The sequence below is a fragment of the Merops nubicus genome, unplaced genomic scaffold (assembly GCF_000691845.1).
Source record: "Merops nubicus isolate BGI_N331 unplaced genomic scaffold, ASM69184v1 scaffold3406, whole genome shotgun sequence".
Taxonomy (NCBI): domain Eukaryota; kingdom Metazoa; phylum Chordata; class Aves; order Coraciiformes; family Meropidae; genus Merops; species Merops nubicus.
Genome location: NW_008616765.1, coordinates 149 through 62,247, shown reverse-complemented (window position 1 = coordinate 62,247; position 62,099 = coordinate 149). Strand labels below are relative to the sequence as shown.

Genomic DNA, 62,099 nt, shown 5'->3' with positions numbered 1-62,099 from the left:
ATTTTATTTTATTTTATTTTATTGTTTGTTTTTACTTCACTTCACCCGTGCGCTGGCATCCACTGGAGAACATCTGCTAAAAGCTGCCAACAACTTGAGCTCTGGGCAGCCGGGACAGCCGTCAGAGTCCGCTGGCACCCGCTGGCAGCGCCAGGGAGAGCAGGAGCCGCTTTTCTGCATTGGGTGTATTCCTGGAATACACGATGTTCCTCTCTGTCCTGCAGAGCTTTCGGGGGCAGGGCTCAGGGGGAACTCGCCATCTCTAGTCCCGCAGCGCTCCCGGGAAGCACACGAGCGTTTGCGAGTCACACGTTTGAGTGATGAGAGGCCGGCTGCCATGGGATCGCTGGCACAAAGACCTCTCTCCTCAAGATGATGACTGGGCTACAGAACAGCTTTAGAAAGCGGGAGGTTCTACAGTGTTCTCACCATGGTCACCTGAGGAGTCGAGTTCCTTCGGTAGCGCTGGGCTAGAAGCTTCCGAAGGACAACCCTTGTGTTGAGAAGAGGGTGACCTCTTTCTTAACCACATACATATCCAAATGGCTGGAGGTGGCTGCTGCAGAAACGCTGTCTGCACTTAGAGTGTGTTGGCATGGGAAGAAGCAAGTAAAGATAATTTTCTTTTACTGGGAAGCTCAGAGAGACAAGTCTGTCTCCCAGGCTGGAGCTAGCGTTGAGGATAAGGGAGAGGACTTAATTTGGGCACTTGGGCTTCAAGATCCTCAAGTGTTCCTCAAGTGAAGAGTGTTGATTTTGAAACCTGATGGAAGTGCACTGTCTGAAATCTCAGATCCTTTAGAGGCAGAGATAAAACGGCATGTTCCCATAAGGCAGGGAAACACACTCAGTCCTTCTGGCACTGCTTCTTTGTCTGTTGCTTTCCTTTCTGAACGAGTTATGGGGAGCAGGAATTTCCTCCTGGGACAGGCGGTTTCTGCTGGTGCTTATTAGCAATAACATTGGAGTTGGAATGCTGTCATCTTTCTTGCCATCCTTCACTCCCAAATGAAAAACCGTTACAGCCATTGTGTGAGTTTATAAAGTCTCTGTTGTTGCCCTCTAGGAACATAAAGAAGTACGCTTGGAAAGCTCAGAGAGCATGATGGATTTCAAAGAAATACACAAAACTCTCTCCCCATTTTGCACTTATAGGTTTCCCCACATCACGGTTGTACAACAGGAGACTGACAAGTCTCTGCCCCATCTATAAATATTCCCTGGCAGCTGGATAACATGGAACAAGTTTAAATGGAAAGATGTCATATTTGTCCAGCTGCTCCAGCAATTCCTGTACACTTCTAGTGTGAAAAAGAGTTGAAAAGGATTGTGGCTGTGCAAGCTGACAGAATAAGGAACACTTTCTAGTGCGTTTCATACATTCACACAAAATAATTTTTTTCTCTGGAAATGCATTAAGTCCAGCTGTTCCCTGTTCTGAGCTATGTGTGGATTTCTTGCTCTGGCAAATCCTGGATGAACTGGAAAAACAGTGTGAGAAAAAATGTTTCTGCCAAGCTGTAGTACCTGGTTTCACTGCTGAAAGTGAAAGCTTGAGGAAGCAGAAAACCATCCTTCTTCAGTTACCATTTTGTGGCAAAAGAAAAAACTCAAAGAGTGAAATGAAAAGACTGTGGTGAAATCCCAGCAGAACTCTCTGTACCAAAAAGAAGACGCTGAGGCCCAAGACCAGAAGTATACGATGTGTAGAAGATGATTAAGGCCTGGCAGAAATTGTTAAACTGCAAAACTTGATGGATCTGTTTTCCGATAACTTAAGCCACAGTTTGATGGTCTGTTTGGAGATGGGGATGGCAACCAGGAGATTCAGCACAGTTTTGTTTTATTTAACTTTCCTTTTAGTGTAGTTTAGTAACAAACAGGAAATTTGCAGCCTCTTATAGCCTGCAGAAGTGCATATTGCTACTCTTCAATCCTTGGTATAAGTGGAAATGGTGATGGATCCTAGATCCAGAAGAAATAAAGCAGTTAGTGGCAGTCTAACAGATGGGAAAAGTGCATTTCCAGGTAGGAATTCCAACTCTTGGTGGTCAGCAGCATTGCTATTCCTGGGAATCTTGGTGTTTATGACCTTCTTGCATTGCCCCTAAAAAGTGGATGCCCCAGTTAATATTCAATGAAAAATACACAGAGGCATAAGGACTTCATCTCTAAGAATTAAAGACCTTTGGAAAACTATGGCACAAATCATGTTAATTTATTTGTAAGTAATCTTAGCAGTTAACCATGCCATTCTATATGCTTGACTGCAGCCACTGTGCTGCTAGCACGAGGTGACACGATTGAATCCAGGGTTTGAGGCCGGAGTGGCCCACGCTGGGCTGTTAATGTTTTCCAAGTAATTGCAGTCATTCTAAGTTAATGCATGATAATTACCTGGTATGCCTCCCGTCATCCTACAATGACAGCTGCGTGTGGTTTGAGCACATAGTCTCACACAACATTGCCCAGAAGTCTGCCTCATTGGCAGGAGTAAAACAGGAAATCTGCCCCAGCTTCGGCTGAAACTTACTCACCTACGACAATGGTGTTTCTGCAGAGCTCTTTATCTGGCAGAGTAAAGACATGTATTGGATTTTTTTAAAAAAAAGAAAAAAAGGAAAAAACCCAATGGTAAAAATCCAGCAGCAGCAAACACAAACGTGCCATTTGGAGTGGAATCACATGTTGCAAAGTGGTACACGCTGGGTAGGTTAGTGCTTGTGCCCCAGCCAAGAGGATGAGGCGTTTCACTGCTTTTGGCTTGCCGAAGGTCACAACCAAATAGGATCATCAGTTGCTGTAAGAGGTTTATATAAGGAGCACGTTCCAGGAAGTAGTTACAGGGAACTTCTCTCTGATGGGAAACCTTCAAGAAGTATGTGACTGTGTGTTGAAATTAGTGTAGTTAGATGACAAGCAGTGTGGCATTGCTTGAATCAGTGTTGATGAACCTAGAGAGGAGTCCTCAGTGTTTGAGATAACATTGTTGAAGTGGTTACTGATAAGTTAAGCAAATATAAAGATTATATTTTATTCTGAAATACCTTAATCTCAATTTTTTAAAATGTGGAAAGAGAAGATTTGTCAATAACTGTTGATGAAGGGGTTTTAATACTGGCTTTTCTATGACTTAGCAAGGCAGGGATGTGTGGGAGAATAGGGTTTGTAAATGACTGAAAAAAGGTTCTTTTTCACTTTGGTGAGGGGAAGAAAACACCTTACAAGAGTTTGTTAGGGCCAGCTGTGGTCTTAATTAATAGAAGTATCATGGTGGTTGAGGTCTTAATTAGGCTCAGGCATATTTTGGTGGATACTTGACAGATGTATGGAAGGTAGCCTTTGCTGAAAGAAGCTTATGATCTTAATTGTTTCCAAGCTCAGTACCTGAATGGGATTATCTGTAATCACCTAAATAGTCCCTCAGAAGCCAATATGATTTCTACTGGGTTTACAGTGAAGTACGTGTTTAAGAGTTTGCAGGATTGGGTCCCCAGTGGAAGGCTGGATACAGTGAATTCCCATGTGATAGACACTACAAAAATTGGTTCTGGAAGAGTCCCAGCAATACCTTTGAAAGTGAGGGTTTGTTACTATGTAAATGTAGAACAAAACCTTTTTTAAAAGTAATGGAGGTAGGAAAGAAAGAAATGTCAAGAAACTTCTATAGAGGTCACAGTTCTTTGAAATAATCTGTTGAATTCTGCAGTATTTTGTAAGTTTGGGGTTTTTTTTAAAGTTAAGGTTCATAGAATAAAGTTATTTTGGATAATTTGCATTTGATGTATTTACTAAATGAAGTTAAAAGGCCACATTATGAACACCCTTGCTATGTTCAAATCCTTTAGTTTTAATTCTGTGATTGTACTGTAGCATTTGATTTCAGATGGGACCAACATACCCCAAAAAGCCATCAAAGTGGGAACTTCTGCAGACTTGCATTGTTACTTGTAATACGTTCTCTGCAAGCACGAACGTGGGTGTGCTGCTTTTGCTGAAAGATTGGCAGTGTAAACACACCTGCCCTCTAACTACGAATATAATAATGTCTGTTATTGTTAAGCTGTCATGCAAAACATATTTGTGTTTGACAGCTCTAGATGCCTAATCCTGCAAACTGCATACGTTAGACTAGTAATCAAAGAATACGTGTCTTTTGGGGATTTTCTGCAGCATTTTTCCAGTAGTGAGCTTGTAGGAGTCTCTGAACTGTCCAGTCATGCAGACAGGTGTCACAGTTCCACAGGACCATTCTGGCCGGCTGCCTTCTCCAGTAGATCTGCACACTGTCCCTAGGCTTGCTGTCCTGGGATCATGAGAGCTCTTTACAGGCCTGGTGGTTCTTTCCAAATAGGAATGAAAAGTGAAATTTTTGCAATTTCGTGGAGAAAGCACATGGGTTTTTTTCTCTTCTTCACACCTCTGAGTATTTGTTCTTTTCCAGACTACAATAACTAAAATAAAAGTGAAAACCTGTCTGAAATGTATTTATTTATCTTTTCATCTTATTTTTTTTCTCTCTCTGAAAAAAGCCTGAGAACTTACTTTTAGCTAGCAAATCCAAGGGAGCAGCAGTAAAACTGGCAGACTTTGGATTGGCTATAGAAGTCCAAGGAGAACAACAGGCTTGGTTTGGTAAGTGAATATTTATGTTTTTCACACTATTTGTTGAGCGTAGCCCTTAAGCCACCTACACCACCCAACTCTCACCATAGTATAAAAAAATGCAGCTGTGTGACTACTTGGTATGCAGCTTCAAGGGGTATTTTGTTCATAGCTCAGTCTCTACAGGTGACTACACTTTAAACCCTTTTCTTCAGGAAGAATGTTACCTGTAATTCTCACTGTGTTAAACAGTTTGGCAGGAGACCTTACTTGTTTTAAAAAAAGAAAACTAAAAAAAACCCAAGAAAACAAAACAAAAAAATCCAACATTTCAGAAGTGGCCTGTGGCTACCTTTCCAAATCTCAGAGCTCACTGAGAGAAGAAGTGCCTCTGCCTTTTCCCTAGCAAAGGTAAATCACCTTACCAGACAACAGAAAATAAATGGACAAAAGCCTCTTCTCTTGGCACAACAGGGTTCATACTGGGGATTTTGCCAGCACAGCAGTACTGGTATGGGGTAGGGTGGAGGGAGAGGGTTTTTTAATTTGTGCTCTAGTAAATACAGCTTTACGAATGTCCCATTCGCATGTAGTCGAAGTGCCACTGACATTTCTTGACCCTGAAACTTAGATTTCCTGATGCCTGGCTTGTCGTGGGTTTTGCCAGCCTACAAGTTTGACTTAGCTGCCCACAAGCTTCTTCTCCCCAGCTTTCCCCTGTGTAAGCAGAGGAAGGAAGTACGGGTGTAGAGCCTGGAAAGGAGATGGAACCTTGCAGAGTAGTCTGGAAAGGGTTGTGTATCCACAGCTTACAAGCTTATGTGTCCTGTACAGCGCTCCACTTCAGGTTATGAGAAGAGTTTGGGGATAATGTGTTAAATATTATGCACTTCTCCCCATTTCCACTGGACTGTCCCTCTTTTGTTGTTGTTAATTTACAAAAACAGTGCTAATTGCAGATTGTTCATTACAGTTAACAGATGCCCAAAGGAAAAATGTGGGAAACATTTAATATTGGTAATTTTAAATGGTAGGGCATGTACAAACATGATGCATCTATCACACATACCACCCACTTAGAACAGATGTGAAGCACAGGATAAAATGTACTGTACATCTCGGGAGGAAAAAAATACAGAATAAAATATTTATAGCAGCTATCTATTCTCAGCCTGCAGCAGCTAGAAAGCACAGTTAAAAATGAACAAAGTGATGGTGAAGTTAGACTAAAAGCACAAAGGATTTTGAGCAGGCAGTGGGTTGAGAGTTTGAGATCTAGGCTATAACTACATGTGGATGCACGGGCAGTACCATTGGACATATGTTGGTAGCTTTATAAGCTAGCCTGTTGTCTTAAATCCTAGCCTTTGTATAAATGGATTTCAGTAATCCAGAAAAGACAGAGGAGATTGCTCTTACACATGAACAAATGGACCAGTACAAAAGGAGTGGAATAGAAATAAGATGAACCAAAAGTGATTTCTTATAATGACAAAAGCATGAAGTAAACAGGAAGCATCTCAAGAAAAAATCTGCAGAATGAACTTGACTTCATGGATATTTTCTCTAGATGATATGTCTGTATGGACTCAGATGATGCAAAGGAAGTTGCACTTCTCTGTAAAATCTTGCAGTTTATTTTTTGGTTGAAGTTTATTTTTTGGTTCTTGTGAAGGGCTTGCTTTAGACTCATAGCATCACAAGGTCTGCCATGCTGAGCTTGGTAGGAGGAAGGTTGAACAGAATGTCTTCAAAATGTATACGTAGGGAAGATGTAAGCTGGCAACAAGGTAACAGAAAATAATCTAGTGTGGGTCGTCTGCTCTAATTTGTGGTGTTCAATGAGACTAGTGGGTTCTGTACCTTTTCTGGAATTGCCACTGTAAAACCTTTCAGGAATGGCCTGAGTGCCTTCCATCATCTTCGTAGGCCTGAACAAGGTAAAATAGGAACTCCAGTGTGCTCAATGTTTTGAACTTTTTTCTTGCTTCCTTCCAGAATTTTTTTCTGCTTTCGACTGGATTCTGCAGCATTAAGTGACTCATTGTGTGCTCTCATTCTAATTATAGTTCTGCATCAGTATGTTTTTCTTCTTTCTTTTTTTTTTTCTTTGGGTGTAGTCCTCTGGTGGGCTGGTCACTTTGCTCTTTAAACCGCGGCTGTGCCTCAGGAGGAAACTGGCTGGAGCTCTGTGTGTTTGGATACAACGGAACACTTTCCTGCTTTGCCTGTGTGTTAAACCAAACCTGTTCGTAGAAAGCGCTACAGGGTTGAGCCGAGACTCCACTCCCTGCTAGCAGGGGTGAGTGTGCTGGGACAGGGTCAGGAGGGCTCTGCTGGCTTACCAGGCAGGTGACTCATTGCCCTGCACTCAAGGCAGTGGCAGGACAGCAGTTAACTAACTAGATTTAGTCCTAGTTGCATCTCAAATTAAGTCCAGCCCTGCAGCCAGGGCTAAAATACACACCATATAAGTCATTTGAGTAGCTTCACTCAGAATGAGTTTGTGAGTTACATGAAATTTAGGTTGTATACAGTTCTGGATCCAGCTGTGCAGAAGAAGGCTACTGCCCCACGCTTACTCAGCTCTGTGTTCTTGCCCCTTACTGCCACTTTCTCCATATCTTCTCATCAGACTGTTCTTTGGATTTGTTATTCGTGAGTCAAAGGGAGGTATGTTGGGAAAGATATCCAGCTTACACTGTCTAAACTAACACGGCTTATTCTGCCATTTTATTTTGGAATCCTTGCACGACTGCTGTCAAGAAGGCTGTATGTCTTGCAGGGGGGTGATGAAAGCACAGGGCAGATCTTAGAGCACTAAAGTCTTCTGATGTGTGTTCAAGATGCATCTCTGCATTAATTTATGTTGTGGGATTACAGTTAACTGTCCATCCAGGTTTGACTCAAGAGACACTCTCACTGTTTATAAAGTTAAGTATATATGTAACCTTTGCCTAAGAGGGTTTGGAGCCTGTAAGCTGTTCAGGCTGAGTGGCATCCCATCTCACCACCAAATTCAGCAAAGCATGGCATTCATCTCAGGATGCTCATTTAAGTGATACAGTGATAGGAGTACAAGGCAATGCAGCCATTTCTAAACACTTTTCAGTCCCAAACGGTTTCCCGTTTGTGAGGTGTCTTAGCTAAAGTAATTACTATGGTTAGCAGGAGTCTTCTGAAACTCACACACTTGGGATCCCTCTGACTGGTTATAGAGGCTATACCTGATAAATAACAGTCACCAATTTAATTTTCTTTTCCTTTTTCGTTGAAAACATGACTGTGTACTCATCTGGTTGCTTCTTTAAAACTACTTCAGAATATGTACTAAAACCATACCAGTTATTTCTGTTTAGACCCATTCTGTATCTTCATCAAGAGAGAAAGCTAAGTATGGAATTTATTTTTGATTTAAAGTTTATTTTCAAGTGATGCATAATACTGTTTAGGGAGCTACGGTAAGTTTGAAAGTTGAGACAGCTTTATCATCACTCTATTTAAAGCTAAACAGAACATACATTTTTCAGCTTCTCAAAGGATCTTAAGATGTGTTTCCTGTATGATAGTAGCCTTTAACAATTCATAGCTCTCATATCAGGAGACTGAAAAAAAAAAGAAGTTATTTTTCATGAAAATATTTTAGCTATGTTCTCAGTAGAATATACAGAATGTGTTCTTTTATTTCCTCCTCCCACCCTAAAGCGATTGCCAGCTGCAGGGCAAAGGCTTCCTTTTTCTGTAGCTGTACACTTTGTACCTTATCGCCGTCTCTCATAGGTTTTGTGGAATCCAGTGTGGTATTTCAGAAATGACAAAATAACATGTGGTCCTTCCTAAAAGCCACCAAATTCTCACCTTTCAAAAACTGCCAAGCATTTATTTTAGGGAAAGGTGCTTGAAAGGACAGACATACTGACTGAAACGGTACAGAATGTTATTGGTCATGAAGTTTTTATCATTTAGGGTGTCCTAAGAAGAGTTTACATTTACACCTACGTTTTGCATTTCTCCTAATAGGAAACAGCAGTGCTGGTAATGAATAAAGAATGAGCACACACATTTTAAAAGCTAGATTACTTCAGAGATGCTTTCTGTAAACTTTTATGAGGAGGTTTCCAAAAGTGGAATGACTTAATGGAAATGAGTTTTGCAGTGGAAAGATCGTAGCAGAAGTAACTTGCAAAATATGAAAAGCAAAGGCTGTAAGCAGGATGAGCTCTAAGTTGTGGTCGTCATACTGAGAAGTAGCCAGTTGTGCTCATGAAAGCTAATCCTGAACATCTCTGCACATTTACTTTGCCACCATCTGACATTGACTGAATTGAGTTCCCACTTCTGTGTGAAGAAATTTACTTTCTTTTTTTCTTCTAAATGAGAGCTCTCTCCACACATAAGCTTTTCTTAAATCTAGCCCTGCATTTTGCTTACTCAGAAATCTGCCCTCCTATAAGACAGAAAAGGGCTCTTTCAATGCTCATTATAGAATATACAATACTGTAGCTTTGTTTCCCCCCTGTTTTGTTAATTAGTTTACCATAAATGTCAGCAGAAGTACTCTATGTGGCAACAGTCTTCACAGCTCAGGGACTCCCAGAAATCTCATGCAAGTAATGTTTAGAGTCTAAATTCATACAGTTTAGTGCTATTTTAAAATATCCTAAATTAGGCCAATGATTTAAAAAAAAAAAAAAAAAAAAAAAACTAAGACAATAACTGTCTTTGTCATGCATGGTGTGAATTTTCAGTCTTTAAGTTGGTATCTCCAAGGGGATCACTAGGATAATGTTTCCCACACCCCCCTACTCTGCTAACTTTTTGGCCTTGACCCCGAGCCAAATGTATTCGCACCTCACTACTGGACGTCTCACTACAGCTTACAGTGCTCCAGAAGCCATGAAAGAAATTCCATCACCCTGTAGTCTTTCTGGAAACCTTCCCCTGTTGCACTGTCACCAGATCCTTGACACCACCACTGAATCTGGAGTGCTAGTGGTGGCGGGTAACCAGCTGGCTTTCTGTCCACTCTGCCAGACGTGGTGGCAGAAAGGGATGTGCCAGGTCTCCTCAAGCGTTCTCATTAGTGTTACCTCTAGGTGACATGCCATAACAAGAAAAGCTCAAAATGAAGCTGTTAGTGGTCGATAGCTTAGGAAATAATGTCCTGTCTCTTGCGGGCTGAAATGAGAATCACTCGATTTTTGTGGAGCACGTGCAGCTTTTGAAAATGGTTGCCTTGGCTTTTGACAGGCTTTGCTGGTACTCCAGGATACCTTTCTCCAGAGGTGTTGCGAAAAGATCCTTATGGGAAACCTGTGGATATGTGGGCATGCGGTAAGAAATTACTCTGAAAGACACTGTTCAGTCCACCATTAAGTATTTTGAGGGAGGGAGAGGAGGTCCAGAACACGTTATATTCTGCATCAAATAATATGTATTTAGTAAAATTAAATATTAATGTTTAGAAGAGGGCATTGGATTTTTTGTTTCTCTGCCAACTTCCAGGTACTGGCAAGTAGCAGCTACCTAGCCAAGAACAGCTGGTGGTTTCTTTATTTTGCTTCTACCCACGCTTATTGGGTTGTATTTATGAAAGCACTTTCCTTTAGTTGTAGTGAATCATCTCTGTAAGACTAGCAGATGGACTTTTAAATTTCTTATTTATCATATATTTATACAGGTAAATTGAGTTGCCTGAATGTCATTGCATGACATGAGTTAAAACACAATCTTACAGACATGATAAAACCAGATTGCATTTTCCTAGAACATCCTTGATCATTGAAAATTATTTTCAGCGTTCCTGGTCTGATGTTGTGTCAGATACTCATTATTGCTCACAGTCTGCATAGGAGGTTCTCTTGTGAACTCTGCATTTACTATTTTCTCATTATAAATGCACAGTATTTTTCAATAGCTCGGATAATACTATTGAGCCATTTGTTTTACATGGTTGTCAAATGTGAAATTGATTTCTGGGTTTTGTTTCTTGAAGTCATTTAATATTACTGTGAATTTTCTGCAGGTGTCATTCTGTATATCCTCCTGGTGGGATATCCTCCGTTCTGGGACGAAGACCAGCACAGGCTTTACCAGCAGATCAAGGCTGGTGCTTACGATGTATGTACTGTACTCTGTGTGTTGAATTCTTCCTAATTGTACCTCTAAATAGTAGTTTTCTAGAGTGAAAAGTGAAATTAGAATGATTTCCTATTTTTTTTTTTAAATTGGTTATCTTTATGAGCCACTCAATATAGTAAATGTCACTTTAGTAACATGAACCTTACTGGCATAGGAACATCCTATGCTAATTTAAAGCTATTTTGCCCTTGGCTCCAATCTTTCAGTGATCCTTATAGGAATCGTACAAGCTTATGTTATACTGAGAAGCCTGTTCTGAGCTCTGAACTCCCAGAGGCCTGTGTTTTCCCTTGTGGTTTATCTCTTCAACCAAACAGTTATTCTAAATCTTTTAAGCTTCCTAATTATAGATCTTGATGCTGTTGTATTGCCCACCTTTGAAAATACATGCTGCTCTAGAGCTTTTCAACAGGAATAGTTTCATTAACTAGGTGTATTCCAACAAAAAGCATTACAAGTGGTGATCAGTAAGAACTGATGATTTGGTGACTTTTGCCATATCACCCATTTATATTATATTAAACAGGCAGAAGGCTGTTGGTCCTCAGGTTTAAGTGATTTATGAATGATGAAGAGGAAAAGACAGAGTTATAATTTTTAAGCTTGTACTGAGAATGCAGCCTGGCGATGACTGGAAAGGAGTTGTTAAGCTAAGGCCTTTTGGTAAAAATAAACTATCAGTTCTCCCCAGTGAACAAATAACTGTACAGTAACAAACAGGGTTACTGAGGAATTACGGTTTCAGCTGAGAGGGCAAGAAATGAGGAAGTGTAGAGACTGAACTGTGCGTGTGTTTGTGTGATGTACTGTGCCTTAGGTAATGCAAGTATATATATAAATGCAAAATCCTCAAGGTTAGGGTATGTTGACAAAAGCAGTTTAAGATGTGGGGTCTTTTTTGTTCCATTTGCATTTGAGCAGACACTTTGAGTGTCATGTATAAATATTTTGCTGAGCAGGGAGGTGTTAAATTCATAATTATTTAGATTTCTATACCATAACTATACAGTTAGCACTATGATTTACATTGAAAGAAAGCAAACAAGGCATTTGAATGATAATGCTTAATAATTTTGTCTTTATGAAAAGAGAAACTAGGACTGTATTAAATGCTGTATGACCGTATGCCTCTCAGATGGCTGGAATTGGTTATTGTGTCTGCCATTGTTATTTTATTAATTTCAGTTGACGTTGTGTTACTGTAAATATAGAAATGCGTTATATCTGAACCAAATAAATAAAAGATCAAAATAGTAAGGGAGATAAGCATAATTTATAAAAATGGCTAATTCAGGCTTTTCTAATTGTGACAAAATGTGGTTTTCCCCTTAAAATTGCTAGTTCTGCTAGCAATTAATGTTACAAAAACAGTATCAATAAAAATCCTTAGGTACCATTGTGTTAAAATTGTACAAGATAACATCCACCTATGTATTTTTTTGTCTTAAGTTTCCCTCACCAGAGTGGGATACAGTGACTCCTGAAGCAAAAGACCTTATCAATAAAATGCTTACCATCAACCCAGCAAAACGTATCACAGCATCAGAAGCACTAAAGCATCCATGGATCTGTGTAAGTCCTTTCCACAGATTTAACACGACCATTCGAAAGACAAATCAGCTTATGGTTTACTTCAACATATAATGAAGGTGTTTAGAGGATAATTTTTGTCCTTACTTATGCAGCTATGTAAGCAGAGGAGTATAAAATTGTAATTATACAGATACAGCCAGTAGTGTTGCATATCAAGGTCTCAGCCTGGGATAAGATTTTTGCAAAAATAAACTCCTTTTTCTTGACTTGGTGGTGCAGAATTTTGCTGTCAAAATTAGCACTATTTTAAATTCTCAGAGAAAAAAAAAAAGTACAAGAAACTTTGAGTTAGATAAAGCTTTACATCTTCATTTCCCTAAAACTGTTAGGATAAGCATGAAGGGTAAAGGCAGGAAATTGAGTGACTTTACAGAAAGTCAGTTTGCAGGTAGCAGAGGCTGCCCATCTTTTACTGGATCCAGGACTGCTTTCCAGTTCTCAGTATATGCTGCGCTTGGACTTTGCAGGTAGTCTGGGCTGATGCTTGGAAAGTCACAGGGAGGCTGTCTCCCAGCTCTAGTCATTCCAGTGGGTTGTATTATCTTGCCTTTAAATTTGGGGTGCAAGTGAAAGTTGAGGGAAATGCAGGTACCACTGAATTTTCTTAGAAATATTTTCTGCTGTTGTACTTTACCTGGTATCACTAATGCTAAAGAAAAGTTCCTTCTTGTTTTGAAAGGCACTTTCCACAATTGTAATTCAGTGTATTATTTCAATTCTGTTTATGCTGCATAACCCCAGTTGTAAGAACTTGTGCTTTTCTTAGGCCCGGGTTCTTTCAAGAGGCGTTTACGCATGGAAAAGGCCGAGTAAAATAAGACCTTGGTTCTGTTGATTTGGAACTTTTCCAGATGTGTAGAAACCTGCAGAAAGGGTTATTCAGACAGGATAGAAATTAAAGGCCTGAGTTTTGGATCACGTGGGTTGTAATATGTATGTTGTAGAGTAAATAAAACGCTAGACGTCTGGCTGGGTGCATTAAAATGATTCTTTTCTTCTCCTCTTAGCAACGTTCTACTGTTGCCTCTATGATGCACAGACAAGAGACTGTAGATTGCTTGAAGAAATTCAATGCAAGAAGAAAACTAAAGGTAAGAATGAAAACTTCTGCAAGGACGAGTAGGTAATTTTGGCAAGATAAAAGAATGTTGGTTTGTGTTCCACGTGTAAAGCAAATAGTCCATAAGCAAATTTTTTCTGGAATATTATGCTTAAATGAACTGTTTGATAGACGATCTGGTTTTGGCATGAGCATCTTAACCTTTTCGTGACAGTGAATAGAACATAGCATAATTTTGTTGGATTCAAAATAATAACAATCATTTTCATTTATACACATTAAAATTATTTATTTGAAGGAAAATCCTTAAGATAGTTCTTTTATATTATCCTTTATTTTCTCCTGACCAGATGGAGTAACTTTGCAGATGTCAACTTTTCTAATTAGCACATTACAAATAAACTCCTCTTACTGCCTAGAAAAGAATCTAAACACATTAATAAAGCCTGCTTCATATTCAACTGTGTATTTTGTTGATAATTACGATGCCTGTGAGTACTATGATTTGTGCATTACATACAATTGATAAACACTTGAGGTTATCAAGATTGCTGATCGGTGTGTAATTAAATTGCAGTCTATGCACTCATGGCATTGTGTATGATAGGTAATGCACAGACTGTGCATTCTTTCAGGGTTGATGTAGGAATTGATGTCATTCACGCGTGTTTTCCTTTTTGTTGTGTCGTGTTCACATTCAGAATTTTACACAAGTGTGATGCTAATTTGAGAAAATGTATGTGTACACAGGGGGCCATTTTGACAACTATGCTGGCTACCAGAAATTTCTCAGGTATGTTCATTGAGCTCCAGATTAATAAGGTCTTTAAGTTTTGTTGTCTGTGATGATGAATATCTAATTGGCATTCATTAGTAGAAAAAGATCTTTGTTATTCAGAAGCATTTAAATATGATAGTTCTTAAGTTGTTTCCTTTGCAGAAACAAATGAGAATTTAAATTATTTGGGCTAAATACAAACTCTTGTAGATGACAGTCTAATTTTTCAGTAGAATGTTAGTTCCTTCTCTTTACTTTTTTAGTGTTATCTGTCAAAAGACAATGTTTTCCTGTCTGTTTTGGTGGAGAAAAACTGAAAATAATGCATATAGCTCCACATGCATAAGTACCACCAAAAAAAAATTTATAAACTTATTTTTTATGTACCTGAAATGTCATTCCAGGACTCTGTTGCATCTTGTATTTAAAAAAAAAAAAAAAATTCATTCTTTATTACTTTGCCAAAGAGTAAGAAACAGTAAAATGAGCCCTATTACTTCTCTTCTAATGCATAGTCTGATATAACAAGATATTTCCTCTTCATGAAATAATTTTGTAGTGATATCCCTGGAGATTTAGATGTTTATACTAAAAAATTTTACTAGAAAAAGCTAAAATAAGTTTGCTGTTCATAGAGTTAGAGTTGTTCTCAGTAGGAGTATTGCCTAGGTTCTGATGCTGTACTGAATTTTTGCTTTAGCCATTTGAGAGTTCAAGGGAACAGTGGAACAGAATGCCCAATTTAACCATCAGTAATTTTACATGTCCTCCTCCTCTGTGATGTAGCTGTTGGAGTGTAACATAAATTAATTTATGGACAAAAACATGATGGTGCTTTGGGCATGTTTTGAATAATAAGCATTGAATCATCCAAAATAAATTACATAATGGTGAATGCAAGAAAAACTTGCTCAATTTGCACTGTACTTGAAGTACAGCTGCTTTCTTAAGTTAAGTTCCTATGTTTGATACACACCTATAACACAGAAGACCACATTTCTGTAAATTAACATTGGGTTAATGCTTAATGAATTGCCAGTATCTGCTTGTTCATTTTAGGGGTGAGAGTGCTGTAGGCTGCATATCTTGTAAAAATGAAGTATTATTAAATATCAAACATATATCACTTCTCATCACTTTCCATAACAGTCACTGTCTATATATGTAAGAGTCAATTTCAACATTCATGAACCAAAATAAGCTGAAGTAATTTAAAAACAGTATTTTGGCATGAAAAGCAGACAGGGGTTTTGGCTTAGTTTTGGATTTTTTTCACCTATCATCTCTTGTTTTACACCATAATGACGCATATTTTTCGTTGATGATGTTTTATTGTTTCAAGTTGTTTATTTGTTCTATTTCATTGCAAAGCATGCTTTTGAAGGTCATTTGTCCATAACAATGTGGTTATAAAAGTGTTTTATTTTCCTTTTTCTTTCTTCCTTTTATGTGGAATGTATATTTCTTGTGAGGTAAGACCCTCAGCACGTGAAAGGAACATCTTTTTTCTCTTCAAAATTGCTGTTTGTCCTAAATCACTTTTATTTTCTACATGTTGTCACAACACCACTTCTTTTCAGTCTGCTTTCTCGCCTATTAGTGCTGCCTGAGGTTTTATTTATAGCTCTTGCTTGTAGTTGCAAAAAATCTTTCATTGTGGGCTTAATTTAGAATATGCTAATTGCTTTGCTACAGCAAATTCTTTAAATCCTTGATTTGTATGCAGTATCTGTGCTTAAAGAAAGATGCATCAAAACGTTATTAAAAACGCATTCCAAATGAAAACCAACAGAGGCAGTCGAGTGTGGAATATGCCCTATAACATGAAATACTGCATAATAATCCATACTAGGAACATTTTGAAGGACACGCTGGCAGTGCCATAAACACAACTCTTGTCGTTATTTCTTGTGGTGTCCTCATTTTACTGGCTTTCATTTAATTGTTTGCGTATAACATGTAATGTTTATTAAGCATTAAAAGAACTCAGAAGTTTCATGTACAAATATAGCAAAAGGACCTAGTTTGTTATGAACAGTAGCCTATAAGAATTTGTTTTTCCATATCTCTTTAAGGGCTAATGGTATAAAACAGGCTTGGAAAGCAATGAACTTCTGGGGTTTTTTGCCTTAGGATTTGGAAAACGCTCCTTCCCTTTACTTTCCCTAAATGAATTTCTGAAGTTCATGGAGTGCCCACAATATCTGCGGTAGTGCAAAATCCATGTTGCATCAGGTCCTGTAAGCACACATTGCAACAGGGTGTATCCTATCTCCAAATAAAGGTCAAACAATTTTTTTTCCCTAGTAATGTACGTGTTTCTGTAATTAAAAACGTGCAGTGGTTCTGTTACATAATACAGGCAAATTTGGGTTTGTTCATTTCAGTTGTAAATCATGGGCCTTGTGAGCATTTTAATGGTAGTGCTGGCTGATGTCCATAATTAATAAACTGCATTTGGAGGGCTGGTATATGAATGAAATTATGAACGTTAACGTGGCTTCACTTCAGAGTTTTTTAGCATAAATGACACAGTAACGGACATTAGGTATTTCTGTACACATCCCAAGGTGATCTTACATTCTCTGTACTCTGAACCAAAGCTACATGAGCATTTGGTGCAGCTGTAGCCAGAGAATAAGCCACAAATACAAAATTTAAATTCAGATTTATACCACATACTCAGTAACTCCAGTATCCTCAGCTAGTTTCAGCAGCCTTAAGCTTGCAAGGTCAAATTGTTCAGGGTTCTTTTTATTTTAAAAAGAAGGATGCCTAACGATGGGGCTGCGTATCAGGGCTGTCTCCCTTGGATTATGCCAGATCATTAGTTCCAGCATTTCCCTTTCAGCAAGGCTTCCTGCTTCTGACCAGAACAGCATAAACAGAGCAGCACTTTCTTGCACCCTGAGCAGTGATGCACTTCCTGAGAGGAATATAGGGTTATAAACAACAGAAAAACAAAAAAAAAAATGCCAGTTTTGCTTTGTAATTTATTCTTCTCCGAGCCTTTGGCAGTGAGTCATGAAGCATTTATGCTTCAGTGAATAGTTTATTTGAATTTGGTAGGTCACCCAGCATGTATTTCTGCTGTAGATGTTCTCAGGTTCAGAGACGCAGTGTCCTTTTTTGCACACTAGCCTTCTGAATTTAGTAGTTTGGAATGATATGGCCTCTTTCTTGGTGCCAGTTTCAAGTGGTGCAATTGAAAGCCTAACATGTGGATAACATTATGGCAAGTGAAATTTTGCCCAGTGGCCCCCAACTGCTTTGAAAAAATTTGAAGGGTGTGCAAAGGGTTTTAGAAAACAACAGGTTTTCTTCATTTGAAGTCGCAGCACAGGCTAGCGTTTATTGTGAACTCCTAGGCAGGACTCTTCCAAAGCAGCACTTCACTAGCAGATTGTTCTGCCTTGCTTGTTTGAAACTTCCCTGACCTTTCACAGGACGTGACTAATGCTGTCATGGAGGGAAATTCCCAAAGAACCAGTGCTCAGAGATGCTTTTTTAAAACCCAGTTTACTTCTCATGATGTAGAATAGATAGTAAGGTGCCTCGATGTGCTCTGTAGGGGCCTTGTTGACCTGTTATTAGTTATTTTTATGTCACTGCCATAGCAATAACATCATTAAGGTACTAGTGGGCTCCACAAACACTTGGTCAGAGTCCCCAGTACTTTTCGTAGTTGTATCAAACCTTCCCCATCAACAATTATAAAAAATGAAAAAATGAATGTATCCAAAGTTGCTCCTTTTATACTCACCCTGTTTCCATTTCCTCTGTGCCACCCAAGGAGGTCTCTCCTTGTATAAGTACAGCTTTAATCAATAGAAAGAGATGTGTGATAATCTGCAGTATTTGTAGTTCCTTAAATATTTCATTTCCTGTACTCGGAAACCAAAGGAGGAAATAAAAGCTGAGAGTGTATCTGCAGCTGGGAGGCAGTGGGGCTTTGCTGCACAGCTGGCTGACCTCAGTGGTAACCAGCTGACACTGAAATTATTTGTCTCATTTTACAGCAGCCAAGAGTTTACTGAAAAAGCCGGATGGAGTTAAGGTAGGTTAAACACGTGCTTCAAAATCTATTGTAGTAGTCACCACCTGTCTGTAAGTTCCGCCAGGCTTTAGCACTGATCATGGTTATTTCTTCCCTTTAGTGAATTTGTTCATAAGTGTTTCTTATCATATATTGCAAATGCTTAAAGTTAGTAGGTAAAGCTTAAAAAATGTTACAAAAGAAATATCTGAAAAACAAGCATTTTAATAAGTAGAAGGTAGAAAACTACTGGAGAAAATGCTTTTTTTGCTATTTTAATGAAGGGTGATTGTGTAATTAATGACTCGGTGTAATTAATTCACTTTGAAATATATATAATGGTTTGGTGGTGGGCATGTTAGCTTCTTAGGTGTCAGTATTTATCTGCAGCTCTATGGCCTCCATGTTTCCCCTTGACTTTGCATTCAATTTCATTGAAGACCAAAAGTTTCCTGGTAGGCTTGGCTCCACATGAGGTGAATTCTGCCAGATGTACTCACTATATTTGGCAGAACTTGAGGAGTTTACTATCTCAACAAATCAGCTCCTCCTGACTAATAGCCCTTACCCAGAAGGGAACATTTTGGCAGCTTTCGTACCTGATTTAGAGCTCCTATTCTCATGTCACCAGATCCTGCAGGAGGAGAGATGCTTCACAAATGAACATTCTGGATAAATACTTTGAAAAACAGCCAGTTAAAAAAAAAAATTACTTATCAATTAAAAATATTTTATTTCTTTTCTCAGAGGACTCCTGAAGACTAAAATAAGTGCCTCCAAGCTTTCATTATATGATTCAAAAGTTATTCTTCTATGGTCTGTGTGTTTACTCAAAAGTGTGTCTTTGACCTGAATTTTAATTTTTTTATTGAATCTTAACTTTTTACCCTAACAAACCATTGTATACTTAAATACCAGATTCTTAGTGTATTTGTTCCTGTTCTCCCACATATGCACACTTTTCCTATCAAAAAAATCACAAGACTGACTTAGAGTGGAGTACACTGCAGTTGGAATGCTTCTCACTGCCAAGCAGTAGCTGTCCTAGTTACATGGAGAAGCACACATTCAGTACTATCCTGTTATTCCTGTGGAAAACCCTTAACATGTTTTGTTGTGGAATATATAAATTTTATGTACTCTATCTGACCGGCTTTTCCTTTTTAAATATCATTCCTCCTACAGGTCTACGATGGTATTTGTTATCTCTCAGTTTTGATTATAATATTGGAGACAGTTGTTGCCAAAATTTTGCCTAAATTATACTTGTTGGGATTTGATACTTTGATTTTCAGCACATTTTATGTGTCTGCCATTTGTCTGCGTGGTCATGTGGAGCAAAGGGAGTAAATTTACATCTGGGGAAGTCTATTTTTGTCATTTCTGTTACTGGGCTACTATATACTCCATAGTATTTTTCCACCCCTTCCAGCTTAAGCTGTCTTTAAAAAAAAAAAAAAAAAGCCAAACCAGAAATATACTGTACTCCATGCATTGATACTTCAAATCCAACCAGTCACATTTTCTTCTTTTCCTTTCTCTCTGACTGGTCAATTCAGAAAAGGAAGTCCAGTTCGAGTGTTCAGATGATGGTGAGGATCTTTATCGACAGATTTTTTTTTTCCTCCTGTGAAACGTTCACACTTAGAAATCAAAAAATTGCATTGAGTTCTGTTACCATACTGTGAGAAGCTGCAAGACTTTGAAGTACAGCTTTGTGAGTTTTAAGCCTGCAGTTGCTGTATACCATCCACAGTGAATTGTCCTGCAATTCTTTCAAGCAAGTTTTTTGTTTGTGGGTTTTTTTTTTTTTAACCTGGGGACATACAAAAACGAAAAAGTAGATGTAACATTGGCCAATGCAGCTATCCTTAGTAAATAAAAATAGTAACAAAATAGTAGTCTTATAACAGGCTTACGTTATTTTTTATAAACCGCCTTATCTTAAAAGCTAATAATATTAGTATCGTAAAACGTGACACAAACCATATTGCACAGTGAAATAGTATTGCTTTAGTTGAGCCACCATTGACCAAGCTGCCATGCTAAATGCTCAGGAATAAAAAAAAGACACAATTTTGCAGCCTTTCCATACAACAGTTTCCCAGCTAACTCCCTGCACAGCTTGGGGCTTTGTCACAAGGTGTCCCAACTGATGTTCAGCCCCAATAACTTCTCTTCCTCCTCAGCCTACTCTACAGCCTTGCCTCATTTGGCCTCTGTGATCCCACGCAGCACCTTACTCTGTTCCTGTTTGGTGTGGGTTCCAGTCTGACTTCTGTGATGTTCCTGATGGTCAGCTGTGATGTCCCAGCCAGCTTCTGTTGCTGCTGCCAGTAGAGAGAAGGCAAATAGCCCTCGTGCCCACCTTTTACTGGGAAGTACAGCTCTCCCTGAGAAGCAAGAATTGCTGGTCAGGTCTGAGCAGATGTGTAGTTATATAGGTAAATAGTCCGTTCTCTGGGGGGAACAGAGAATTCCAGTGACAGAGGATCAGTGGTAGCAGTGTCGGCATGAGGGTCACCAGGAAGCTACAGTGAGGCTATTTCTAGTATCCAGAACAAAGTGTGCTTTAACTTTTTGTTACAGAAGTAGCATGTGAAAGGTTAAGTCCCAAGATACAGATTTTGTTTCTTAAAATATATTTATAATATATTGAAAAAAATATCAATAATGGCTCTACAGTCATGGCCAGCTGTTGGGAGCGTTTGCGTGTCTCTGTTCCGCACTACTGTCAGACCTAAGAGTGGCTTTTGACAAGCGATGCAGTAGTTAATAAAAAGTTTTCCTCCTCTGCAACAAGGGGAAGGTCACCACTTAAACACAATTACAACTTAAGGATAAAGGTTCCCTATGAAAATATTGTACTTCTTCTGGAGTCATTTCCCTTTGCTGTTAAAAATACCTGCCAAATACGTCATGTGTGTTCAATTATTAATAAAGCACATCTAGATGTTCTATGAGAGAGAGAAGAAATCACTGTATTTTTAATCATATTATGTCTTTCTGCTTTTACTAATGAATGCTGTATTCTTGATAACTTACCGAGAAGTTTTGAATATATTTCCTGCAGTTTTCAGCAGTAGCTGTAATGGATATTGTTTATTTTTATAGGACGTTCACCAAGGGAGTATGGACCCAAGCCTGCTCTCCTTACTCAGGCAAAATTGGAGTTGAAATTTGATTAACCTGTTTTCATTATGTATTCAACAACAAGCATTCATTTGGCATATCACTTTATTTTTTGTATTAAGCTACTACTGAATAGGACTGTATGAAATCTGGTGAAATCTTCATTTCTTTCCTCGTGTTTTTGCTTTATTTCTATTTTCTTTTTGTTAGGGCCCTTTTGTTCATAGTCTTTTGATGACTATACTGTCATAAAAATACGAACTTGTAGTTATACAACTTGACTTTTTGATTTTTCTCCTGTTTTGGAAGCTCTAGTATGCCATCAAGCAGTATGTGTTCTCACTATTCCACAATTCTGTAGAACTTTCATTTACTGAAGTTGTTGGGTCTGGGTTTTTTTTAAAGTTTTTTCCTGAGTAAGGAGTTCAGGTTTTGCCCATCTCACATATCAAAGCAAGTTAGGTGATATATAAAATACTTGCTAATTGTTATGTCTCCCCATAAATGACTTTATGCAGAAAGGTATTTTTTCTCTCCCTGTCTTGAGTTCAGACACCTCTGTAACTTATGGCTGTAATTATGAATAGATAAATGAAATTTGAAAGTAACTAGGCCAAGTTAGAGTGTAAACTAAACACCTGGAACTCAGTAATGACTCATATTTTCTCTTAATGACAATTTTTGTAGAAAGGCCTTTGATTAAAAAAAAAAAAAAAGAAAAGAAAAACAACAAACTGTTTCACATCCCTCTGCTATAGAGCTCTGTGAACTTTGGTTTTCAATCAAACAAAATTATTTTTATTCTATATGGGAGAATTGTTGCTATCACAAATACTACTAAATAACATTTAGTGTTGAAATAATGTTCATTGACATTAACTAGCAAGACTGCTTTATATTCTTTAAAGCCAGTCAAATGCAGGTTAAGATAAAGAAAGTTGCAGTCTCTAATTATTTAATGCAAATCCTGCAAGTAAAAATCCTAAGTCGGATTCAGTGCAGCTGCAGGCTTTATTCCTGCAGACAACAGGTGAGCTGCCATACCTGTACCAAGGTAAAACAGTCATCAAAAAACGCTGAGGAGGTGAAGTTCAGTGGATCTCCCCAGTGGTACTAACCTCTGAAAGCTTGAATTTAGTAAGTCCCTGGGCACAGACAAAAGTGTTAGCCTGTGTGCCCACAAGCTGAATGCTTCTGAGGCCACAGAGTCATCAGGGAGTTGAAATCAGAAGTCAGGTGTTTCATAGCAGCTCAGTTTGGTCCACTGTTCTAGGACTTCCTCTTTACATCTTCTTATATGTTACTTACCATATCACTATCTTGTAATTGGTTTAGAAAGGCTTCTCTTTTAGAAGGAAAAAATACCAAATTTTGTTGCAAATATTGCTAGTTTGTTTCTTTAAATGGAGAAGCTGATTACATTTTTACAAAAATGCATTAATGAAGCCATTTTGGAGTTTTTTCCTGTTTTCCACATCTATTATTAATACTGTGACTAGAAAGTTCAGTAGAACTTTTTTTTTTTGTATCAGAGTCTTCCCAGACACCGTTTACCTATATACCCAGTTCTGCATGCTGCTTTGGACTGCTGTTGTTAATATTAAAAATGACCAAAGTGTATGTAATGTTTTTTTTTCCTAATTATTGTTAAAGAAAAAAATTACATATTTTAAACTAGTTTTTCTGTACCTTAATCTTGCTTCTTAGTGCATGTAAAAAGTGGCTTGGTACATTATTTTTAGTATTTCTGTTCTTTTCATCCCATGGTATTTATGAAATCTGAATCTTAAAAATGGATTTAAAGAATCAGATACCTTTAAACTTATTGCTAAACAGTTTCATTTGAATTAAAGTCTTGTATAAGTAAAGGCAAAAAAATCTTGAAAAGGTATAGTACTGTGCTAAGCTTAAAAGTTAACATGATAATGTGAAGTTAAGTAGATATGTACTGATATGTGAAGTAAGACTACAGATAACACTTTCAGGTTATAGTACCAAAATTGAAAGGCTTATACACGGTTATTACAGGATTCTTGAGACTCCAAAAATTATACCTGCCAATTATTTTTGTCCAAAATAACACCAAAAAGCTTAAGGGGCACCAGTCTCTTTCTCTATCAGTTGTATTTATTCAGATCTGCAATCAGTTTTATTTATTCAGGTCTGTTCCCAGAAGCCAGTAGAACAAGTCTATAGATATCTGGAGAGCTTTGAAATATTATTTATGATAGCGATAGGTAATGAGAAGTAAAGAACAACCGGGTGCAATCATTTAATACTGCTGCATGTCAAGACACCACGATGGCTGTTTAGGACTTTCTTCAAATGCCTATTAATTCTTTATTCTTCTTACACGTGATTAGCTGCTACTTAAAGCTCTCTGTTCTTTTAAGTGTCACAGCTGAAGTCATCTAAACCTTGTCTAGACCTTCATATAGGCCATTTGAAACCCCGTAGCCAGCAAGTTTGGAGGAGTTGCAGCTAGCTGTTGATCTATTGTTAGTGTTCTCTCAAGTTCATAAGTTCATCTTTCTGTGATTCTTTATTTCCATATCTATATCTATATAGAGATATCTATATCTGTATATAGATGTTCTATACAGAGAGATATAGATACACTGCCTACTGTGAGTTCTAAGGCCTGTCTGTTTCTATTTTCTGCATACCTACAGATAAACAACAAAACCAACGTGGTAACCAGCCCCAAGGAAAATATTCCTACCCCGGCGCTGGTATACCTGGAATCTTCCTTCTCATCCTGTCTTGAAGTTTTTGACTGTTTTCTGTTCGTTCTTCCTTTTTTTTTTTTTTAATTTTTCATGCATTTATTCTGTTTGCTTTCTAAAAACAGGTTTTGGAAAAACCTCTTTGTTTTAATTATGCTTGTGTGTGTGTGTGTGTGAGGAAGTCCTCTAGAGCGTGTGTATTAATCTGTGGAAGCTGGATGCAGTAGAGTCGTAGCATTTGTAACTGGAGTGGAATTTTTTGCATGCTGTGCCAGAAAGTGAGTAGAATGCGCTTTATGGTGCTCTTCGCTCTTTGCCTGATACTGTTTCCATCTTTTTAACACAAACCTTTCGCCTAACAAAAAAAAAAAAAAACCTCTATTTTTTTCTCTGCTTTGTATTAGTTATAAGTATTGATATCAAGGAGAGCTAACGGGATTATTGCTAGGCTACCATAAAATAGACCTTATTCAGATTTTCATTCCCTATTTCCTAAAACACAGCAGGACTTTGCAAGTCTTCACTGAGATCAAGAGGCCTCTACTGCTAAACATTTTTGCTTGTTTCTCTTAGTTTAAATCTGCAGGAGACACTACTCATTAATAGACTGTTAGGAACATATCATCAATTGAAGTGCTGTTCCCAAGTCACAGTCTTGCTTTTGTTAGTAGCTCCTATTTCTTAGGCATATATGTGTCACAGGGCTCACAAATATAATTGCCAGTGTGTAGGTACCTAATTTTGTGAGGTATTATCTCCCATATGCCTACATGTATAGCTTTCAAAATGTGGATAATTCACACATCGAGAGAGACTTTGCCTCTTGAATTTTTTTCATGCAAGTGGCACTGAAGCACACATTGCTTCAGTAATTTCTAAGAACAAGTTAGTTCACGCATGAATATATGGCAGTCTGTTCCCAGACACAGCCATGAGTTGAAAGTCCGACCTGAAAGTCCATGCTGAAAAGTATGCTGGCTAACTGTAATTTCAGACTTTTTTTAAGGGCAAAGGATTTGGGGAAATTACACTTTAAAATGATGCAAAGATATCTCTCTCTTCCTTTTATGCCACTCTGCCAGGGCAGCTGTTGGCAGTAATCTGCATCTTCCGAAGCATGGTAGTGTTTAGAGGTGCTTATTTTATCCTTAATACTTATCAGTTCAGTTGTATTTTTATTTGATTGCTGAATACTAATACAAGCAAACATGCCCAAAGCAAAAAGAGCCTGATTTCTGGCTGCCTTGTCATGTCTGACCTGGTTCAGACGTGAGAAAACACAAAGCATTTAGTATGGCCTTGTGCAAAAGAGAGCCTCTGTGGGTCTCCAGAGCTTCAAAGCCCTGTAGCCATTGGTCATGAATAAGGTCTCTGCATGCTGCTACATTAGGTGAGATGGTCTTTTTTACTGGCTTGCCGTTGAGGAGTTCGGAGACATCCGGTTTCACCCTCTGGCAACAGTTAACGATTGTTTTAGCTCTTGTCAGTGTTCAGCATTTGTGAGCTGGCTCTTCTTGCACTCCCTCACACTAATGAGAATGTATTTACCAATGGGAACTCTTTTTCTCTTTATTTTGTTCTTACTCAGGAGCCCCAAACTACAGTAATCCACAATCCTGATGGAAATAAGGTATTCAGAAAGAAGCAACTCCATCTTGCTTTTCCACACCACACATTTCATCCACTGCTCCACAGCAAAATAGGGCCATTCCAGGAATTTATCAAGGACAATCTCATTCCTGCATTTGTTACTCCTGGTGTCTCTTGAGCCCGTTTTCATCTGTGTTCATCAGCTACGTGCGTCCTGGTGATTGCTGAGCTTCTGAAGCTCTTGGAGGGGTCTGTAGCAGTTGGCAGAGTTCTGCAGCCTGTGCAGCCAGGCTCGGGGAGCATGGTGTCTCTCTCGTTTCAGCCAAAAATGCTGCAGTCTAAGTAAAACCAAAGAACTCTGCTGTTCTCAGTGTGGTGAGATTACACTGATGAGTTTGATGTGTAGCTGTCACCTTAGATAAAGATGTCATTTCAGTTGATCCCATCTGCTCTTTCTCAGCATGCTTATACACCGTGTTGTGACATGTCTTTTGCACAGGACTTTGAGTTTCTTCCATAATATCACTGAGCTGTTTCAAAAAAATCTTAACATTTCAAGTGACAAAGATCTTTTGATTTCAATACATTTTCTTCATGGATTTTTTTTTTCTTATGTATTGTGATGTTTGTGCTTGGCAGCTGATTCCTAAAACGTGTTTTGTTTTGTTTTTTTCATGCATGGACTTGAAAAGGGCCAGGAAATACCATCATTTACATATAACACATGTTCCTAGGTTTCCTGGAAAAAATTGACTCGTCAACAAAAATTTGACTGTTTTCAGTGTTGACTTAAAGAATTGACATTTCATTTATCCAGTCTTAACTACTTGTGGTTATTTCATATGAGAAGGATTGAATCTGAGTGAAAAAAGAATGCATGCAAACATTTCTCAAGCATGAAAGTTCTGGTGGTGTGTATTGTGCTTGTATATCCCATTTCTTTACGTACCTTGCATCTGTCAAACATAGAGCTTTTATTTTCATTTCACTACTTTTTCAGCTCCCCAAGTTTAAACTCATAGGCAACAAAGAGCCTGTGTTTGAACACTAGTTAAATATTTAGTCCACTAAAGACCAAAAAACCTAGATAAAATATTGGCATGACTACATCTACTTGACTTTTATTATATAATCATAGCAATTAAGCTATTCCATGTCCCAGAAGGTCACAGCAAAAAAGCAAACCACTTAATGTGGAGAGTTACTCCTAAATTGGTCTGAAAGACTGATCGTTGTAGTATGGCAACTGGAGTGGATGCTTCAGTATTACAGGCTACATCTGCCCTGTGAGCTTGTGCATGGTGTTTACAACTTGTATTTGGAGGGCGGGGGCGGCGTGTTTACTTATAAGTACTTTATCTAATATTGTAAATGATAGAGCATGATACATCTGTATAGAGTGAAACGTCTAACACCAGCCAGCTCAGGAAAAGCATGGTGACTTGTTCGGTCTTGTCTGTGTGTGAATTAATTCATGTAGTTTTATTTATGGATGCACATACGTTTCATTTGTTTTAAGGTCTGAGTAATGCATTAACCATTTTGAACATTCCTTTGGCTCAGCCATGTGAGGACGCAGTAAATAAAGGACACTGTCAAATTTACTTTCCATTATTTAATTGTGAAATCCTTTTAAGAGTTAAATACAATCAATACCAGTCCTATCTCTCAGATAAAAACAGACCAGTTAATCCTTTTTGCTAGAGCTGTGAATTAAAAATATATGTATATAGATTCTACTTTTCAAGAAAGTTTAGAGATTAAAAAAATCAAGTTTAAAAACTTTCCAGCATTCTGAAACTATACTTACTAGATTTGACAGTGTCCTGTTGGATTTGACCATAGTATTTCATGTTTCTGATAATTTGTGAAAGTGAGATACAATGTCCTTGCCTTTTTAACAGTGTGGTGGCTTAAGTATAAACTGTCTGATAGATGAGTCATTCCTCTACGTGACTTTTTGTTTGAAGACTACTACTACAAAGACCTTAGTTTGCCAAAGTCGTTATTGTATCTATTCTCCATCTCTTTCAAAAATGTTTTTTAGCACCAGTGCAGTATAAAAATGACAGAATCTGATCCAATTTTCTTAAAATCACTAGGAGACTTTTTTAATATACATTGCGTAAGTCATATGAGCAGCAAAACAGTTGTAAATTGTAGCATGTAGAAGTCAGCACATCTGAAAGTTGGAATGGAATGACTTATTTTGCACAGTTGGTTTAATCACTAAGCTTAAAATGGCAAGCTCTCCTACTTGGCTGAGGTAATTCATTTAACATTTCAGATGGACTTTGTACAGTTGGATGTTAAAGAAAAAAGTTTCTTCTACATTCCTGTGAAGTAAAAGCAGTAGACAGCGGGAAATGTATTTCTGTTCCCTGCTGTAAAGAATGGTGATGTTTGACATCAGGTTCAGGTGGAAATGTCCTTAATAAGTGTGTGACCATTTGTTTGTGAGTTACATCCCACCCTGCTTCCAGGCTTTGCATGGTATCTGTGACTAACTGTAATTCTCAGAAGCTTGCAAATAAGACTTGGCTTGTTTGATTCATTCTACTTATTTGCCTCTCAACAGGAATCAACAGAGAGTTCTAATACAACCATTGAAGATGAGGATGTGAAAGGTATGATTTTAAGCTTTGAAACATTTGGAGAGCAATAACACAAATTACGTGAATATATTTCATTAGGGCATTAAACACAGAAACTCCTAATGAATCTCTTAAGAGAGAATACTGGTTTTCTTTGTTTAAAAGAAATTACTTTTATTCACTTCTTTGTTACTTCTGACGCATTTTAGACTTACCTTTGACCTTCCGTTTCCCAAAACACCATTTGGCATGTTTTGGAATGAAGAATATAAAATTACTCCTTATTAACAAAGGTTCTAATTCCAGTAATAATAGTAGTAGATTAAAAATGTCCAAATCAGTGCTTTGTAACTCTTACTTTGTTTATGTACTTTTAGTATGCATTTTTGTTTTGGGTTGGTTGGTTTGTTTGTTTTTATGTTACCATTTAAGTTTTTATTCTGTTCAGATGCCAGTGTTTTTTCATGTTTCTCTTTTGTTCTGTCCATACACTTGTTTTAATCTTCTTTTATTATTTCAAAAATTAAAACCAGTATTTTTAAAAATAAAATTAGTTATGTAACATCACAGGTATTGGTTTTGTTTCCATTTTCCCCTCTAAATATCATACTGTGATGTTCCTCATACTTACTTTAATAACATTGTGTTTTAAAACAAAGGGGTTTTTTTTAAAAAAGAGTATTAGATTTTTGTGTCTCCTGTTCACAGAAAAGACTGGTTCTCAGCCTCAAAGAGCCATGTTATCCATACAGGTGAAACAGGCCAGAGATGATAGTAAAGGCAAAATGTGGAGAGCAGAAAAAAGAATTCTTTGTGAGCCGTTATAATAAGAGGTTTGTGCATGTATTATTAAAGCTGTGCTCTAAAATACAAACTTGAACCTGCTGAAGAGCTTCATTAGTCTCTGAAGAGCATGGGAGCTTTTTAGAATTTAGAAGAGATTCAAACAGAAAGTGGTTAGAGTTGTATAAAAAATATCTAATGCTGAGCTTCTGGCTGGTAGAACAGGTGCTGTGCATGTTTGATAAACATGCCAATATTGTCAGGGTAAGGAACTGATGGTGTCAACATGAAAGCTCAGGCTGCTGGTAGCAGCTGCCCAGGGAGCACGGTGTTGAAAATGCAGATTTGATACTACGCTGGGTGTGAGATCCACCAGGCACTCACGTCCTGGCAGCTCGGCTCAGCCTTGCCTGGGGGAGCAGAGCAAGCCCGAGGCAGAGCCCAGCTCCGTGTTCCTGCTGCTGCTGCTCCTCACACTACTTTTGGAAAGGCCAAGGAGCCCAGCTGGTGTTCGGGCCAATAGCTGCACTCTGCTGCACTGCAGTGAGTTCTACTTGTGCATAGCTGGTGCTCCCTCAGCACAGAGAGGATTTTCTGTCCTCTATTTTCTAGTAGCAATGCAGCTCTAGTGGTGACTTGTAGTACTCTGTGAGCTGCAATTAGCTCTAATTAAGTCACTGATGTTAGTGCTTTGTTCTCAAACTTTCAGTGAATTACTTCACCTCCACTTGAACAAAGTCTTGGGTGCATAAAAGCCAGTACCCGCTCACTTCAAATAGCCACCTGGTGATAGTGGTTTGAGTTAATGTGAAGTAATGGCTTGGAGAACAATTATGGGTACCCACAGCTGCTGCAGAGGAAAATACAGTGTAATTCATCATTATTCATAACAGTTTATATTTCTTCCTTCAAACCATTATTTGTAGTTTGACAACTAACCTCATTAAATGGATATTTTAATTATAGGGCGTCTGCGTAATGCTACAATGTGATGTTAGGGTACACTGATGCAGCTGTTTTAGCATCGGGTCCACAGCCTCATGGTGCTACCACCACCCTGTTCACCAGGCACTAGGTACACATTTTATTCCAGAGTATAGACATTCCATTTTCTGTTTATTTAAAAAACAAATATAATCTCCCTGTTGCTGTTTGCAAGATTGCTTGTTTTTAACTTTTTAGTATTGCTCTCACTCTTCCAGCCACTTTCGACCAGAGGCTGCTTTTCACATAGTTGTGTTTGTTTGTTTTGTTTTTTTAAATTAAAGTGAACAGTACCCCTGAGAGGCTAATTTCTAGAGTGATTCAGGGAATAGGCAGTCCCTGACAGCTCTTGGAAACTCAAGCTTCATACTTCAGCACAGCACTTAGGAAAGAGATTTTCCCCCTACACCAAACTTGACTTCTGGATCAGATTTTCTGGGACAACAGTAAAAAAGCTGTTCTCTTGTCAAGAAGAGCTACTGGCCTCAGCTGGAGGTAACATGCTGATAGGGATGAGTGGATTTCAGAGGCAGCAGAGCAAATTCTCCCAGATTACTATCTGGGTCCTTATGTATATGTTCAAGATGATGTTTGTCACCAAATTTGAGCTCCAGAAGGATTATTTCCCATCTTAGGTGATAAAGGACCTGAAAAATCTTTGGGTTTTCTTCACAGCATGGAGTACAACATGGGGAGAGGCTGTCTCCTTCCTGCAAAGGAGAAGGGAAGTGGGGATGCCACTCTGTAACCAAAAAGCAGTATTAGCATATATTTTACAGTATTGCAGCAAGTATACCCTGTGCCTTGCAGAGAATGACTCTTCTTTGCAAAGGTGCATGATCTATGCACTTTATTCCTCTTATTCACTCTATTCTTCCTATTACTCTGAACACTGCACAGATTGCACAAACAGGTACAAGGTTCCTTCCTTTATACAGCCTACTAACTCCCAGGTATTTAGAACATCCAGCTCCTCTGCATCAGCGGTTTTCTTGGTTTTCATTGATTTGACTCTTTTAGTTGTGTGGATTGTTTGAGTTTGTGTGTGATATAATGTCTCCAGCACAGCTCTATTTTCATGTGCCCTGTGTGAGTGTGTGTGCATATGCATGTCTGTACAAGGAATTAGAAATGTTATAATTCATTAAGAAAGGTAGCAATTTTTTAAAAAGTCTTAGATCAGCTATCACAAATGCGTGGTTAGGGAACAGATTGATACCTCATCTCTCTTGAGGACTGTGTAGTGTTCTCCTTCGCTGTCAGGAATCTCACCCTACTTTCAGTTTTGAAGGCAGGTATTTTAACCTGAAGACAGTAGACTCGGGCTTGCTTTTTATTTATTTATTGAAATCTTAGTGTCTGTAATTTTGTCTTGCTTATGTATGCGTTTACATCTTTCAGAACTGGAACACCTTTCTTTTACTAGAAACAGTGCTTGGAAAACAGTCGAGAGCTTTAATAATTAAAGGAATAGGTAAATTCTAGAATTTGAGTCTGGAATTACTTGAAGGTGTAGGTTCCTTGCTCACATACATTTTTGATATTAACCATTGATCATGGGCTTATCTGCATGACACCAATCCCTCTTAATTTTAAGGAGAGGAGCAGAAAGAGAATACTGAAAACTGGAAGAGCATACTGGAAAACTGGCAGTGCCTTCTGGGATTGCTTGTGGGGTTTCTCCTTCCTGTAGTAGTGAGACGAGCTCTTTGGCAGCATCTTTTTGACATGAAGTTGAGATTTTTTTTTTCAGCAATGCTGCAGAATGCCGTTATTATTTCTGCAGGCAATGCACAGACACTTTAATAAAGCTGAGTTGTGAAATTTATCATGGTCAGGAAATCTAGATTTCTTCTGGTATTTTTTTGCCCCTGGAAATGAATTGAGGAAAGCACTAGTAATAATGATGATTCCCAATGGGAATACTTGCTGAGTTGTAGGGTACTTACAGATTAGGTAATTTCTGGCTAATCTGTGCTACTTCATACATCTGTAAGTTACATCTCTTCAAAACACTAACCATGCAGGAGGCATGAATTTTCATATATTTTGCTAATTTATTAAATTTTAAACTTGTTGGTTTTATTTTATTTAGCCGTAGAAAGAAACCAATTTAAACTAATCTGTTTGGAACATAGTTTCCTGAAGAAAACCCTTCAAATCTCTAAGAACATTTTTTTGTAAGGTCTTTCAAAACCCTGTATATCTCAGTACTGGATAGAGGGATAAACCTACGCTGGCATCTGAACAGAGTCATTTACGGCTACTGCCTTCACGACTGTTCTTTGACAGCCACAGGCCCTCCCAAAAGTACATCATTAGCATTGTTTGTGTGCTCAAAAGATTTTATAAGTGCTCGTTGCTTGTAATTAAATTCTCGTTATTTTTCTTTTGGCCTTCTCTTTTTCTTCCTTCACATCTCTTTGACCCTCATACAGCTCTCACAAAGGAGGGTGACATGGAGAGGTTGTGTTCCACCCACCACCACTCCTCTTCCATTGCTTCTTCATCTCACTGGTCGCCACCCTTGCCGTGCCCCAGCGGCCGCTCCTGCTGCCAGTGCCTACTGAGGATTCTGATCACACTCTACCTCGTCATCTTTGTTTGTTCATATGTTGTGTTTCTTTCCATCAATTCAGCGGGCAAGTCCATGAAAAGTACAAACTCAGAGAGTCATTCGCTTGAGTCTGAGCTTTCCCACTCCACTCCTTCTGTACTGTGTAAGTTGAGAGACTCATTTTGATCTGATGATCTCCTCTTCCCTCCCCGTCACCTGACAGTAGCACAAAAAAAGGTCAATACTGTGATCTGTCTCATCTAGGAATGACCTTTTCTTAGGGTTAACAAAAATATGGAGTATATTATTTTAGATATTTGTTCTTTGACCAGGTTTATTAAATGCAAAAAGCCTTTTTATCAGTTGTAACAGCAGTATAGATAGGTATGTATTCCAGAAAGTAATATCTTACAGAGTTAATCTTTGCAGTAGTTTTCAACTTAGAGAGAGATTTCACTCACCTCTGGCTTGGATCTTGGATAGGGTCTCCAGATTAATTACCTGTTGCATTAATGGATGTCATCAAGTTACTTTCTTTAGCATCACCATTGAAGAAGCAACATTAAAGGTGCTGTGACAGCCCTTAGCTTGCAGGATTGAATCACAACAACGACGAAGTTTTATGCTTTGCTTCAGAGGGGATTTGTGGTGCTTAGTGACAATTATCTGTAATGGAAATCTTTAGGTTTTCCCCAGAGAGGAGAAAGGCATGGTGTTAGTAGCTTGGATACTGCTACAGACAGCTACAGTAATGAAAAATTTTCACTAGCAGAGAGAAATACTTAAAACAACTGTGAAAGACAATACTGCTGAGACTTTTTGGGTAAACTGTGTGGGAGTTACTGGATTTGTCAGAGACCATGATTGTAGGCTCCTGGGATCATGATTTTGAAGTCACAAGAGAATTCAGGTTAGTGTTTTCAAAAAGCAAATTTGAGACTGTAGAAGAAAAAAAGACTATTCAATTAAGTCAGACTACTACAAAGTTTAGGATGGGAGGTGGTGGTCAGAGGCACATGCAAATTCTTTGTATCAAAAGTATATGGGAAATGGGAAGGGCTGCAAAGGTTAGCTGGATGAGTATCTGTACCTGGCAGCTACTTGCCATGCTGGCACAGAGGTAAGAAGCTGGCAGCCAAAATAGTCTACAGTGTTAGCCTTGTGTACTGTGAAACTGAATTCATTCTGTTTGTTGTTAAGGAGCAATTATTATAATTATTGATGCAGATTATAATTATAAACAAGAAAAATACTGATTTCTTACCTGCTAAACTTGATAGGTTTTAATCTGCTATCACAGACATGCAAAAAAGTGGTGTAAATGTGGCATGTTGAGAAGAGACAGTTTGAGGAGGGATTATCATGTAGTTAAAGTCAGAGAATGAAACCTCTCCATTCCACCCCTAGGTGTAAGGTGTTGCAGAATGGGTTTTTAGAGGTAATGCAGTTTTCCTGTGAGTAAAATAGGCAAATGCCCCATTTCCTAGTATTATTGTTTTGGAAGTATTATTATTATCATTATTATTATCTCAACAGATCTCTTTGCTTGTTGAAGCATATTTGGAGGGGAAGAGATGTAGAATTGAGGTTTATTACTCTTTTGCCACTGTAAAGCACTAGTGGACCACACAATTTCTCTGAATTGGTAGAGCAACTAGGTAGGAGCACAGTTTAAATGCAGGTGTGCAAAGTGGCAAAGCTTGTTCATGTCTCACTTATCAAGACTTTAAACATGGTTTGAGATAGCAGCCACATTCCATGATTAATGTAACATTTTGAGAAACCATAGTGCAATATCTTGTGAGTGCAGTGACCATGATACAATTTTGTTCTGAGGCTGTAGGTGATTTGTCATTAAAAAATAATCATTTGTCAACATTTACCACAGTAAAAATCACAGTATAATTGTATGGTAGCTCCAAGGAGAGAACATCATTAGAAATAATCTATTTTGTATAAATAAAAAAAAAATCTGTAGGGCCTGTGAGGGTCCTGTTTTTATGCAACACAAGAAAGAAATTTCTAGTGTCTTCCTCTTTCTTTTCACACTTTGGTTATTTTCAGAGTATAGAAATAATATCAGTGGCTGTATGCTTTCCATCTAATTTGCTGGGATGATGTTCAGATTAGAAGTGAAGCTAGATTCCCACCTACTGTGCCATTAAATTTTAGGAGACCAACGTCACCTGGTTAAGCACTGTACTGGTTTAAAACAATAACACAGTGGGTAGGTTTTGTCTCCCCAGGTTTAGACATCCTCCACAATGTTTGAGCTAGTTGTCTAGACTCCCCTTAGCCAACGCAAATAGGTCAGATGAGTCACTCTCGTCTTAAGCATCTATTTTAGGATATGATGAATCGTGCCCTGAAAGTGCTTATTTCTCTCCATTGACTATAAGGGAGGGTAGTTGAGAGAACAAACTCACTTGTCTGTACTTATACATGTCCTAAATATGAGATTAATCCAGCCTGATGTGCACCGAGATCTGTAGTTAAGAATACTGAGCTGAAAAGTTGTAAGGGTTTTTTCCTTGAGAAACAACGTGTGAGCAAGAAGCAGAATCATTTGAGTCATCTTTGAGTTCATGTGCTAATCTGTAAAGAGGGTACCTCAGTCTTCTGGAATGGTGCTTTACTGCTCAGCAGGGATTTCATGGCTCTCTGTTTCAAAGCAAACAGTAGTAAGGGGTGTGCAGCCCCCTGATTTGGGTTATTCTTTCGAAAAGGGAGGTGATCTGTCTTTGCTGTGGATTTCACAGGCCCTGAGGCAGGTGCTGTCTGCACTGTGCTGATTTGAGAAGCTGTTCTCTGAAAGACCAGAAATACTGGGTTTATAATTTGCTAGTATGATGAAAAACTTCATGGGTAATATGGTGGTCAGTCAGTTACCAAGGACTCCTTTTGCATTTCACAAAACATGAAGTTTCTGGTGCATATATTTCTGAAGACTCATTTTCACATACCTACAGCTCATTTTTATTCTACACCTTCTCTCAGCAATTAAAATACCAGAATAGCTGTCATTTCTGTGTGATTCTTGTAAATTGAATTTACAAATGTTGCTTGGGGCTACAGGAAGGGAAGAAAAGCCCCATAGTTCCCTCCTAGAAAAACAGGGTTTGCTGTTGGTTTGTACATTTTTTTTTTCCTGTGATAGCTGATTTCACTGGCTGTGAGATTGTACCTTGTAGGTTTAAGGCATTTATAGTTTGCGATGCTTTTTGAGTAAATGGTGTTCTTACTTATTTTGTGTTCTTTAGATATTGATGTTAATGGTATTCCTGAATTATGGAAGATTATTCCCACCGTGTAGCTGAGTGGGGAAAAAAGGTGGAGGTTGAGGTTAATAACTGTTCAAGCTAGAGCTAGAGTTAGTACCTCATTTAAAGATAACACTTAGTACAGCAGTGCTGCAGAAATTGTTTTAGCTGGTGTTAGAAAATGTTCTATTTTGTTCTTATTTGGTCTTTTTATAGCTCTTCTTCATGATGTTTTTCTTGAACTGCCTTTGTATTAGTCATATACCTACTCACTTGCCAAAGCAGGGGTCCTATTTTGTGGAACTGCTAGTATCTTACTACCTTATCTCACTGACCCTATAGAGGTCAAGGTTATATTTAGAAAGTAGGTCCAAGGTCTTTAATGTATTTATCTCACCCATAATCTGAGTGAAGAATGTAAAAGCTATCATCTTTTCTACACAAGTTTGCCATTTTATGGTAGCTTTCTGCTATACTACCTGCAGTCTTTTTCATTACTAGTTTTTCAAGAAAATGGCACAGCACCTTTGCCTTCTTTGAACAATATTCTTCCCTCACACATCAATTGTTTAAAAAACACTGAATGTTTTTTTGTTAAGAAATCCTAATGCTACAGAGATTATAGGATTTTATGCCATAGAAAGGCGTTGCCATATTCTAAGACATTATAGATGAGTCAGGCTTTATTTTTTCAACTGGCTTTTACCTCATGCCTTAGAAAAAGTAGCTGAACCAGTTTTATCAGAAACCCATTAGAATTTTTTAGTTTCCCTCCTGTATCTTAGAGTACTTTTGCCATTTAGCAGACAAACTCCTACATGCCATAAGACTAGATACAGTCTTTGCACTCTGAACATCTGATGATATTTTAAAAGGAGATAATAAGACAGCCATAATACACATAGTTCATGATGCCAAAGAAATAGCACATTTTGGGTAAGAAATCAAATTAAAATGATTGTAAGTGACAGTTTCCTGGCAGATGGCTCTTCCCTCATGCCTCGTTTGCCTGCTTGTTGTCCTTGTGTAGTTTGTACTGTGTGTGTAGATAGAAAAAGAAATTGGAAGTTTGGAAGAGCACATTACATGGAGTCCATCAAATTTATAATGCAAATGGAGTAATTTTCTTATCACTTTAGTAAATGCCAGTTATTTCTGTAAGATGAGGTCTGCAATATCAGGACCTTGTTGCTACCAATATCCATTTCACCTTAGTTCATCTTCAGTGTCTTCTCCTTTCTTCCTTTGCACTAAGGAAAAGCAAAGGTATTTGACTTGGTTCATGTGGCCACCAAGCCATAGCTGCAGCTTCCTTGTTGCTGCTCTCCAGTCTCCTTCCAGCTTTCTGCTTGTTGTATTCCAGTTCTTCCCTGTCTCCTTTCTCTTCCTTCCTCCCAGGCTAAACCTCTTCTTCCGAGACAGTGTATTTATAGGCTGGAATACTTTTGGTCTATATTTGTACTCTGACTCCCTCCACCCACACCCACAGCAAGTATAAAATGCTAAGGTAAAAAAGATCCCCATAACCAAGCAGTAGGAAGTTTGTGTGAAATCACAGTGGCCACTGAGATTTTTAATCAGTCTTTGAGATCTGGTGTGATGATTTCACACCGCCTTGTTCCTGACCACCTTTTTCTTGCAATGTCCACTCTTGTCATCAAATGAGTAAGGGCTGAGAGTGAAGAGGGCTTCTTTGCACACAGGATAACTAATTTCTGGAATTCCCGCTTCTAAGTTATGCTCCACCTCTCTTTGGCTCCTACTCACTTCCTGCCAATGAGATTGCATATCAGATGACAAAACAATAAGAAATCTAATTTTCTAATATGTGTTTAATTAATTGTGTGTTGATGAAAGGGAACAGTAGTGTAATTGCTTCCATTTTCAGTTTCACGTGGTACTTGCAATTCTGTAGAGAATCTGAGAAATTAATCAGGAAGCAGATGATTTGGCAACATCTTTGTTTTCCTCATGGTCCACATCATCAACTGTGAGGTCTTTCCACAAGTACTGGAAGAACTGACACTAGTGCTGGAATTGGACTGGTCATTAATTTGAGCCAGCTACACTGCCTTGACCTCCTTTGCTGGCCTGTAGAGCTTCCTGATGGATGCAGTTTATATTCCATGGACAGGTCAGCAGGCACAGCTCTACTGTATGTTAGTACTGCCCAGAGGAACTTTGCTGGAACTATATTCTGTAATATTAGGTAGCTTCTGTCAGAAAGCTTCATGAAAATGAGTATCGTGCTGCAATTTCAATTTGGAAATAAAAACAGGGAAAAGAGCAGGTTGGAAATACGGTTCCGTTTCCTCCTTCTGGGGTTGATGTTGAATTATATCTTGTGATATAGTACAACATCAAAGGTATGATAGAAAATGCAACATTTTGATGGACCCAAAAGAATGTTTTAAATATATTTTGGCAAAAATTTCTCTTCTCATTCAGACTGAAATGAAGCCTCAAAATCTTAGATTCACAGAATCTCATGCTGCTGCTCATACTGTTGAAGGCACAAACAGATGCCAGGGAGTGAATAGATTCAGATGGTTGCTGTTGTTTGTTGTCCCCTGTCAAAGTATGTGTAACGTTTAAGTTAACTTGCTAAAACCTGGAAAAGAAGTGACTGATGTTAATGAAAAAGGGAGTATTGCCAGTTGTCTCTACCCAAGTGACAGTAAAATTATGCATCCGTGTGGTTTTATGTCTCTTGCACGTGGAAACTGCAGTACCTTTGTTGACATTTTCATTGCTTACATTACAGTTATCTAATGACATGATCTCATGATTATGTAACAGCTCATCAGAGGTTTTTACCTCATTTCCCACTGTCTGATTGAATAGTCTGTAATTTCTTAGTCTCTGATTGGAATGTGTTCCTAGGTTATTTAATCTAAAGCTTCAGCTGAGTTATATGTCTGTGAGATGTAGCGTGCAAAGCTCGCCTTTTTCTCACTGCTTGAAGTCTGCATATTCTGCATTTCTTTTTTGCCAGACTTTTCTAACATTGCACCATTATTTCTTACTCAGCCATCCTGCCACTTGGCTTGTGCTGACCATGCCATACAATGTCCACAGTTTGGTCTGTGTTGTTTAAACATATGAGTGGATCCATTGCTGATCTGCAGTCAAAACATCTCTTCACTAAAATTCTGTGTTCTTTCCACAATCTTTGTGAAAAAGAAGGCAATTCATACTTGAGACATTCTTAATAATCACGCTATCTAGCAGGCAAGAGCTACTCACAGAACACCTTGCTAGATTTTTATATCTGCTTTTTTTCTCCATTGTTCTTTTTCTTGATGGTTTCTTTTTGGTGTTTTTTGTCTGAATGTGTTAGGTTTGCACTTGCTAAAAGAGATGGTGGAACATGAAAGACAGGAAAAGGTTCTTTAACACCACACTACCTGTTCTTGCAGTACAGCATAGGAAACTTGCATTCTGCCTGTGCTTCCCAACATTTTCTTCTTGAAGAAGAATGTGAGCTCTCTCAGTACTTTGGTTTTAACATTCCAAGCAACATTTGTGTGTGTATTAGTCCATCTGCAGGAGTGTGCAGGAGGATTGCAACTGTTGCTTGCATAATACAGCCGGTTGCTTGCATTTCTTTTTATTTCAAGCTTGGTCTTCCAAATTGTCTTTCTGAGGTTTAGTAGGGAACTGAATGTAAGTTAAATCTTTGCAAATATACTGGTAAAACCTCTCTCCCTTATCTGTTTAGCATTAAGGGTTACAGAGCACTGGAGCAGGCTTCCCAGGGAGGTTGTAGAGTCTCCTGCCTTGGATACTTTTAAGCCCCATCTGGATGCGTTCCTGTGTGACCCACCCTAGAGTAAATGGTCCTGCTCTGGCAGAGGGGTTGGACTCGATGACCTCTGGAGGTCCCTTCCAATCCCTAACATTCTGTGTGATTAAACTCACAAAGATCTGTATGTGAGAGCAGTGGCACTCAGGTTGAACTTCATCAGTATAAAGTTGAGCTTTACCAAATGATGAATACACAGAATAAAAATATCAACTTCTGTTCCTCAAAACCCAAGATTTTAAAAGCAGAAGTCACTTTTCAAAGTGAAATGAGTAAGTTTTTCCATCTTGATAAAGTTTCTTAAACTTTGCCTTCCTAGAGTAACTGGTATTAGTAATAACTATACTGCTGTGCAGGCACTTGTTTGCTCTGAACTGTTTTAGTGTGACTCCTGCCAACAGTAACAAATACTGAGCTGTGGGCTTACTTCTTGGTCAATAGATAAAGGAGACACTGCTTCACATATTTTTGCCTTTGAGATGTATGCAAACATTGCTTGAGTTTGAATATGCTTACTAGAAATTCACATTCTGCCTGTTGTTTTAATGTATTGTACTTCTGTCACTTTTTAGCATTTAGTAGTAGTAGATGTACTGTAATATCACCAAATGATCTGAGACTTACTGTAATACAGACACATTAAGCATTTTACAATCAAAGGATAGGCACAGTCATACAAGTCGGAGCTGAAAGACACTCTTGTAATCAGACCTGTGTGGATGTGGATGTGTTAATATGTAATCCCTCCGTTTTGCACCAGGCAATCTCAATTACAGGCTTAGGATCTAAACTTCTCTTAACTTAAAAGTACATGTTTGACCAAAGCAAACACCAAGTGTTACCAAGATTCTTAAAAATTGGCATAAGAGATCTGCAAGGTAAAGGCCCCACATGTGTATGAAACATTAGAGCATAACCTGTAAAACAATCACCAGTTTCCTTTAATTCTAATTTGAGTTGTGTTTGGGTTTGGTTTGGTTTTGCTTTTTAACCAGCAGATCCTTCAGCAAAGGAAAGGTGATTATAGAAGCATGATAGCAAAGTGGGTTGATCTTGACATGTGATTAATTTCCTCGAGAATACAGTACACTGAAGCCTAAACAGTGTAAAGCAGCAATATAACATCATGTCCTTTGGTCATAGAAAAGGAAGAGAAATGGCTGTAGCACAATCTGAGGAATGACAGAATCCCTTTGTTATGGCTGTTTTTTCAGCTGGCACTTTGCACTTTGCCTTTCATTTTAAGAGTTGCATTTGTATCTCTCTCCAGCTCGTAAGCAGGAGATTATCAAGGTTACTGAGCAGTTGATTGAAGCTATCAACAATGGGGACTTTGAAGCTTACACGTAAGTTTCCTCAGTTCAGAGGGAGTGAGGAGAGTTGATGTATTTGATGCTCTATATGTAAATATGTGTATTTAGATATGAGTGTGTGTGTTTGTGTTTATATATTGTTAAAGTTCCTTCTCTGATGCCCCCAAGAAACACAAGATGCGTTCATCACTGCTCTGCCCAGACAGGATCATAATCATGATGCCAAATATGCAGTGACCTATCTTCGTCTACAAATGTCAAGTCACATTTATGAGCTAGAATCCAGAAAACACAGTAGAAGCCTCTTTAGCAGAAAATCTTTATTGTTTCTAGAGATTGATATTGACTAGAATCCCATTTGTACTTCAGAGTACAAAAGACTACATGGAATTTAGGTTCCACCAGCCTCAACTGAGCACTGTGGAAGAATTTGCTGGGGGAAGGCAGACTGATTTCCCTGTCAGCTTTCCTGTTTGATGGAAATGCAATTCCATCCCTTCCTACATCAAAAAAAAAAAAAAAAGGCAAAAAGTACAGGAAAGCCCTTCCCAGCATTTCTGTGTGTTTCTGTGGATAGATTCTCCAGAAGCCTCACAATTGAACGGTGACGCTGCTTGTCCTGTTTAAAGGCTTGGCAGCACTAAATTTCAGCTTGGTATGATCACATTAAAACCTTCGTTGTACAAATGTCAAGTGTAAACTTATTCCAATTTCTTAGCTAAATTTTGTCACTGTAAAAAAGAATCATTTAAAGCTTCCTCAAATAATGATGATGGATTGCACAGAAGCAGTCTTCAGAGTCACAAGTAAAAGTTCCTGGTTGTAATATCGTTGATGTGGGATGTTCTTTGGCAGTCTTTCTTTTTGGTCAAAAGATGATTTATATGGGATTTAATCCACCTGAAGTAAGCTGCCAGATTTACTACTTGAGGTGAAACCAGAACTCCATAGCTTCTCCCCATTTAAGTTCTGTTCTTTTCCAGTGTGAAGGCACAGGTGAGTAACAGTCTGATGGGAGTAAAGGAAATATTTAAAAGGTAATCCCCCCAAAGTTATATTACATAACTGCACGTTTTTATTACAGAATTTCCTCTCTTCCACAGAAAAATCTGTGATCCGGGCCTTACGTCTTTTGAACCTGAAGCACTGGGTAATCTAGTAGAAGGGATGGACTTCCACAGGTTTTACTTTGAAAATGGTAAATACTCCTTTTTCAGCACTGTGAATCTTCATCTGTTCCTTATGATTTGGTTTCTTTGGTCTAGTTATTAGTTTGGGAATTCATGCATTAGGGGAGAGGAAAGAAGTTCTGCTGTATGTGTGTTTCTGTCTGTTTCTGTTGTGTTCATTCACACATCATAGGGCACCTTGAGTAGCAGAGGAAAGTTTCCGGTATTTGGAAAGAGAAAATCAAGATGTATAAAAGAAAAAAACAAACCATAGATAACTCTCATACATTATTTTTTTTTCCATTGAGGAAAAAAGTATAATTAAGTCTTGCTTAAAGAATCATGTGAGACACAAAAAATACCCTTTGGATTGTACAGAAGCAGTTTTCAGAGTCACAGGTACAAATTCCTAGTTGTCGTACCTTTGACTTGTGATGCCTTCTTTGGTGGTCATTTTTTTTTGTCAAAAGATGATTTATACTCGTGCTGTGAGCATACATAAAATAAAGGTCACCAAATCATGTGATTACTGTGATTGCAACTAAGAGTCAGCAGTTTCATTGAGTATGTGATAGATAGAGGAAGATGTTACAGTTACTCCGTATGTACTGCTGAGGATCTGATCAGCAGCTGTCTTTTTTTGTATTAGTGCGTTTGCTTGTGTGTGTGTGTATATATATGAAAACATCTATATAGATTATATATATTACAGTCATGTCAGCTGTAAGAAAGAAAAATTACCCATAGAGTGGATTTAATAAAGCTTTGGAGGATCATGTAATGTAGTTAACCGTTTCAGAGCAGACTTGATTCAAAAGGAAATAAAATACTTTAAGTGAAGATACCAGTTTATCCAGTAATTTCTCAGAAATGTGTGAGCATAAAATGGGATTACCATATTCCCAAATTATCTTTCACCTCCAAAACAGCATTTCCATTATTTTGCCTTAACACATTGCCTTTCACTCCCACTGCCATTTAGTTTTCATAGATGTCAGCACTTAATAAAATATGTCACAAGAGTGGGTTAAAAGCTGAGTTACTTTAACTGCAAATATAAAGTACAACTCTCATTAGACATGAGACACAGGAGCCAAGCTGAAGTATTGGGAAAACTCAGTTGGGAAGCTGAAGATTGTGGCCTTCACTTTATTTAATCCATGTAGATACCTACTCCATGTGGGTGCATGGATTAAATAATATGCACTATTAAAAATTTGGTTTCTTTAGAGGAAAGGGGAAAACATGCTTTATGCTGTGGATATGCTGATTTTTATAACATACTTGAGCTAGTTGTCAGTCGTGATTATCAGTAAACAATAATTATTCCTTTGTATCTGCTATTTGAGATTTTTCCATTGTAAAATTTGGCGAGATGAGTTGTTTTGGCTAACGCAGAGCAAACTTAATTCATCCTCTGTACACGTGTTTGTTTCCTAGCTCTATCCAAAAGTAATAAGCCAATCCACACCATTATCCTGAATCCTCACGTCCACCTGGTGGGCGAGGACGCCGCCTGCATCGCGTACATCCGGCTCACGCAGTACATGGACGGCAGCGGCATGCCAAAGACCATGCAGTCGGAGGAGACCCGCGTCTGGCACCGCCGCGATGGGAAGTGGCAGAACGTCCATTTCCACCGCTCAGGGTCACCAACAGTACCTATCAAGTAAGAAACAATTCAGACCACAAGCTTCAACTATGTAGGTCACACCAGATAGTCTCATAGCTGCTTTTGGCCTTAAAAAATCTGAAACCGTCCTCTTGGTAGTGTGAGTTCTTGTGGCCATTCATGCAGTGTGTGCTATATTCAGTAGCGTGTGTATAGTATTGGTGCAAATATTTTTTAAATAATGCTTTTGTTGTTGTTGTTTTCAACTGTGATGCCCACTGATCCAACACGGTCCCTAACTGACAGCTTGAAGAGCAGAAAACTGCTTTGATGTAGAGAAGGCTTAATAGAAGTCAAACAAATTAGGATTGGAAAACCTGAATGAGAATTTCAGGAGAACCTGAGAAAAATAAAAAGCAATAGGATACATGGAGCTGTTAGAGCTGACTGGAAAGTTTCAAGGACAAAAGTATTGCTGTTCAGAAAAACTGAAACTTGAGCAATATTTGTTGTGATTTCCAGCCACTTCTACTTACCCAGGCATAGTTACATTCACTGCAAGTTGGTTTTGAGACTGTTTACATTGTAAATTAAGTCATACAAGTACCTGTCACATTCTTATCTCTTCCCACACTCTCTCTGCTTAACTGATGAATAGTCACTGTCTGATAGATGTGACATCTACGTGGGTAAGCCTCAGATCTCCCCCACCATCGTTTTCCTCTTTTGTTCATTCAGCCATCTCTGGGTGCCCTCTCATACCCTCAGAGTCATGTAATGACTCTCAACGCACTCAAACCTCAATCCCCTGAGCCAGATTCTCAGCAGTGTGAATTACAGCAGGCTCATAGTTGCAGTAACAAGATAAAGAGTCACGACTTCTGCAAGAGGCTCTGCTCAGGTCCTTTGCTTTTCTTCTGCCTGCAGCCTTCGCTAGTGCTGCCGTGTCCCTCAGAGCCCAACCTTGCTGACCTCTGGCTTGGGTTAGGCTCTTCCCAAATTCAACAGCAACACTAGTCTCCAATATGAAATAATACTTGATACAGCAAGGAACATGATAGAATGAAGAACTTCAGTGGGGATGAATTCTTTATTATTATTCTTTATTTAGCAAAAAGTCATTCAATTACTTAGTGATAAGTATAGCATTCTTTTTAAAAATGTGAAACCAATGGGGCCAGGAACCATGTCGTCCTTTCTTCACATTCCAGCTGCACTGCCAATGTTTACAAAGACAATAGTGACAGAGTAGTTACATTTTTTTGAAATGCAGTGTTATGTAGATTTTTTTGACATTTTCATAAAGGAATTTTTTGTCAAGGGATCTGCCCTGGGTATGTGTAGAGCCAGAAAGCAGAAGTGAAAGAGGTTCATTTGTCCTAGTAAGTGTTTAGAGCAGAATGACATGAACTAGAGACATTAGAGCATTAATCTTTTCCTCTGGGGCTTTTTTGGGGGTAAGGTGGCAATGTCCATTGTTGATTTTTTTTTTTAACGTAAACCTATTTACAGGAGACAGCACAAAAGAGGAAAGGTCTTTTTGTTTTTACTTGCTCCTGTCACTGTTCTAGAATATCATTGGTCTGAGGGTTAGAAACCCTACTTTCTAGCCATTAATTCTAGTTGTATTCAGTGTGTTCTTGATTATTCTTATTTCATCCTTGTTCTGTACTGGGGTTGGTATGCAGACATGAGCTGGTTTATATGAAGGCCGATAAGATCACTTCCCACCTTCTATTTTCATAGGGCAAATAAACAATGCTAACTTGGTTGGCTTTTTTTTTGTTATTGTTAAGATCTCCATTATCCTTGCTACATTAATAGTCCTTCACTGTCTTTTTCCATTTGAAGTTGGTCTTTTCATTAGCTTGGCTTCTTCTGAAATACTCTGTATAGTTGTGGCCAGAGCTTTATTTAACTTCACAGTGTCTTTCTTTTCCCTGTTGAGAATGCCAGACCTGCGGTGTTCTGGCCTGACTTTTGCACTTTTGTCATCTATGTCACATCAGCAGATCATCTAAGACAGCCACATACTTATCCTCAACTGTCATTTCCAACCAACAAGTCTATAGAAACTTTCACTGAGTGTGCAGCTTCGTACTTCCTGTTATTTCATGTAACATTTCTGGATTATCCAGCCCTCAAGATTGTTGGGTTCACCTTGCACAATACTCCTGTTTTCCTTGGTATTTATAGTGCCTTCCACCTAAGTGTAAGTATACTACATGAGATCAGTCCTGCTGCTTGTGCTCATTGGCAAAGACTAGTGAGTCTCCTCTAGGCTGATTGTTCCCCTTCCATTGCCATTTTTCTTCTAGTTATTTTACATATTCTTTCTTTCATCTCCATCTTCTCAAGTTTAACTGTTAGATTCCCATGTAGCACCTTCTATAACCCTTGAACTTCACTCTTACTTTTTGCAGTCAGAGCAGCACTGTACCAATAACTCCATTTTGGAAAACTACAGAAGTAATTTAATTAAAATACTGTTCTAGATTATCCTTCCTTTCTTTTTTCATATTTTAAATAAATAGCTATTTTCTTTAATTATTACCAATATACTTTAGATAATAATGGCACTTCCATAATAAAAAAAGTATCTTCACTAACATCTGAAGAAGAATTTCAAATCAAATAAACTTGCAAAAGCAATTACAGCTGTGATCTGCTTTTGCAGACAGGGTATCCTAGATTATGTCGGATCAGTTGCTGCAAAGCCAGTAGCTTATGTGTCTTCAGGACTGCAATAAGCAGTGTGCATAAATTGAAGGACAGAACTGAGCTCTTTGGTAGTTATAGGTGTATGGAAATGTTCCCTTGTGGCAGATGATTCATTTGGAAAGGAATATGAGCACAAATGTATATTTGGTTTATAACAAATTTTATTTGTAGTTTTTCCTGGAGTCTTGACAAGGCAAACTTTGGTTTCTATCTTGTCCATTGTTTCTTTGAGTGATAGGACTGATGGTACGAAATATTTCTCTGTATTCCATGTTCTTAAGAACTTGTGCTGATGTGTTTCTGCCAAACTCTGCCTGCACACGCACAGAGAGGACCTGCAGGATATGGGCAGTCAAAGGGCTGTTGGACCTAAAACTGACTCCCAAACTTAAATTCAGGCCTGAGATTCCCAGGTTTATATTCCCTCATTTACCACACCTTAGACCTTGTTACACTTCCAAACAGCAGGAAAACTGAAGTAAAGAGTTTGTTCTGTGTTTGTACAGTGCCTAGCACAGCGGGATCCCAGCCATGACTTCGGCCCCTAGATGCTACGGTAATGCAAGTGATGCTCTGAGCTGAGCAAGTTAATCACCTGCCTACACCTCCCTTTTCTTTCATTTTCTCTGCATTTGGCTCTCGCATGCCTTGCATGTATATGACACCTGATTCTTCCTGGTTACTTGGCTCAGTTTTTGTATGAGACTCTCAGTGCGTGGCAGTGTCTGTGATGTATGTGCTGAGGAAGTGAGTTCAACTCCGAGGTTCACAGCTGAATTTAAGAACCTCGGTTAAGGCACTTGGGCTTCCTGCCTCAGTTTCCTTTTTTAACAGCCTCTATGGCATGTTGTAAAGATGGAAAATGTCTGTAAAGTGGTTTGAAAAATAAAAGAATGCTTTGCCTGAGCATTTGGGTTTTTTTTCATTTCCCTTGGTTCTCTTCACATTATTGTGTTAAATGAACTTGAGGAGGTTGTTTTAAACAGTATTTGCTAACGCTTGAGCATGTATTGTTATCTGGTGGTGAAGTTACTTCAGTAATGGCAATTTGTTGTTTTCTTTTTCTCCTTCCTCCTAGCTAAAAATCTCAGCGGTGCCGCTGTTGCGTTTTCTGTCCCCAGCGTACCTGGTTGGTTGCCATCCCGGCCATCCCGTTCTCTTCATGCATGATTCTGAGTGCATGAAGCTGTGAAGGTTCTTCATCTAACACATTCGTGATGCACCATGTTGCTGTATATGCCATCTGTACACTGTTAACATTTCAGTGAAGGTGATGTTCCATGCAAATAGAGAAAAACAAGGCATAAAAGACAAAAAAATAAATATTTGATGGACAGGAGTAGATACAGAAGCATTTGTCACTTTCTCCATTTATGCCAAGTTTTGACAGACAACTTTAAAAACTATCCTGTTTATTATAAAAAAAAAAAAAAGAAAGAAAAAAGAAAGAAAAAAAATTACATTTTACCCTCTTTTTTTAAGAACTGTTTTTTGACTCCTCCTTTTCCCCCCAGCTCCCAGGATTTTGCTTTGGTTCTGGTAGGAACAGTTAGGAATTCCGCTGGCAGCTCCCTTACTGTACAACAGATTTTTATTAGAGCATGTAGATGGACAAAATCACTAATAAATGTGGAAGTGATAATATCTTGGCTTTGTACTAGCTGAAGCCTTTTTAGTTTATTACTTTATGTAAACTGGAAAAATCTCATCATTTGCTGGCTTGGTCACTTCAGGATTAACTGTCAATGTTCTGGTGAGCCAGCAGCTGCTTCTTTTTTACTTTTAAGTCTTTACCTTTGCTTTCGTACTACGCTAATTGAAAGTTTCTGGTGGATGATAAACCAAAATTAAAACTTGTAAAGAGCTAAGCAATGACTGAGGGGCACTTGGTGAGGACTAAAATGGAAGAATAGAGACAGATTTTTATTGCTTTTAGGCTGTACTGTAAATTTTTTCAGGAGGCTTTAAAATATACAGAATTTTGGTTAAGCTGTAGACCATTTGTGGGATTAATATACTGGAGAAATACTAGGCCTTAAAAGCCTGGTATGAAGAGTTTACTAACTTTCCAGTGCTGCTGCTGTTCGCTGGAAATGTGTTGTGGCTACACCAGTTTTCTAAGAGGACTCTAGCACTCTTCCACAGCTGTTTCTACCCCTTCTTCCCGCTCAGCCTGCTCTTGGTGTGTTGGGGCCCGTGGCACAGCGGGCAGTGCCCAGGAGGACGATCTGGGCAGCACTCACAGCTTGTTTTGGCCCCCGGTCCGTTGCTCCAAACGCCCGAATGCGCTCGGGGTCAGTTCACAACACAAACTGTGTAACTGGGACTGGTTTTGCTGGGAAAATACATCCTTGCAAGCATTTAAGCTTACTCCCATCCGTTTTTAATAGAAATATACAGAGATGGGTTATTTCCTCTTGGTTTTGTTTGTTAACTGTTGTGTTCCCAGCAGGGCTAACTGTTTTCTGCAGCGCTGTATAGTGCATGACATCTCAATCCATGTTCTTTTTAGCAGTGAAAAATTTACAACTCAGCAGCCTGAAGTTTTTAAAATGGGAAAGCTTCCTAATTTGTATCATTTCACCTTTCTGTGTTAATTACTAATCAAAAGCATTTCTTAAACATTTTGATGTTGTTACTAGTGGATGTATGGTAGATGGATTTAAGCTTCTCTGATAATTACTACGTGATTTTAAACAATATATATTTAAAATAAGCATCTACAATAAATGTGTTGAGCCATATTAACCTGCCAATGGGATCTGTGAAAAAAGTAATGGCCTCGTTTGTTTTTTTTCACATAAATTTCTTTACTTTTTTTCGTGAAGCGGCTAAAAGTGGCATAATTGTATTTAAAATTAACAAATTGGGTGTAGGGTGTTTGTTTTTTTTTTTTAATACGTCTAACATAGCATGTGGTGTTGACGTATTACTGTAGACCAAGTTTGTCTTCCACACCAAGACATGAGGAAATTGTGATTTGTTCTTTCCACCACAACTGAATTATACACTTCTGTCATTTTGGAACACTGCAGTTTACCATGGGACACAGTGTACATATTTCTTGCCATAATGGTAAATGATTGATATATTTAAGGATTAATAAATTTGTGATTTCTGCTGACATTGTGCTTGTGTTTTAATTTCCCAGTTAATGATGGGTTTTGCATTGGGAAATGTGTAATGTGTGTGAATTAACAAGTCAGAGGCACAGGTGGAGTTGTACATCCAGGTGCATCACCCGTCCAAAGAGCAGGAGCGTGTCCCTGGGTTTGTGAAATTTTCAGTGCTTCCTTTTGGGCACCATTTTGCTGTGTTTTTGTAAACAAAAAGAAAAATAGTCAGGCGAGAGCTCAAGGGTTTGGAATGTTTTGGTAAACCCCAGAGGAAGCAAAAGCAGTGTGGTCTATTGGAAGGTTTTATATTTTGTCATATCACTTTGTTTACTCATTTTTTTCCACTAAATGCTATTCCAGAAATCACTTAGACTTCCATTTTAACCGTGCCTGCCGTAAGCTGTTTGGCAGCAGTGGAATTGCTACTGATCTCAGGTATGTTGAGAGGGAGAGAGATCAATTCATAAAGCATAATGGCCAGGAGGGCGTTGGCAGCAAGAATACATTTGTTACATGCCAGGTTGAAGATGAGAGAGAGGCAGAGGTTTTGGGTTTTTTTTAATTGTTGTGGATATCCTTTTATAGCACAAATGTTTTAACATGCTGCCTCCTGGTGGCTTTTTGTAATGAAGGAACCCAGTGCTTTCATGCGTACGCTTTTTGTTCCTTATTCGCACTAAATATTTCAGAGGCTGCAAATGTCCATTTGCTGGGTCTTGAATATACACTATACACATACCTGGAGGAATCAGACTAATCTATTTTCTAAAAACGGGTTCCCAGGACACAGTTCAGAAAACAGACCAGCTCTCTCCTAGAATTGTATACTAAAGCTTAGGGCTTTCTTTTAAATTTGTACACTCATACTTTTATACGTAACTCATCTTAAGAAAAGACCACGAGTCAAAAAAGTAACTGTATTAGTTGGAGAAGGGATCCAAATTGCTTCAGGAGATTCAGTTTCTTTCTTACTAACAAAGGATTGGTAAAATACAGCTTTGGGTGAAGGAGTTACAATTTCAGTGCCACAGGTCCAGCTGCTACATGTGTGGTTCCTGCAGGAAGAGCTGCTGTAGCAGAAGCCCTGACACGCCTGTACAGGAGTAGAGGGAGGGTGTGTATATTTGGGGAAGACGGGAACATTTAATCACAGTAAAAATGTAACTGTAATGTAAAAATGGCCTTTACAAGGTGAAGAGAGAGGAAAGCAGTATTTCTGTATAAATGTTGCATTATTTCTTTAAAGTTGTTGCCAGAACCCAGCTATGAACTTGCGAATTAACTCGAAATTTGGCCCATATAACCTCTTTCATCATTATGACCTCTAATTAGTTAACAAAAGTAGATAGTTGAATGTGGCAGGTGGCTGGGGCAAGGTTGCTTCCCTCAAAACTGCAAGGGCTAAATCTGGGTAGGCACAGAATATCCGCTGAAAAGTTGCATTAAATTGCAGTGTAGAATTTATCAGGAACCTGACACACCTTGTGACAGCCAATGACTGTAAGAGATGGTACCAGAGCAAGAACCAAGAGTTCTGCTCCAGGACTGATTGCAGGATTAAGGATTCTTGGTTTCAGGGGAAAAAAAAAAAAAAGTATGTATATTAACACATTTGTGAATGAAGGTGTTTGTGGACTACTGAGCTGTTCTCTCCCTTGCACAAGTCATTTGGGGGGATTATCCAAGAGCAAAGAAACTGCAAAGACCAGATGTCAATATTGGCTAGACGTGGTGATGTTACCTCAAGTACTAGTGGTGCTTCCTACTGCCCCATTTTTAGCACGTATTCTTTTCTGGTTGATGGATAACATGTGTTTCCCATGGTGACTTTCTGAGTCTGGCAGCCACTCCTTCAAACCCCCTGTACCACAGGATTCAAAAAAAAAAATCCCAATATGCTCTGCTAGGAGGTGCATCCTCTGAGAGTTTTATGGGGAGCATAAGGAAAAATGGTAGGAGCCCCAGAGGGTGGTGGAGGAAGCAGCTCATGGTCTGTGCTCCTGTTCCTTGCAAAGTGACTGAGGATGTTACAGGCAAGGAGCACTGCTCTGGTGGGTGTCACAAGCTTTGAATTGTGCCTGCAGTGAAATGGGAGAATTCTTCTCAATTAAATCCAAAATTCCTTGTTAATTGTGGCAAATACAGTTACAGAAAACATACTAAATCATCAAACCACTGTATTGCCAACCCAAGATAAAGATACTATCCGAATTTATAAAATGGTGTATTTCTTTTTTCAGTAGTTGAGGTCAATGCTGCAGCCCAAGGGAGGCAGGATCAGGGAGCTTCGCTTCCTGTTGCACGGGCATATGGATATTCTTTGGGCTTTGATCAAATGTAAATATTTTAAAGTAGTGCCTTTTAGTAAACTGCAAAGATGACAGGAAATTATTTTGGAAATTGTTTGGAAAGCAGATTAGTGACAGGTCATGTTTTTTCTAGGTGAATAATTGAGAGCTTTGTGTTCTTTCCTGTCTCCTAGCAGCTGCCTGAACAGAGCAGAGCACAAACCCCGCCCAGGCAGCACGCCCTGACGCTGGTCTGACTGACATCTGTGCTGAGCGGGAGTCGGAACGCAGCAGAGCACCTTTACACATCATCTTAGGCACTGGTAACGTGCCCTGCTTTCTGTTCACAGCCTTGCTTTCTTATCCTCTGGTTGGCCTTGGGGCTGCCTGTAGAATATGGTGTAGATACACACGCTTAACCTCTGACATGGCAATTTCCATTTCCATGCCTTCATTGCTATTCTTCCTATCGGTAATTTTCAGACTGTCTCTCTAGACCCTTGGGAACCTGTGGATTAAAGGGTTCTGTGAAAGCTGAATAAAATTACCCTTTGGTTATACTTAAATATACCATGTATGTATTTTTTAGAACCTGGGAGTATTAGTTTCCAGCATCTGAGAGGGTTCCAGCTATGGTCTGCTTCTGTTGATCACCTCCAGGACCTTTCTTCACATTTCCAGACCATGGCATTTTCATAACATGATTGAAGGAGCTTCTGTGTAGGGTTTGAGGCATCTGAGATCACCAGTGGGACTTGCAAAACTGCATGTTCATGACTCATTAGAAGGGCAGAATTCTCCTGTGTGCTGGTAGTCAGAAAGAAACAGAAATAATCTTCAAAATGTGTACAGCAAGTACTCATGCAAAGAAATCCCTTCTAAAGAGCAATGATAGCTTTTTTTTTTTATTTTATTTTATTATTATTATTTAACAGGCTGGTTTCAGGGCCTGGGGGTAGAGCACCTTAGCAGGGATCAGGAAGACACAAGTAGGGGGTTTTTGCTCTTTCACTCAGGCCAGGAATCTGAGCCTTGTGCCGTGTCAGTGCCATAACCACAGAGGTAACACTTGAGATAGCCCTTCTCTGGTTTTATTGAGCAGGAATAGCTAGCACAAAGACTAAACGTTTTTGATGGTGAGAGGAGAAAGCAGTCTGAAGCTTTTCTTCAGTTGGATGCTTTCACCTCTGTGTCAAAAGGCACCGTTGCTGCTCCCTGCTCTCTCTGCTCAGATCCTCTCCTCTTCCCTCCATGACTAGTTCTTGTGCCCTTGGCTCCCCATCCCAAATTCTCTCCCTACTCACAAGGTACCCCAAGGTTATTACCAGACAGCATTTAGCATGTTATAACATAGTGACAGCGCATGCCACTCCTCAAAATGAATCATTTCTTTCTATGTCTGAAACTACTCTATCCATTCTCCTGATTTGTGTCCCACTTACCCTTTGTCTCTCTCTTCTGTGAGACCCGTTCCTGGAGCACAGCCAGGAGCTGGAACAACAGGCAGTGTTACTGGGCATAGTGTTGCTCTGGTGTTTGATTTGGTAGGCTTTTAAAAGCATTACCTAATTAATCCTTACTAAGTCACTGACGGTAGGCGAGCATTGCCTACCTAGTTTCATGGCTAAAAACCTGGCAATATATCATTTGCTCAAGGCCACAAAGCTGATGGATGACAGGGGTTTCTAGGTACAACAGAGTGTGTGCCAATACCCTGTGAGTTTTGAAGGTCATCCTAGTTAATTATATTAGCTAAAACCAACTTCCTGCATCTGTCAGCAGTTCAAAGCCAGTACATCTGTAAAACATCCTAAAAAAATAAGGGAAATTTTTTAAAAAAAACAGCTAAAAAAGGGAAATTTTAAAAGGGAAAAAAAAAAAAAACCTCCCTCCCAGAACCCCAAAACCAAGGGATGGGGTTTTGCCACTGATGCTGACCTACAAAAGCAAAAAGAATCTGATCTGGTATGTAGATGCCAGGTGAATCTTTCTGAGCTGGCAGACAAATAGAGGAGATGGTGATGATTGATGGAGATGTAATTACAAGGTTTCAGTTTTACAGTGACTTGGTTAAAATGTAGTGCTGCAATGCACACTCACGCAGCAGGGTCTGAACACAGAACAAAAGGTTGTCTCTTACATGTTTTTGCAGAAGGGACTTCTAAAGTTCTTTGATAGTTTCAGTTGAGAATTTCAAGCTTCTCATTTCAAGGAGCCTTCTTGGTTCCCACTGAAATTAATACATTGATAATTTTTGGTTTAAAAAAATACTTCAGTTTGAAGATAGTCAGTGAGATCCTACAGCGGAGGGTCATCCTTGTCATTGGATCCCCACCATGAAAAAAGCATTCCTCTGTGAAGGGGCACGATGAAGGAAACAGGTAATTGCAGCATTCTGTTTGCAGATAAGGGTAGACAAAAGCATAAGAGCTGTTTGACGACCAGCCCAAGACAGCTCCACTCCCTGTAACTAGGAGATGATCCCTAAATTTCTTGGTCCTATTCCAGGTCCTTGAGCATAAAAAAAAACCAACATATTTCTGCCCAGGTCATGGCTTGAGATTCTGTCCTTGAGCCACTGTTAAAAAGAAGCCACCTCCTTTTTGCTGGCTGAAGATGCTTGATGCAGTCCAGATGCTAGTACAACAGAGGGGACAAGCCAAGTAACTGGTGTCCTCAGTCTGTAATTAAATGTGATTGAAAGGGAGAGTTAAGGGCAGGAAAAATTTTTATCCCTCATCCTTTCATAAGCATCTGCTTACAGACCTTGATGCTCATTTTTATTACCTTTCAGAAAAGTGGGCTGGATAATGTAGTTGAGATGTATTCTTATGATTAGAAGTAGGTTCCTTCTATTTGCTGTACTTCCATCTGTCTGCCAGGAGGCAGAATTTATGTACACATGACATGAAATAAATCTCTTCAGTTTACAACTTCCATCCTATTTGGGAGAACGCGTGTCTCTGTGGGAGCTATGAGAAAAATCTAAGTCTACTTCATCCCTGTTGCTCCTCACAGAAAATTAAGAGGTACAAATGAAATGTAAATGAAACCAAGTTTGGATTTACAATCCAAATTAGAATTTATGGGGGTCTAAATCCCTTTGAGATCATTTTCAGTTGTTTCAGTTGTCCTGGTGGAAGGGGCTCAGTACGCATCTTGTGTGGCTGCAGTCAAGTCATTAGAGCTGTGCACAAATGAATTTAACCAGAACTGCTGATTTTTAAAAAAAATCCTGTGTATGTTACACTCTGTGGCAAGAGTCTGGTGTGATCAGTTGTCCCACCACATGAAAATAACCTTGGAGGAGGCATACATCAATTCTGAGACAATTTATTAGGGTACCCACTTATTGTTGCCAGCAGTGATGACTATGATGATGATGAAGAATTTGAGCACAGCCTACATAAATGCATATTTCTAGCTATGAGAAACATTCATTTTGCTTCACTGCTGCCAGCCAGTCTGTCTCCTCTCAAGAGTCAGCGTAGGTCAGAGGAGTGAGGAATGAGATGCTTTTGATTCATAACTCAGAATAACATCTGAGAAGTTTCTAGGTAGGAATATTTTTTACAGCTCAGCTGCAGCATCTCTTAAGAGTTTGTTTCAGGGAATAAAGCTCATTATGGCAAGATAACATGGAAGTTTGAGGGAGAGAAATATTGTGTGCACATCTTCCATTTCCTCTTTAGATTGTAAATTTCCCTTTCTTTCTCCTTTGCATCAAATAATAAAGTGTGCATTTAGTGGCAGGTGACAGTACAGAGATAATACAACCACAGTGTAGGCTTTCTCATCCTCTTCAACAACACATGGCTTTTTTGAACTGTATTTAATCATTTCAGGTATCATAGATATTAATGAGCAGAGGAAAGCTCCAGACTAACACAACCCATTTATAGGCATTGTAAATGGGAAAGGAAAGAAAAAAAAAAAAAGCTTTTATTTAGAAAAAGGAGACAGTTTTCAGAAACACATAGTGAACCTGGAAGCATTTCTAAGTGAAGGTATAGGACTCATTCTTTAAGTTGGTTTGAAAAACTGACCAATTTTCTTAAGAGAGAGTCTCCGTAAGACACTTGGACTCTGACACGGTCCCTGGTACAAATTTGGAGCTATATTCAGTGATTTGTACTGAAAAAAAATTCCTGGTGAATGTTGATTCAAGTCTGATAGCAAAATGATACAGAAGATACTTGCAAGCTTGGGCTAAGAGCTTAAAACCTGTGAGGGATGTAGAGGTCCTGTCGCTATCAAACTGGGTCTGAATTGCCAGTCTCCTCCTGAATGAATCTTTCCACACCCCACAGGATCAGGCATTTTCCTGTCTCTGTAACATATTCATTTGTAAATGTCCCCACACAGGACTTTCTCTTCACCACTGAAATACTGCCTATCTGGGAGACTAGCCAGAGAACCTGGACACTTCAATATCCAAGTAACTTAATGTCCAGAATCAGCAACAGCATTTCTGGTGTCTTTGAATTTTCAGGGAAGCCTGTAACTGCCACCCCTCCTCCAAAATGTGTATTTCAGACTCTCTGATGCAAAAGACCTCAGAGAAATGGCTCCGAGATTTCCAAGTCAATTTTTTTTTTTCAACGTGTTTGCTATAAATGCTCAAAACCTACTGCTGCATGCTATTCAGATGGGACACTTGGGTAATAAAAGGGCCAGAGAAATTAAGAGCAGAAGTAAAGACCTGTAGGCAACAATGTAATATAATACAGAAAAGATATAACTCAATTGGAAGTAGCCAGCTGGCACTAATGGCTCATTTGTTTAAACTCATATTTCTAGACTGTCTGGCTTTTGATGAGATGGGAGAAAGGCAAATCAGCCCTGCCTGCCAATGGCTATCATTAAAAGCACTATTAAACCACAGGGCTACAGCTAAGGAGGAGTATGCTTCTGATCCTGTTACCTAGAGGGAAGGAGAAGAAAAAGAACAACAATAACAACATCAATAATAGTAATCACATAGTTATAAGCATTGGTATTGGTATTAGTAGTATCATTATTCCCATGGAGGGCATGATGGATGGGGTTACCCCTGTGAAGAGCAGGCACCCCTCACTGCACTGTCCATCATTTTTGTCACCCACTCATCTGCCTCTACCCAGCAATTTCACATGCTTGGTACTTTTCTAAATGCTGCTTGTGGCAGGACCAAGCTGGTGGCTTAGAGGTTTACCTGGAACTGTTAGAGAGAGCAGGTGTGTAGTGGTGGAGCACCTAGTTAAGGGGTTTGCTGGCAAATACCTGTGGTGGCACAGTGCTCACAGTTTGCACGTGGAGCAGCAGGACACAAACCTGTCTGAAATGGGTTAACTTGCTAAAGGTAGGAGGGAGTGACCCAAAGCTCTTGAAAACAAACCACAGAGGAAATACATCCTATGGCACCAGTCAAAACAACTCATGAAGGATGTAGTGCTGCTAAGGAGTAAAGACTGCAGCACTTTCTCATCTATGTCTGTCCCCAGTGTGTGCTCAGCTGCTCCCAAGCTTTGAGCTGCAACATCTTCACAGATCGGTGCATTTGTTGGGGGTTTAATAACATTTTCCTTTACCATTTCAGAGCAAGTGTGACTGCACACTGTGCTTTCAGACAACCACAGTATCATGGAGTGTTTTGGGCTGGAAGGCACCTTTCCAGGGGATCTAGTGCAACTGCCCCGCAGTGAGCAGGGACGTGCAGCGGGGCGGGATGCTGGGAGCACTGGTTCTGGCCATCGCCTGCAGCTGGAGGAGCAGGAGTGGGAAGGGGTCAGATGCTCCTCCTCGCGTCCCCTGGGACAACTGCCACAGCAGCCTCCTTGGGGGCAGCTGAGGTGGGCTCGTTGCTGAGGAGTCTGAGATCTTTCTAGGTCTTCTCAGAGCTGCTGGTAAGGGGAAGTATTGCTGTGGGCAGAGAGGAAACCTTCTAGAATTCATGCTAGGTGGTGATGTTTCAGTCTTTGAGTGGAGATTTCCCTGTGAGCTGTTTACAAATGGTGAGTACTGGCTGGAGGGGCTGGGTTGTGCTGAGCACAGATAAAGTAGCTGATGACTGGGAAATAGAACTCCAGTCAATGTCTGGTTTTCTGTAGGAGATGTGTGATTTAGGAGCAGGGAGGAGGCTGCTAGAGGCAGGTGAAGACCTGTGGGTGCATCAGGAAGAGTTGCTATTGTGCTGATGTGGGCTCTGGCTGGGAAAACAGTGGTCAAGTACTGCTGCTGGGTTTACTTGTGATAAAATCTTAAATAGAAGTCTTTGTGTGCCCTTCTGGGGCCATAATCTTAAATCTTACACAGGAAAAAAAAAAAATTAAAGTAATACACCACCAAGTGTGGTTTGTTTGTTCTGTCTTGTGTGCTGTGGTTGAGAGGTTTTCATTTTAAAAGCATCTTTTAAGCACAGAAAATGTCACCCATTTGCCAGGCAGGCTGCCTCTTGTGCTAGCTGACACCTGCACCTGAAATTCAACTGGGGTACACAAAACTGTTCAAATTATGTGTTTCATTTTTTAAAAAAAAAAACTTGATGTATATTCAAGCCACAATATGAGAGCAGTTTATTTTCAAAGACTTGGCGTTAGGTGCCCTTTCATGACAAATGTGCTGCTGCTCTTATTCCTTCTTTGTGAAGATGCTCTTTATAAGCATTATTGTTTATTTTTATTGCTGTTGTTATCATTATGATGATGATTTCTACAGGCTCTGCGCCAGGACTGTGATGTCTGAGTTTTTCAGGGTCTTCAGAATTGCCCTCACCTTAACAAAACCAAATAAATACAGCGTTTAGGCTCTGTGATTCTTATGAGGTGCTGATTGGAATAAGTGTTCACACAGCTCAAAGAAATCAGGTAACTGTTCTCTCTGCTCTTGATTATTCCCATATGTTACACGTGCTCTTCTTCATACAGGTCAGACTATGTGGGCAACAAAGGTGTGAAAATCGTTCTTCATATGTCATCAGACTCTTAGATAAAGCTTTACTCTTTATGAAAAAATCATTTTCTAGATTCTCACAAAATTTTCATGGATTGATACATGCCAAAATCGTTTACTTACTGTATTGGAATGAATTTTGGATTGTGTGCCAATTATGTGATGTTCACTTAACACCCTCCCCTGCTGGCAGGAGATACTGTGCCATGGGATGTCAGTCACTGCTATTCTGGTGCCATCAGGGAGAGATGGAAGCACAGCTGAGCTTCATTAGTACCAACAAAGCCACCTCTGAATGCCTTTAGCTTTCTCTGAAGTTGTGTGATCCAGATGGACTTGCCCAGATGTCGCTCTGTGGACAAATAATTACAAATATCCCTGAAATGCTGATTTAGGGTGCTGCTGGGTAATGGGATTGAATCAAGCTGGTGACATGAAGTCTGTTCTCCTCGTTCTAAATTATTGTGAGAGGAACTTGGCCTTAGTTTTTGAAAGCAATCCAAAAATAATGCTGGCAAATGTGTAGAGAGTAAAACCTGCTTTATGGAAATCTGCAGAAGATACTCATGCTTTTATGTACATGAAAAATGAATTACTGAAGCCTGGACCCGACCCCAAGAAGTGCTATCTGCTCTCTGTGTCTGGCAGTGAGAGTATTTATGAGACAGAAATGGAGAAGTTCTCTCTGATAATGAAGGCAGGCTCAGACCCGGCTTAAGTCAGTTCATGTGTATGAAGTGGATGGCCTGCATCTCACAACTTCCACCACTTAAATGCTATAAAAGGCACATTTATGTATGGAAAGTAAACAAAAAATAAAAACTTTAGTATTTTGAATTATGTTGATCTAATATCAGTAATGTAACTGAAAAGAAATTGTTCATTGATTCATAGATTGCAAGAAAAAGATGAAAAATAATATTAAAAGTGGGTGCTAAGCTGAATTTTGGAGTTTAGGGGGTGGGAGGAGAGAAAGCCTCACAAAGTCATACTAGGCATGGTTCAGCCTTTCTGGAACTTTGGGGTTTTCCACCAGCATCATCATCATCGTGTACAGGCACACACCTTTCACCTGGGAGAAAGAACAGGGGAGGAGAGGAGTGAAATCCTGCTTTGTATCCCTTCCCTTCCCCAGCTGTGTTTTGGAACGGCTTCTGTGATAAAGAGTGCCCGCAATACCAACTGGTAAAACAGGGTAACTTTTCAATTATTATTATTATCGGTTATTTAACTGTCTTTTTGTGTTCTTGTTCTTCTAACAGACCTCAAAGAAAGTAATAATACTTATGAAAATGATTGCATAATCTCATGGTACTTAAGATCTGATGTATCTATGTATAGCAGAGGTTTCTGAGGAAAAGGGAGATTTTTGGGGTGTGTTGAACAATGAAGCACAGTGGTCTGTGTGGAAGCACTGGCTGCACAGCGTGTTTGTGTCCTGGGGCTGTTTTTCTTAGAATCAGGTGAATGGTGGCAATAGCTCATGTGCGAGTACAACCACGAAGTGCAAATTCCGGGGAGAGTTGGACTTTTCTCTATGAAACACTGATGATTTGCTGCACTCTAGTGGCTATTTGATAAAAGTGTTGTGCAATGCCAGCTGCTGCTCACGGAAAGCCGAGCCGAAGTTAATTCTGTCCGGCCTCAGAAAGGTTCGACCATCTTTTATGTATTTTGCATGAATTGCCCTCATTCTTGCGTGTAGCGCTGGAGGTAGTAACATAAAGGCGCATTTTCTGGTAATAACAGCCAAAAGAGAAGTGTGTTAAGAAGGCTGCAGAGGTGAGGCTGGTTTCTCTTACCCATTTGAAACCTTTTTGACTGGAGGAGTGGAGGAGTTGGGGTTTTTTGATTGCTTATTTTTGTTATTATTAATTACTCAGACCCGATAATCAGCACACTTTTTATTTTATGGCAAAACATAGACTGCTAGTGAACGAGAAAAGGGCTGGGACTGACTCTCCTTATTTGCATTGTTGAAGGAACAGTTCCTGAAGTGTCTTGCATTCATGTAATTCTCTATATCTCTTTTCCTTCACCTTGATGTTCTCCAGCTTGGAGTTAAGATTGCACCCTGTGGAGCAGGGAGGCCTGTGTCCTTAGTTGTGCCTGGTAGGAATGACTGGGAAGTATTTTACTGCTTTGCCAACAAATAGCTGGGTTGACTAAAGCTAGAGAGGCTCTACACTTAGAGCATTTATTTCTACAGCATTTTAAAATATGCTTTGAAAATAAAAAGACAGTGGTGGGACATTCCTCCTCCAGACAGCAGCTCCTCTTCATCACTCGGGTTATTGCTCCCATGCTTTCTCCTCCCTCCCAAGTCCATCGGTTGTCTCAAAGATAACACTTCTCCTATGTCCTCTTCACAACTTCAGCTACTGTTGAAGCCAGTGATATAACTCTGATATCAGAAAATCTCTGATATCTCTTTCTTTTTGGCTTTCTAAAAACTGGGGGGGGGAAATAACTCTCCTCTTCATCACTCGGGTTATTGCTCCCATGCTTTCTCCTCCCTCCCAAGTCCATCGGTTGTCTCAAAGATAACACTTCTCCTATGTCCTCTTCACAACTTCAGCTACTGTTGAAGCCAGTGATATAACTCTGATATCAGAAAATCTCTGATATCTCTTTCTTTTTAGCTTTCTAAAAACTGGGGGGGGGAGATAACTGCTAGATTTTTTTTATTTTTTTTTTTCTACCTATCAGCACATCTCCTGGTAACAGGCAAAGAGCAGGGGAGATATTCTTGGCTCACTTGATTTTTCTTGGAGCCCCAAAAGGTCACTGTAATTGTTTGTCCCTACCATGTGCACCCAGAAGCAGACGGGTGCAAGTGTGATGCTGGAAGGGAGCAAAAGCTCAGGCTGGACACTAACCTCCAACAGGGACTAAGCCCCTTCTAGGGGAGGGTTGGGACTGGACCTGGACACATGGTGGTGACCACGGTCATGCCCAGGGCTGCCACCTTGGGTACCACGTGGAGAAGCTGACACACAAACACATCTACACACACATTGATGTGCTGGAAGAGGTGGGCGAACTGGCCAGCAATGCCAGTGTGGTTCTCTCACCCCAGCAGATGCCAAGACAGGATGTTTATCTGGCCCAGGAACACATGCCTTGTCCAAAAATATCTGCAAGTTATCCTTTCTTTCTGGTTCTTTGCCCAAAAATAATCACGTCTTCCTACCCCATGCAGCCCCTATAGGGGGAGGCTCTCTCCGGATCTGCAGCAAACAAAACTGTTGTTTTTTTTCTTTTCCCTTCTGACCCTGCAGTAACGGCCGGAGCGGACTCCCCCCC

General features: G+C 39.2%; 1 protein-coding gene across 1 annotated transcript; it reads left to right on the top strand.

Moving 5' to 3' along the window:
* The first annotated feature begins 1,952 nt into the window (after positions 1 to 1,952).
* On the top strand, positions 1,953 to 47,875 carry LOC103775460 (calcium/calmodulin-dependent protein kinase type II subunit delta-like). Its single transcript, XM_008942916.1, has 17 exons — positions 1,953 to 2,028; positions 3,380 to 3,579; positions 4,533 to 4,635; positions 9,856 to 9,939; positions 10,631 to 10,725; positions 12,196 to 12,318; positions 13,347 to 13,430; positions 14,150 to 14,192; positions 18,197 to 18,234; positions 24,018 to 24,077; positions 25,660 to 25,701; positions 28,240 to 28,288; positions 40,915 to 40,990; positions 42,061 to 42,155; positions 43,567 to 43,795; positions 46,966 to 47,015; positions 47,538 to 47,875. The coding sequence occupies exons 1-16, from the start codon at positions 1,953 to 1,955 to the stop codon at positions 46,970 to 46,972; spliced, it is 1,404 nt and encodes a 467-aa protein (XP_008941164.1). The 3' UTR covers positions 46,973 to 47,015; positions 47,538 to 47,875.
* Positions 47,876 to 62,099: the final 14,224 nt, after the last annotated feature.

Coding starts and splice junctions, on each gene's coding strand:
- LOC103775460 (XM_008942916.1), top strand. CDS start 1,953: ATGGTGATGGATCCTAGATCCAGAAGAAATAAAGCAGTTAGTGGCAGT. Junction 4,636..9,855: donor AGAACAACAGGCTTGGTTTG/GTAAGTGAATAT, acceptor GGCTTTTGACAG/GCTTTGCTGGTACTCCAGGA. Junction 14,193..18,196: donor GGCTACCAGAAATTTCTCAG/GTATGTTCATTG, acceptor CTCATTTTACAG/CAGCCAAGAGTTTACTGAAA.